The 71,472-nt window shown below is 38.5% G+C and overlaps 5 protein-coding genes and 1 long non-coding RNA gene across 24 annotated transcripts; 3 read left to right on the top strand and 3 right to left on the bottom strand.

Annotated features, from left to right (window-relative positions):
* The first annotated feature begins 6,652 nt into the window (after positions 1-6,652).
* On the top strand, positions 6,653-10,858 carry LOC110899025 (TITAN-like protein). 4 transcript variants are annotated; one of them, XM_022145886.2, is made up of 7 exons: positions 6,653-7,067; positions 8,011-8,137; positions 8,222-8,531; positions 8,612-8,652; positions 8,846-8,906; positions 9,972-10,384; positions 10,509-10,699. In XM_022145886.2, exons 1-7 carry the CDS (start codon positions 6,739-6,741, stop codon positions 10,527-10,529), a joined length of 1,302 nt encoding a protein of 433 aa, XP_022001578.1. In that variant the 5' UTR covers positions 6,653-6,738; the 3' UTR covers positions 10,530-10,699. The 4 variants fall into 4 exon arrangements, with proteins under 4 accessions (XP_022001578.1, XP_022001579.1, XP_022001577.1 ...); XM_022145887.2 differs by having other exon boundaries at positions 6,655-7,067; positions 8,852-8,906; positions 10,473-10,858; XM_022145885.2 differs by having other exon boundaries at positions 6,655-7,067; positions 10,473-10,858.
* A 1,184-nt stretch (positions 10,859-12,042) lies between these two features.
* LOC110899027 (protein NUCLEAR FUSION DEFECTIVE 4) lies at positions 12,043-28,069 on the bottom strand. The gene is made up of 3 exons (XM_022145890.2): positions 27,669-28,069; positions 14,473-15,386; positions 12,043-12,763 (listed from the first exon to the last, which is right to left on the bottom strand). The coding sequence occupies exons 1-3, from the start codon at positions 27,999-28,001 to the stop codon at positions 12,289-12,291; spliced, it is 1,722 nt and encodes a 573-aa protein (XP_022001582.1). The 5' UTR covers positions 28,002-28,069; the 3' UTR covers positions 12,043-12,288.
* On the bottom strand, positions 22,521-24,670 carry LOC110899026. Its single transcript, XM_022145889.2, has 2 exons — positions 23,142-24,670; positions 22,521-23,045 (listed from the first exon to the last, which is right to left on the bottom strand). Exons 1-2 carry the CDS (start codon positions 24,646-24,648, stop codon positions 22,552-22,554), a joined length of 2,001 nt encoding a protein of 666 aa, XP_022001581.1. The 5' UTR covers positions 24,649-24,670; the 3' UTR covers positions 22,521-22,551.
* Positions 28,070-30,048: 1,979 nt separating the features above from the next.
* On the top strand, positions 30,049-39,014 carry LOC110899028. 16 transcript variants are annotated; one of them, XR_004891747.1, is made up of 18 exons: positions 30,050-30,762; positions 30,885-30,970; positions 31,649-31,711; positions 31,805-31,944; positions 32,357-32,484; positions 32,561-32,794; positions 33,196-33,267; positions 33,689-33,749; positions 33,873-33,960; positions 34,041-34,173; positions 34,283-34,383; positions 34,473-34,517; positions 35,403-35,491; positions 35,570-35,658; positions 35,760-35,859; positions 35,935-36,046; positions 36,323-36,406; positions 37,581-39,014. It is a non-coding gene; the product is annotated as an uncharacterized LOC110899028 (long non-coding RNA). The 16 variants fall into 16 exon arrangements; XR_004891746.1 differs by having other exon boundaries at positions 30,051-30,762; positions 30,885-30,915; XR_004891739.1 differs by having other exon boundaries at positions 30,049-30,191; positions 30,313-30,762; positions 30,885-31,944.
* Positions 39,015-44,379: 5,365 nt separating this feature from the next.
* On the bottom strand, positions 44,380-49,491 carry LOC110899030 (F-box/LRR-repeat protein At5g63520). The gene is made up of 11 exons (XM_022145891.2): positions 49,368-49,491; positions 48,729-48,918; positions 47,838-47,945; positions 47,674-47,766; positions 47,490-47,576; positions 47,315-47,401; positions 47,196-47,235; positions 47,069-47,113; positions 46,874-46,992; positions 46,689-46,774; positions 44,380-44,970 (listed from the first exon to the last, which is right to left on the bottom strand). Exons 1-11 carry the CDS (start codon positions 49,436-49,438, stop codon positions 44,568-44,570), a joined length of 1,329 nt encoding a protein of 442 aa, XP_022001583.1. The 5' UTR covers positions 49,439-49,491; the 3' UTR covers positions 44,380-44,567.
* Positions 49,492-61,050: 11,559 nt separating this feature from the next.
* LOC110899032 (F-box/LRR-repeat protein At5g63520) lies at positions 61,051-64,640 on the top strand. The gene is made up of 11 exons (XM_022145895.2): positions 61,051-61,178; positions 61,586-61,775; positions 61,866-61,973; positions 62,071-62,163; positions 62,263-62,349; positions 62,456-62,542; positions 62,630-62,672; positions 62,754-62,876; positions 62,962-63,137; positions 63,395-63,480; positions 64,113-64,640. Exons 2-11 carry the CDS (start codon positions 61,590-61,592, stop codon positions 64,510-64,512), a joined length of 1,389 nt encoding a protein of 462 aa, XP_022001587.1. The 5' UTR covers positions 61,051-61,178; positions 61,586-61,589; the 3' UTR covers positions 64,513-64,640.
* Positions 64,641-71,472: the final 6,832 nt, after the last annotated feature.

The following is a 71,472-nucleotide window of genomic DNA, read 5'->3' as shown; positions in this document are numbered from 1 at the left end:
AGCAACTATCTGGACCCGAGATAGAGCAAGAAACAACTGACAAAATCATTCAAGTCAAGGAACGACTGAAAGCAGCACGTGATCGACAGAAGAGCTACGCTGATAACAGACGTAAGCCGTTAGAATTCCAAGTAGGTGACAAAGTGTTGTTAAAAGTCTCTCCTTGGAAAGGAGTAGTAAGATTCATCAAAAAAGGAAAGCTAAGTCCCAGGTACATTGGACCTTTTGAAATTATTAAAAGAATAGGACTTGTAGCCTACCAGCTACAACTGCCAGAGGAAATGGCAGGAATACATGATGTATTTCATGTATCCAATCTTAAAAAGTGCCTAGCTGATGAATCACTCGTAGTACCTCTTCAAGATATAGAGGTAAATGAACAACTCAAGTTTGTAGAGAGGCCTCTGCAAATTGAAGATAGGAAAATTAAGAATCTCAAGCACAAGAGACTAGTTCTGGTCAAAGTGAAGTGGGACTCCAAAAGAGGACCTGAGTATACATGTGAGCTAGAATCAGAAATGCAAAAGAAATATCCACACTTGTTCCAGTAGATCTCGAGGACGAGCTCTAAAACAAGGTGGGGAGGATATAACAACCCTAACGTAAACCAACACCCTCGAATATTTTTCCGACACCCTATTACATTGAAATGTCCAAATATGTTTTATATTACACTCCGTATGTGAAAACCGAGCCCAAATTAGATTATAACATATAAAATAAATTAAAAACAATAAATCTTAAGCTAAGGCGGGCCGCGTAGACCCACCCCAACATCTCACGCGGGCCGTATAAAAATGTAAACCGGATTCCTTTGATTTCTTTAAGTTGAAGCGGGCCGCGTAAGAGTTCTCGATAGTTCACGCGGGCCGCGAGCGACCTAAGTTGTGGCGCAGCCCAGTGCGGCCACGTGGCCCAACACACGGCAAGCCTATACGCTGACCCAACCAAGCTATCACGCTGACTAAGTTTGACGCAGGCCACGTAGACCCTTGTCTACCTTTACGCGGGCCGTGAGAAACCTCGATTACAGCTCTATATAAGAGAGCAACGGGCCTTGAGTTCCGATCATTCATTTCCTTTCTTTCAATCTAAATTTCTGTAGTAGAGTTATTATACCCGGGTATTATACCCCCTTAAATAGCGAGGTTCTGCTACGTTTTAAGTATTATAACCCCTGGATTTGTATTAGATACTCTGTCCGATTGATCTAGGGTTCCGTAACGGCTGTCGTGGTTCTGCCCGACGTAGTCGTTGGAATGCCGTCTCGGGGAGGGTATTACTAATGTTAAAATGAGTTATTATACTAACACACGTGCATTTGTGTAATTTATAGATTTTCACCAGGAAACCCTAAAGAGTAATCTAAGATAGCAATGTGAGTGATCCTTCTTTTTATATACTCATTTTTGTGAGTTGATCCACTTTTTGTTAACTGTTTTTACAAAACCTTAAATACTTTTCCATGTGAATAGCAGTTATCGAGTATTTGTAAGAATACAATTACAGTCGGTAAATTTGGGGTTTTGTATACAAAATTTGTTACCACCTGGTAAAGGAGTAACATGACCATAAGTCGGAACGACAGTACCGAGTGGTGGTAATTGATATAACTTGGAAACAAATGTAATTGCGGATGCGCCCTCAATACTGTTCACTGTGACTTTTTATTTAAACTTGATTAAACTGGGATTCACTCACCAGTATTTCCCACTGACAAACTGTTTTTAAAATGCGTTTCAGGTAACAAAATGTGAAAGCCAAATAGAAGCCAGCTGGACAGCACTGAAGGCTTGGAAAAGTGGCAATAAAGTTACCTAAGAATAAAATAGATGTTTTTATTAAATAAAATAGGATTTATTCCTATGAAATGTATGTACTGAAAACTTGGGTTTTACCCATGTGTTTAGTGTTATAAAATATGGTGGTTTACTCTGATAACATATTTCCTAACTACGGTCCTGATGAAAATTTCCGCTGCCAAATTGAATAAATAAACGTGATACCACCGAAACTGGCTCACGGCCGCCCGTTCCCGGGAATTAGGGATCGGGGGTTGTGACAATACGCGTACGCGCGCATTGTAATATTTTTCGAGTTTGGATTTGTACCTTGCTTCAGTGATGGCGGCGTTCTCGCGCCTTTCCTCAAGAAAGTCTAAATCCATTCTTCGCTCTTGCTCATTGTTCTGTTTTTCCATGGCTATCATGCGCGGTGATGGAAGACCGATTTTGGCTGGGATTACCGCTTCTGTCCCGTAGACCAGGCTGAATGGAGTTTCTCCCGTGCTAGTCTTTGCCATTGTACGATGTGCCCATAGGATGCTGGGGAGTTCGTCAACCCATCCTCTGCGCGCTGTCCCAAGTCGCGCTTTTATGCCATCAACGATCTGCTTGTTTACACTTTCTACCTGACCGTTCGCTTGTGGATGCGCGACAGAGGCAAAGTTATGCTCGATCTACATTTCTTTGAACCATTTTTGAAGATCTTCTGAGGCGAAGTTTGTGCCATTGTCAGAGATAATGCGCAATGGTAACCCAAATCTGCAAATAATATGTTCCATATAAATTTGCGGATTACCATCGCTGTGGTTGAGGCCAAAGCTTTGGCTTCCACCCATTTGGTGAAGTAATCGACCGCAACGATGATGAATTTTACTGCGCCTGGCGCGTCAGGAAATGGGCCAACAAGATCGATGCCCCATTGTTGAAATGGCCAAGCGGATGTGACCGGTACCAGTGGATTTTTTGGTCGGAGCGTCTTTGGCGCGTGACGTTGGCATGCTGTGCATTTCCGTAAGATTTCTACCGCATCTACGTGCATTCCCGGCCAATAATATCCTGCGCTCATTATTTTGGCTATTACCATACGTGGACCAGCATGTATTCCGCACAAGCCTTCGTGGATTTCTCTGATCAGGTATTGCGCGTCTGTCTTGTCAACGCATCTGAGTAATGGTCGCATGAATGACTTTCTGTATAGAATGCCGTCTTCCATTTCGTAGTTTATTGCTTTATTCTGAATTTTCCTGGCTTCTGCTTTTTCCTCCGGGAGTTTCCCGTGCTGTAGGTACGAAATGATCGGGGACATCCAGGACAGACTGCCGATCTCTATGATGTTGACTTGTTTGAGAGGAACAGAGGGATTGGACAGTACCTCTATGCGCACTTCTTTTGCTAAGTGCTTGAAGCTGGTCACGGCCAATTTGCTCAATGCGTCCGCATGTTTGTTTTCACTTCTGTTTATATGATTAACCCTGAATGTCTGGAATTGGCTGATTAATGCTCGCGCTTGTTCAAGGTATAATGCCATAACTTCTCCTTTAGCATCATAATGGCCATTAACTTGCTCGACCACTAGCTTTGAGTCGACGTTGGCTTCAAGGTTTCTTGCTCCCATTTTAAGTGCTAAGCGGAGACCTGCCAAGAATGCTTCATATTCGGCTTCGTTGTTCGTGCTTCGGAAATCCAAGTGTATAGCATATGTAAGTTCGTGATCATCGGGACTGACTAATCGAAGGCCTGCGCCGGCTCCGTCGTCATTGGAAGTTCCATTTGTGTGTAGAGTCCATACCCTATCATTGAAAACAGGAATAGGGTTCTGGATCGCCTCGCACTCTTAAACTTTGTCGATGGGAACTTCTGTGGCAAAGTCTGCTAGAACTTGCCCTTTAGTTGCTGGTCTTGGTCTATACAAGATATTGTATCCCCCCAGCTCAATAGCCCATTTAGCCATCCTTCCCGCCACGTCGGGTTTGGATAAGATTTGGCCTAAATGATAATTGGTGAGAACTGTGATGACGTGGCCCGAAAAATACCTACGTAGGCGTCGTGATGCATGTACTAGTGCTAAGACTAGTTTTTCTATCATCGAGTAACGAGTTTCTGGGCCGGTGAGCATCTTACTTATATAGTAAATTGGAGTCTGAATGTTTTCTCGTTCTACCATCAATACTGCACCTACCGCTACTTCCGCAGCAGATAGGTATAAAATCAATGGTTCTTTTTCTTTTGGCGCAATCAGCGTTGGTAGCTGAATTAAACATTCTTTCATTTGTTTGAATGCTGCTTCTGCTTCAGGTGTCCACTGAAAGTCGGTTTTCTTTGCGCAATTTCGCAACATGTTGATGAATGGGTAAGACTTTGCCGCATGATTAGCCAAGAATCTGTTCAAGGCTGCTAAGCGCCCGACGAGTCTTTGCATCTCTTTTATTGTTGCAGGTGATGGCATTAGCTGAATGGCCTGAACTTTTTCTGGATTTACTTTAAAACCGTCTCTTGTGACTATAAAGCCCAAAAATTTTCCCTCCTCCATGCCAAAAGAGCATTTTGTTGGATTCAGTTTCAGGTATACGTTGCGCAAAGAGTCGAACGTGCGCTGAATATTGTTAAGCATTGTGTCTTCCTCGTGGCTCATGATAACGAGGTCATCCATGTATACCTCGACTGTCTTGCCAATGTCACCTCTGAAAAGTGTGTCCATCAAGCGTTGGTAAGTTGCGCCCGCATTGCGCAAGCCAAAGGGCATTTTAGTGTAACAGAAGATGCCCTTATCTGTGCGGAATGCAGTTTTATCTTCATCTTCTTCCTTCATCTGGACCTGATGATAGCCTTTGTAGCAGTTGAGAAAACACTTCCATCTGAATGACGCTAGAGAGTCGACTTTTTTGTCTATCTCCGGAAGCGCGTAACAATCTTTTGGGCACGCTTTATTCAGGTATTTGAAGTCGACGCACATTCTCCATCCGCCACTGTGTTTCTGTACCATTACTGGGTTGGCAACCCATGTGTGGTATTTAACTTCGCCTAAGATTCCCGCATTGAGTAATTCTGTCACTTGTTCGTCCATGGCTTTCGCTTTTTCTTCACTAAAGCTACGCCTCCCCTGAGCAACAGGTTCTGCTGATGGTTTGATATTCAAGCAATGTTACGCTATGTCGCGTGGAACCCCCGTCATGTATGCCGGGCACCATGCGAATATATCTTTGTTGTTGGTCAACAATTCTTTTAATTGTATTCGTGTTGTCGGTGAAATGGCGTGTCCTAGCAGGATGGTCTGTTCCGGATATTCGTTGTTCAGGACCTATTTCTCCGGTTCGTTTAATGCTGAAGGTTTGGCTACCTTTGCCGGTGGTTCGTCATCTACGTACATGACCTCTTTACTTGAGTATAGAATTGCTACTCCAGTCTCCGTTGGAAATCCACATGCAGCGTGTGGGATAGAGGTGATCATGCTGAATTCTCTTTGTGATCTTCTTCCAAGCAGGACATCATGTCGTGATGTTGCCGGCATGACCATGAAATTTACTGTGACTGTCCGTGAATGCTCACCATCCGATAGAGTCACAGAGAAAGCTATTTGCCCTAATGGGAATACAGCTTCATTGCAGAATCCGGTGAGAGGAAAATCAACCGGTTCTAAACGTGCTTTGTCTTCTGGATCAAGCTGTTTGAAGCACTGCTCGTATATGATGTCCATCGAGCTTCCCGGATCTATAAACATATAGTCTGTCCGGTAGTGGCCGAAGATGCCAGTAATAATTACTGGTCGTTCTTCTTGAGGGCCTCCAGGAACAACAGGAAATACGACTTGTTGTTCCCTCCAATGTTGATCATTGTTCCGCTTATTTGGTCTTCGTGACGGACCTCCTTGAACCATGTTTATTTGTTTTGGTCTAACCATCGTGGCTTAGATCGAAGGCTGGGAATTTGCCACGTGTAAAGTGATCAAGTGGAGATTACTTTCCAATTGCATGCTTCCGTTGTGAATTCAGGGATGCTTGAGATTGTGACACGTGTCCAGACGGTTGTAACCGTCTTGGTGGTGCACGATTGTATTTCTTCTAGAAGATTACTGCTGTAATCTGGTGTGGCACCTTATCGTGTGGAGACAGGTGAATAATAAATCCCAAGTCTGGGTAAATAATATCCAGGTCTGGATATTTAGGCGAGAGTGTTTATTTCAGGATTTTCATCCTTTGTCTATGGGAGAAAGCGCAAAGGTTTATGATTTTCTTTGGGCGCGCAAGTGTTGACAGTTGACTGTTCTTTAAATCTCTTTTTGTGAGACCAGTGCGTGGCCGCGCAAGGTACAAGGCTGATCAGTAAGGTTTTGGTATGGTCCCAAATATTTATTATGAGGTTTTTGGGACCTTACCCCTTCAGCCCTTTTTGTAAAAACGCTCAATAATGGCTCCTTGCTGACTGGACTGCCATATGACGAAAAACACCCAAAGACCCAAGGGTAGGGGCATTATTCACTAAACCACTACGCATAGGCTAATAGTTTTTTTTACATACTAAGGGGGTGTTTGGCCTAGCTTTTATTTTTTGGCTTATGCTTATATTTTTAAGTAGCTTATAGCTTATTTTCTATCATTTGATAAGCCTTGTTTAAGTGTTTGGATTAGCTTATAGCTTTTTTTATATCATTTACCCTTACACAAAGAAGCTTTTTCAAAATAAGCTAAAAAAACATCTTCAAGTAAGCTTCTTAAAATTAGCTTATATAAGCTAATAAGCATAAACTTAAAAAGCTAAACCAAACACCAAATTAAGCTTATTTTGTAAAAGAAAAAGCTAAAAAAGCTATAAGCTTTGTTAAAAAAGCTAGGCCAAACACCCCCTAAGTAATTTTTTCTTTTTACAAACCAAGTAAAAAATATATGTTTTCGGTGACGCAAAAACTGGATCGGAAACAGAATACCGAACACAAGATTCTCGCCTGAACGATTGGCGAATGGAACCACCACCGGAGCCTCAGAACCCTAACCCTAGCACCGGTACACCGGAGAGTCACTCAAATCCGAAACCGAAGCGGAAGAACACCGAATTCGAATTCTGTAAAGTATGCAAGCTCAATCACAACCAAGGTCGCCGCCACAACTTCTTTCCGAACCACGTCAAATCTCTATCCTCTTTCCTATCTCGATTTCAAACCAAAATTTCCGACGTACGGTTCTTCCTGAAGAACCCTAGCTTACTTCCTCCGGATCTCGCTTCTCGCAACAAGTTTTGGTGCGTGTTTTGTGATTCCGATGTTACAGAACACGATAGCGCTTTTACGTGGTGAGCAAGTTATCGTTATCTCATCCATTATTATACATTTACTCGGTTTTTTATTCGTTTATAGTTGTTAGTGTAGCATTTTAGTGATTCTAGAGGGATTTGAGTATATACGTGAACATAATTGTAGAAAATTAGGGTTTAAAGGTTTCAGTAATCAGTTTTGATTGTTAGGTTCAGGTTTGTGATTAATTAGGGTTAGAATTATCAAATTTGTAGATGTTGATGGATGTAAAGTTAGAATGACTAACCCTAGCTTTATTCAACTAATTATCTGAATTATGAGTATGATATCGCTTTTACGTGGTGAGCAAGGTATCGTTATCTGATCTGTTAAATCTGCTTTTAATATCGAGAGAATGTAGGTGGATGGTGTTCGTTTATAGTTGTTGAGTATTTACATGGACATAATTGTAGGAAATTAGGGTTTAATGTTTTTAGCAACTAGTTTTGATTGTTTGGTTCATGTTTGTGATCAGTTTTTATTGTTTGGTTCATGTTAATGGATGTAAAGTTATGTGACCAACAGTAGCTTCAATCAACTAATTATCTGAACTATGCAGTGTTGTAAAATCGGGTGTAATTGCCGATTAATCGGTAATCTGTAGTTTACTGATTAAATTTCACCTAGTTGGACCTAAAACTTGTAATCTGTCAAAGGCAGTCAAAATCGCTCAAATGTTGGTTAATATTTTGAAGTATCCAATTAATAAGTTTGAAAATTTGTATATGAAATTTTGAAAATTTTTGTATATGTATAATAAGTTTCAAAAACTACATATAAAATTTCAATTCGTTTAATCCCAATGAATTGCTAGTCAGTACCCAACCGCTTGACTAGCGCCTAATGATCTTTATAACCATGCAATTATAAATATGATTTTGATTCTCTAAGTTGTAATAATGACATTGAAAGTTTCAAAACATTTTTATGTTGGTTTGTCAGTGAGAATGGAATCAGACATCTTGCAAGTGCAGATCATTTAAGAAACTTAAAAAGTTTTATGTGGAAATACGGTGGTGGAATGGATCAAATTGATCGTTTCAGGTTTACTGAAGCAGATCTTGCTAAGGTATATTTGATTATTTACTTTTGTGACCAGCATTGTCATTGTGTAAATAGTATCTTTATGATTTCCATTTATGTGTTATTGCAGTATGAAAAGAAATGCATATCGTTGACGAGTGGAAGTGGCAGTGAACAATCTCATGGACCGTTAATCGGACCTTCAAATGATATCCACAATGAACGGAAATTTGATTATGTAGATAACTTTGACAGAACTCGTATCATCTCTCATAATTCAAGTTATCAAAATAATGTTTTACCTTTACAAGATTATACAAATGAGAAATATCAGGTATCCCATTCAGATCTATCCGGACATGTGGCAACCAGCACTTCTTCATATGATAATCAATCGTTGTCGTCAGCTTCAAATGCAAATTTTGCAAATAACTTAAGAGGTGATTATCTTCCCATTATACATATTTTGAAACTTTTATGGTTTACATAAAGACTTTTTATTAAAACTCATGTAATGCAGGTGTGAGTGGCTTAACTGAAGGTTATCATCACAATGGGCTGGTATGTTTCTAATCAGCATGAGGACTCTTAGTGTTTAAATGTTAATTATATGGTTTAATACCATTTATTATCATGCAGCATTGTCTAGTATCATAGTTTTGACCAATTGGTTTGTTATCTTGTCGGGTTTTTTTTTTTTTTTTTTTTTTTTTGCACTTTTTGCCAATATTTTTGGCATATACTAATGTCATAGGGGAAGACATGCCAGGTATATGCAGAGAAAAGGGAATCTAATGGGAATGGTAGTTCAGCAGGTATCTTTAACAATCTCAATTCATTTGTTGCTCTTAGTGTTGCTTGATCTCTTTTCTGTATTTTGGTTGATTTTCTAATATTCTTGTTTTTGGAACGGCAAAGAATCTCACGTGTAAACCCACCCTGCTCGGGGCTATGTCCAAGGTCGACTCCTTGACCACCATGAGACCGAGCCCCCTGATGCGTGGGAACCGGATGGAATCCGTAAACCCTCGCCCCCCCCCCCCCCCCGTCAGGCTTTAGGTTCAAATCCGGGATTAAAGCCCCGATTGGTTCGAACCCGAGTCACATTCTTTTAGAGTAAAATGTCAGTTTCATTCCTGAGGTTTGGCTAGTTTTGCGACTTTCGTCCATATGTTTGTTTTTCCGCATCGGGATTCAAAAGGTTTGAAATTGTGCCATTTTTATTCGACTAGTTAACTTCATCCATTTTTTAACGTTAAGTCAGGGGGCATTTTCGTCTTTTTAGACATTTTTTTGTGATAAAGGGTTTGGGTAGGGAGAAAGTCAACAGAGGTGGATCTTTATTTCTTAGTGTTTTTTATTTTAATAAAAAATGTCTAATAGACGGAAATGCCCCTCATTCAACGGGGAATAATGGATGGAGTTAACGATTTGGATGAAAATGGCAAGATTTCAAGCCTTTTGGATCCAAATGCGGAAAAACAAACCTTTGGACGAAAGATGCAAAAGTGGCCAAACCTCATGGACGAAAATAACATTTTACTCTTCTTTTTATTATTGTTTGAGCATTTCAACCACCAGATTATTGGTGTCTGAAACCGTAGCCACCTGAAATTGTTAGATGTGGGAATTTACCATATCATTAGCTCAACTACTATATCAGTATTGTAATAATATAGTTTTTATAATCACGTTCGACATGTCATTTATTGATGCAACTTTAAAAGTTTTGAATGGACACTCATTTCGTTAACCCTATCAACCGACATGTATCCGCGCATACCAAAAGTACACATTTTGACCTGAGCCAATGCATTTGCCACATCTGGAAATTATATTAATACACGCATGAGACTTAATAACACGGTATTTTTTTACAGGTCTGCAGCAGCTCACACAAATTTCTTCTACATTCTATGAACCGAATGCAGGAAACGTGCATTCAGGAGCACCTCCTCCTTGGTTTAGTGCAACCAATGGGATTCATCTTGATGCAATCAAAACTAAAAATAAAACCAAAACTAAAACCGTGAAGTCAAAATTAAATCCTAAAAGGGTTGGCGCAGCTTGGGCAGAGAAAAGAAAGTTAGAGATGGAGATGGAGAAACGAGGGGCGTTGCCTGTTAATACATTTGATGCCAGCTGGCTTCCCAACTTTGGTAGAGTGTGGCAATCGGGTAGCAGGAAGGATTCCCGAAAAGAATTTGAGGTGGAGGCTAAGAAACCGATTAAAGATGAAAGTCAAAATGCTGATTCGTCAATGCAGCTACAGCCTTATATAAGCAAGAGAATGGTAAGCTTATAACTCTTTATCATCTTTTGTAATATATGTTCATCAATTCCGTAAAATTTGACACTTCCCTTTTGTGTATGATTGTCAGCGCCATGAAGCTAATGGATGATGTTTTTGCTTACAGCAACAAAGGAGTCGAGATTAAAACTGCCTATTGACAGGGACAGGGTACACGTACAGTCACACTGCAAGTAAATGAAAATGTTATCCTGGTCTGGTCTGAATATTAGCCTTTTGAGTTACATGTTGGACTTGGATGTCAAGTTTAAACAAAATTACCATCTTGTTTTTTTATACAGATTATTATTATTGTTAGCGGTAGCGGTAGCGTTAGCGTTAGTAGTATTATTATTAGTATTATTATTATTATTAGTATTAGTATTAGTATTAGTATTTCTAGTAATATTTCTATCATTACTTTTATTGCATGCTTTGAATATTACATGTTTATTATTACACATTTTATTTTTGGTATTTCATTAACTTTATGAAACATTTTTATAAAAGGTTATTTAAATTATACAAATATATTTTTGGTATTTAATGGTGTTTTCGTTTCTAGAAGAATGACGTACGGCCAATAAACGCGACAAATTAATGATTTCAGCTCTTCTAGAAATTTCACTCGTAGGAAGGTAGTTCTTGTAAACAAAATAATGTAAACGGTATGTAGACATATTTCATGATCTTAGAAGAATGATTTTTTAAGCTCCGCTAAAATGAAAATAGTAGATTCTAAAAACTGCAATTTACTTTCTACAAAAAGAAAAAACGTAAATTATTATTATTATTATTATTATTATTATTATTATTATTATTATTATTATTATTATTATTATTATTTCTAGTAATATTTCTATCATTATTTTTTATTGCATACTTTGAATATTACATGTTTATTATTAAACATTTTATTTTTGGTATTTCATTAACTTTACGAAACATTTTTTTGAAAGGTTATTTAAATTATATAAATATGTTTTTGGTATTTAATGGTGTTTTCGTTTCTAGAAGAATGACGTTCGACCAATAAACACGACAAATTAATGATTTCAGCTCTTCTAGAAATTTCACTCGTAGGAAGGTAGTAGTTGTTGTTCAATTTAGGTTATTCTGGAATATAATTTTTTGAGAAAATTTTTAAAAACTAGTCAGGTCGTCAATTTACTACTATAATCTTTACAGGAAACGTAAAATTTATTTCCTGACCTTTTGTGACTGAAGAGAAGTCATTATATGCTTGTTAAAGTTGTTTCTTGCGCCGTTTAGTTACCAGAGTTTGTGTCTGAAAACCGTCAATACGATATTTTTTGAGCGAATATGTCATTATAGCTGACATACGATATGTGTCATCCTATCTCTTTTTCTCTTACATGGGATGTATAGGACTTCCATAAACTTAATATGGTTGAGATGAGCCTGGTCAGGGGTGTTTGGTAAAGAATTGAAATTAATCATTTATTAACCATGACCCGTTAGCTTACCCGTCTGTTGACCATTTTGACTAGCCTTGTACTACATATCAACTTAATAATCTTTCCAACGATAACGCTTTAGAAGTTGCAGGATTTTTCGTTTACATAGATACAAGGTGTTCCAATATCAGGGAACACAGGTCGAAAACTGCACTTTACAAACTCGGTTTTTTCGTCACTTCACAAATAATAAAAATAACGGGTGAATACACTTTATTAATCACTTTACATATTCTTACCAATATGAATTCTTCCTACTTGCATACAACCCTGGATCCAATAGGTTTAACCATTCTCATAACTCAACTATGCAGAAAGCCGAACCTCTTTTCTCCCGTAACAACACCATTTCAACATCATCGGTTTCATTGTTCCCCTATCGCACAACCATGAACAAGCTTGTAAAAGAAAAGTTTATCAAGAACGCCTTTAAGTGTACGAATTTCCATACAACTGTGCATAGACTCTTTTGGTCCTATAGACAACCGTCATACTCAAAGAAGCCGCAATCATGCAAAGAACCGATAAAATCCCACAAGTGAGCGAGTAACATACGGTCCCATAGCAAGTGAGTTCGTCCGTTTCATGAACAATGTTATATTTCATAGAGTTTTGTTTCTTTGCTTCATAGTCGTAAATCCCACTGGCAATGACACCAGAGAAGATAAGCGAGCCTGCTGGGCTTGCGAGTGTGAGAAAGTTATAAATTGCTCCGAAACTCTTTAAACCAAATAATTCCGAGGCTGCTGAAGGGACGATGGCCCAATGGGCCCCATAACACGACCCCATTACAACCGAAACGACATAAATTGCACCAGGTGCACCAATTGCATGGTACAAAAGTGAACCCGCCATAACGAGTTGAACTCCAGCAATTGCTACAGGTCTCGGGTATGCATAATTTCTGATACGAACGTACACTTGTCAGCACACAAAGACAAGATGCTAAGAGGTGGCAAAGACGAGTTGGATAACGGGTCAAAACATGTAATCTTTACAGTTTACATACCATGTTAACCCAGGTTGATTTGACATTTTTGCCCATCCCATATAACTTGTGGTAAAAGCTAAATCTTGTTTTAAAGCGGTATTGAATTTAAATAACTTTCACCAATTAGCCGATAGCACTCCGAACTTTCGATTTGTACCACAACACTCCCAACTTTAAACGTATTTGACCTCTGGCATTCCCAAACTAACTAAACCAGTGGCGGACTCAGGAAATTTTTCCTGGGGGTGCGGAATATTTTCAAAGATTTTAGGCCCCTAGCTGTATAAAAATACCGGTTCATAGAGGGTCGGGTCGGATCATGTAAGACAAAAGAATATCAAACTAAAATTTATAAATCATCAAAAACACGTCAAACATCATTACAACTTACAAACGTATTTAAAATTGTGCCCTACAGGGTTTTTTTTTTTTTTTTTTTGAAATATATCCAAAATATCATCTAAAGATACTAAACACGTCATAAGTTCATTACATTCTTACTCATTGTTCCTAACACATATAATTTGCTCCATAAGTTCATAAAACAACACTAAACACTTAAACAAAATAAACAATCATGTTCAACCATAGTCCATAACTTTCAATTATATATTTAAACATTCAAGCCCTAATATTAAATGTTGATTACTTGTAACTAATCATTTAAACAAACAAAGCTATAAATAAAACAAGAAAATCATTTAACTACAAGTCTAGAACAACAAAAAAAATCAAAAAAAAAATATAAAAAGAATAAACCCTTACACATACGTAATATGGGTCGGTCCAACCGGAATTTTGGTTTTTCAGATAAAAAAAGCCACCAGGTCGTGAGCAGTGGCGTCAAGGCGCTGGGAGTTTTTTTTGGGGCGGGATTTGGAAACGGAATGGGTGGATGGCTTTGGGTTATTTTATTTAGTTCAAATTTCTTTAGGTTGGGTTTGGGCTTGTGTTAATAAAAATTGATTGCAGATTGGACTTTGATTGAGTTAAATAATTAAGTGAATAAGTGGTTAATAATTACTTTTTTTCTAAGTGGGGCGGTTGAAAATTTTCAAGGGGTGCGGCAGAAAAATTCCAAGGGGTGCGGTCGAGATTTCCGGCGAAAAATAACACTAAAAAATATTTTTTCATGGGGTGCGCCCGCCCACCCTTGGCTTAGGGTGGGTACGCCCCTGAACTAAACACTAACCCAGTTAGTTGACGTCAGATGCCACGTCACTAAACAAGTGCCACGTCAGATGCCACAGCAAAAAGTGCCACATCAGCAAAATTGTCATGTCAGATGTCACGTCAGCAAAAAATTGTCACATCAGCAAAAAAAAACTGACAGGTTAGAGTTTAGTTAGTTCGGGAGTGGCAGAGGAAAATAAGTTGAAAGTTGGGAGTGTCGTGGTACAATGCGTAAGTTGGGAGTGTTATCGGCCAAATGGTGAAATTTGGGGTATTTAAATCTAATATCATTTTTTTATAAAGTGTTTCGGCTCAACTCTGAAGTCTGAACCCATTTTGCCTCCTAATGAGAAACCATTTTGACCCGCCCGTTTTACCACCTCCAAGGGTAGATATCGGTTAACAATCTTGGACCCGTCACACGATACATAATTTTGTGACAAACGCACCTTACGATTATCTCGGAGAAGTATCCGCCAGCAACACGACCAAGAAAGTTCCAAATGCTAATCATGGAAACAAAAATATGAGGATTCTCGTACCCGAGAGACTCACACATCTGACCAAGGTTATCGATAATGGTCAAGCCCGATCCCGAAGCCAACACCAAAGAAAAAAACAAAAGCAAAAAATCGGCTTTTACCAACGCCTGCATTAATGTAAAATCCTCCCCTCTTCTCGGGCCCTTTTTGCGTTTCACCCTCACGGCTCCATCGGCTGCAGCCTGCACCAATTTGGCTTGCAAATGGTTCATTCGTTTTTGCCTATCCTGAGCCGAAAGCAAGTCAACTTCTGAGCCCGTTTCGTCTTCCACTTCACTAAAAATCACTTCATTTTCTCGCTTTTGACCCTCGTTTAAAAGGGTCTCCTCAACATAATTCTCGGGCCTTGAAGACGCGAAAAAAACCAAGAAAATAGGAATCACGACGGGAAGTAATATAAGAACTAAGAGCCCGATTGTGAGCCATGTGACGCTGGTTTGGTTCAAAGGGGTCACATCTTGTAATATCAAAACAGCTAAAAGATAAGCTGCAAGAATGAGGCAAACAGTATAAAGACATAAGAAGCTAGTGTTATCGGACGGTTGAGCTTGTTTACGGCCTCCAACGGGTCTAATTATGAACATTACTGAACAAATAACGATCGCGGGTCCCACTGCAACCACGAGTATAACCGAAGCCTGATCTGGAAAATTAAGGACAGTGTAAACTTGAGTTAAAATTGCACCACTCAAGCCAGCAAAACCCTTGAGTATCCCTACAACAGGACCGCGGTTTTTAGGGAAGTTTTGAACACCCGAAACAAGAGCTCCCGTGTTAAAGTAGGTTTCGCCATTCGTTCCCACGAATATGCAAATACATAGCTGCAAATACAAACCGAAACTCTTTAAAGATTCTTTATGCATATTGCGAAAGTATTTGATGTACAAGTTTAGCCGTTAAAAAAAATAATAATAAATAATCGAAATAGTGATAGAAACACTCGCGTTTTTGCCCAAAGCATAACAGTTAGAAATTTTATCTACCAAAACATATGTGTTGATCAGTGTGTAAGTCTTTGTTCTCAAATCATATTATGTATTATGTGAGATTTAACCTCACAAAAAAGAAACTCAAGTTTCAAGTTGAACTTTTGGGATTAGATCACGCGATATTAGAAAGTTAGATTTTTTTAACGGAAAATGTTACTCCCAATTATACTTTACACCAATTATTCTGAAGTATTCCTCTTCCCTAGATACCTGATACCTTTCCTCTAAGAGACATGTGCCTTTAAAAAGTTAGATAAAATAAAGGCTAAATTGCACTTTTCGTCCTTTATGTTTCAATGTTTCGACAGGCGCTGTCCTTTAACTTTAAAAATTACACTCTATGTCCTTTATGTTTGCAATCATTAACGGGCGGTGTCCTTTAAGCTAAACTCAGTTAACCTTTTATGTTAAAACCCCTCTTTGTAAAACTCCTTTAACTACAGGGACTATATGTGTTAATTTTATATGTTAAAACCTTCTTCCTCTCACAATCAAAACCTCAGCCGACACCATCTCATCCATCTTCTCCTCCGGATCATCAAATCCGTACACCGGAGCCGCCGGAGCCTCATTCGGACACTTCCGGCTGAGCAAATCCTTCATCTCTCCTCTAACAATCCACAATTACTCAATGAGTTTAACGTCACAAGTCCGCCGAAGCATCCGGAGTTGGCTCATCGGTTCCAGTGGTTGATGATTGATGAGGATACGTCCCTAACCGGACCGGACCAGGCCCCTGTGCCACGGAACGAACCGGACACTCCGATGATCCGACGTAACTAACTGGGTCCCACCTCCATAACTGCCATGATAACGACTGGTCCGACCCTAACTAACTCGCCACGTCAGCACACCCAAAAGCTATAAATACCCCGCCAAGGTCTCCAGCAAGGGGTAATCGCTATTCTCTCTCTCCCTGACTTATTCACTCCTCACAAATACTTATTCTCACGCCCGAGCTTGGTCACAGAGAGGCCCCCCTCCCTGTGACGAGGCTAACGGTGTGCTTGTCTCTTGTGATCTTGCAGGATTCTTGCTGGATCATCTGAAGCCATACTCTGACTAGTTCGTTCCAACTGGTTCTTGAGTCTTCAGTGGCGCCATCCCCTCGAATTCACATAATTCATTTTGTCACTCTCATTTTTTCGAAGTCATGGCAGAGTTACCAACAGTAACCTCGGCCGGTTCTTTCCCACGTTACAGTGACATATGGGAAGGGAACGTTAATTCCACAATCGCCCCAGCAGCAGCTGTCGCTTCAGCAGCCTCGATGGGCTCTGCATCCGCTCCTCCAGCTGCAAACGTTGTGGGTGGAAGCTCTATCACCACACTGTCTGTTACCGCTCCAGTCGTCACGCCGCTACCGCATTTCGACAACACTTTCCTCTTAAGGAATGCCGATCTGTTACGGCAGTTACAGCAGCAGCAGCAAAGGGACGAGATGCTGCAAAGTCTCCGAACGAACTTGTTTACCAATTCTTATTCAGGAGGAAACCCTGTCTCCGTCGGTCCTTTCGCTTCTGGATCTTTGGTAAGTTCTATGATCCCTACTTCTATATCACATGTCGCACAATTCTCCTCCATCGCAAGTGCTCCAATGAATAACGGTCTAAATGACCTGTTTCTCCAGGGATCTCTGGGTTTAAACCCCCAAGACCAAGAGCTGTTCATGCCATATCATCCCACGTCTATGACTTCGCAGTCGAAGTTCACGCTACGGATTGTCAATGCTCCACTCCCAGCTAAGCTAAAGATGCCTCCCACATTAAAATTTTACGATGGAACGTCCGACCCGGACGACCACATGTTCGCGTTTGCCGGAGCGGCTAAGGTCGAACAATGGCCGATGCCGGCATGGTGTCTCATGTTCGCCCAAACTCTCACCGGGTCGGCTAGAGTTTGGTTCGATGGGTTGCCAGAGGGGTCGATTGATCATTTCGAAGACTTCCGACGTATATTCCTGCAAAACTTTTGCCAGCAGCGTCGCTGCAAGAAGGATATTACCGAGGTACACCACATCAAGCGCCGCGATGGAGAGTCGGTGGAAGATTTTATAGACCGTTTCAACCGAGAAAGTATGCAGATAAGTGGGGCAGTAGACCAGCTCCGAGTGTCGGGATTCTGTCACGGTGTACGCAACAATCAATTGGTGGAAAAACTTCACGAAGATCTCCCAAAAACCATGGAGATACTCATGGAACGGGCCCGAGCTTTTGTTCGGGGGAAGAGTGCTTGCGGCCAACCAAACGAAGCAAATGCCAGGAGTTCAAAAGCTCGAACCACGTCATGGAGACGGAACGCGTCGCCACCAAAGGATAGGAGCAATAATTGGAGCAAAAACCGTGGTCCGTATCAAAAGCCCGATCGAAGCAGTTTCCGGACAGGAAACGTGCGATTTAACAGCTTCTCTGAATTATCAAAATCACCGAGCGAGATCCTCAGCACAGAAAATACCCGATTCCCCACGCCGTCAAAGCAGCGGCCCACTTCGGATAAGCACTCCAAGAAGTATTGTGAATATCACCGAGACAAAGGCCACACAACTGATGAATGTTGGGCTTTAAAGCAAGAAATTGAAAAGGCCGTTCGATCCGGTAAACTTTCGCATCTCGTAAAAGAAGTAAAAGATGGAAAGAAGCCAGCAACAGCAGTTGACAATCCGAACACCGAACCAGGAATCAATATGATCCGGTCAGCAGAACCGAGAGGAATTAAACGGTCGAACCAGCATATGGCAGCATGGATGCTTCAGCCAATGTATTTCCCCCCGATCGATCCCGAAGACGCTCGGGACGGACCGATCACCATTTCAGCTGTCGTCGCCGGGCACATGGTTCGGCGTATTTACGTAGATGGGGGAAGCGCCTTTGAGATCATGTACATCCAATGTTTCCAGCAGTTGAATCCCCAAACAAAAAGGAAGCTAATCGAAGTATCTACCCCACTGATAAGCTTCTCAGGGGAGGTAGTCCGTCCGATAGGGCAAATCACTCTTCCAACCACGTTCAAAGACGGTAGCAAAAGCCGAACGGTGCCATTAACTTTCCTTGTTGTTCGAACTCATTCTTCTCACAACATAATACTGGGACGCCCCGGATTACGAGCTCTTGGAGCAATCAGTTCGACGATACACGGAGCTATTAAGTTCCCTACCGAAGCCGGAGTTGCAACCATCTGTTCAGAATCAAATTCATTGGTCGCCGAAGTAAGACATACGGCCGAAACAAGTTCTAAGAAGTCCGAGGTACCTACGGAGCTATGGGCAATCAACCCAGATTTCCCCGAACAACAAGTGGCTATCGGCGCTCAACTCCCGAAACGAACGAAGAAACTTTTATGGGAGTTACTAAGCAACTCGATAGATGTCTTTGCGTGGAAGCCTTCTGATATGCACGGAGTCCCCAGGTCGATGGCACAGCACCACCTAAACGTAAAAGATTCAGTTAAACCAATAACGCAAAGAAAGAGACACATGGCACCGGATCGAGCAAGAGCCATTGCAAAAGATGTCAAAAGCCTTCTCGACGCAGGAATCATTCGGGAGGTTCGGTACCAGACATGGGTTTCAAACCCCGTTATGGTACGAAAAAAGGACAACTCATGGAGAATGTGCATCGACTTCACCGATCTAAACAATGCGTGCCCAAAAGACTGTTTTCCTCTCCCGGAGATCGACGAGAAAATTGACTCCGTTGCGACATTCAGGTTAAAATGCTTTCTGGATGCATATAAAGGCTATCATCAAATACAGATGGCGGTCGAAGACGAGGACAAGACGGCTTTCGTCACCAATGAAGGGGTGTTCTGTTTCACCAAAATGCCATTCGGCTTGAAAAACGCCGGTGCCACGTACCAGCGTTTGATGAACAAAGCCTTTAAAGATCAGATTGAACGAAACGTTGAGGTGTACGTCGATGACATTGTGATAAAAAGTCATGATGAAGCCGCTATGATAAAAGATATACTCGAAACATTCACCCGACTCCGAAGCATCAATATGAAATTAAACCCGAAGAAATGTACATTCGGGGTAGAGGAAGGCAAGTTTCTCGGAGTCATGGTCGGGTCAAAAGGCTTACGAGCCAACCCTGACAAAATCGACGCTGTCCTTACAATGAAGCCCCCGGCATCAGTCAAAGAAATCCAGTCCTTAAACGGACGACTGGCCGCTCTCCACCGTTTTTTATCGAAGGCTGCAGACCGATCGTTACCGTTCATGGACGTTCTCCGAAAGAGTTTTAGATCAGAGTTTAAATGGACGGAAGAGGCTACAAGAGCTTTCGAAGAACTTAAAAAATGCTTGGGCACCTTACCAACTCTCACCGTACCAGAAGAAGATGAGGTATTGACGGTATACCTAGCTGCATCGCTCGGGGCCATTAGCGCGGTATTAGTTGCCCACCGAACCGGAAAACAAATTCCCATTTACTACGTAAGTCGAACGCTAAAAGACTATGAAACCAGATATTCGAACTTGGAGAAATTAGCCTTGGCTTTAGTCCACGCTTCAAGAAGGCTCCGCCGATACTTTCAGGCCCATCCAATTGAGGTGCGAACGGATCAAAAAATCCAACACGTCCTCCGACGGCCCGAGGTGTCAGGCCGAATGGCGAAATGGGCAATTGAGTTGGGTGCTTTCAACATTACTTTCCGAACGAAAGGACCATTGAAGGGGCAAGTGATAGCGGACTTTCTGGTCGAAATACCGGAAGAAAAAGGAACCGAAGAAGAAGATAAAGCTCTAGAGAAACCGTGGTCTTTGTATACCGATGGCGCCTCTAGCGCCGAAGGATCAGGAGCGGGTCTAATTCTCACCGATCCAGATGGAACGGATGTAACATACGCGCTGCGGCTTGAGTTTAAAAGTTCAAACAACGAAGCCGAGTACGAAGCTCTCCTAGCCGGTCTCCGCCTTGCACAAAAAGTCGGAGCAAAAAACGTTATAGCTCATGTGGACTCACTACTCGTAGCGAATCAAGTAAACGGAGAGTACGAAGCAAGAGAAGCGAACATGATCGAATATCTCGAGCAGGTAAAACAGACGATGGCTCAGTTCGAAGCATGCAGAGTCGAACACGTCCCCCGCAGCAAAAACAAAAAGGCGGACGCATTGAGCAAGCTGGCATCAGTGTCATTCAGCCACTTGGCTAAAGACGTAAGAGTGGAAGTTTTAGCCATGCCATCGATCGCAACCCAACAAGTGATGCAGGTCGAAACTCCACCACACAACTGGATGACACCGATAATCAACTATTTGGTGCATGATGTTCTGCCAACTGACAAATCAGAAGCAAGGAAGATTCAGATTAATTCCCTCCAGTATCAGATGCAGGAGGGCGGGTTATATCGGAAGACCTTTCTTGGGCCGTTGCTAAAATGCTTGGACCCGGATCAAGCCAATTACATCATACGGGAAATACATTACGGAATCTGTGGCATCCACGCCGGACCCAAAATGATAGTAACAAAGGTAAAGAACGCAGGGTACTATTGGCCCGGAATGCACGAAAGCGCCGTTAAAGAGCTCCAGCAATGTGACGAGTGTCAGAAGCATGCACCAATTAGTCTCCGAGCTAAAAATGAAATGATTCCAGTAACCGCCGCCTGGCCCTTTCAAAAATGGGGCGTTGATATAGTCGGACCTTTCCCGAGATCGAGTGGAAGTGCACAATACCTATTGGTTGCAGTAGATTATTTTACAAAGTGGGTAGAAGCTCGTCCGTTCACAGTGATCTCCGGCTATAATGTGACACGATTTTTCTGGGAGCAGATTGTGTGCCGATTCGGCCTACCGCTCTACATCATAAGCGATAATGCAAAACAATTTGCGGAAAATCCCTTCAAACGGTGGTGTGAAAATTTGAAGATCAATCAAGTTTTCTCTTCGGTTGCTCACCCCCAAGGCAACGGGCAAGTGGAGCAGATTAATCGACGCATCGTTGACGGCATAAAAAGAAGGTTAGGACAGGAAGGAAAAGGTTGGGCGGACGAATTGCCCAACGTCTTGTGGGCGCACCGAACGTTGCACAAAACCAGCAACGGCGAAACACCGTTCAGCCTGACTTATGGAACCGAAGCAGTGATCCCGGCTGAGATTGGACTCCCAAATCAAAGGCACCAAAATTGGGAAGAAAACGAACGAGAGCTCCGGTCCAACCTTGACTTGCTGGAAGAACGCCGAAACATAGCGGCAATCAAAGAGGCTCGGTACAAGAAGAAAATCGAGAAGTATTATAATGCACGGGCGAAAATCTACAAGTTTAAAGTCGGAGACTACGTGCTCCGAAGCAACGACGCAAGTCGTATGGAAACCCCCGGAAAACTAACCCCAAAATGGGAGGGCCCATACCGAATCAAGGAAGCCAGTGAGAAGGGCTCCTATGTACTAGAAAGGCTTGACGGATCCCCAGTACCTCGAACATGGAATGGGGTACACTTAAAAAAGTGTTTTATGTAAACAACCAGCTACGGTTGAAAAAGGATCGCTAGTTCACCTTTTTTAGTATTTCCGAATTCCAGTATGTAAATCGGGAGGGTATTACCCCGATATCTTTTTATTTCCTTTTGTAATCGGGACGTTTTTTCCTCGAGACAATAAATAAAGCGATCTATATCTTTATAAACGTAAAGGTAGAAAGCATATATACAAGTTCGAACGAAATTCATAAATGTGCACGAACGGGCCATGACCCATGCCTCGCGCTGATCGAGAAGGCTTAAATAGTTCAGAAAAGAGTTAAAATCTATTAAGCGGACGAAGCACCATCATTTGGTGCGATCGCTAAATTAAAGTATATGGCAAAGGTTTGGACGCAAACCGAATGTTACATACCTACGTCAAAAGTAAAAGATTTAACACAAAAATAGTTATACATCTTTGATTGAACGATCAAATGTACTTCAGGCAAAGCAAATTAATGAAACACATTGTACGGTCACAAAAAAGCAAACTGATGAGACACATTGTACGGTTACAAAAAAAAAAAGAAAAACAACATCAAACTTGAGCTATATTGTCATCATCCCCAACGATGGGAAGATCGCTTCTCTGCCGAATAACCGATAAAGGCTCCTCTATCAAATCGGCTACCTTGTCAAGAACAGAAATTTTGAGTTCGTCAAAAGCTTTCACCGCAGCCTCCAGGGCACTCTGAGCTCCGGCATCGTAGCCCGGGACCTCTTCCGCCGAACCAACCAGTTCCTGCGCGGCTTTGAAACCTTGCTTTATCCCTTCGTTCGCCCCAACCGCGTTAACACTGTTGACCAAATCAGCAACCACCTTCTCCAATTCGGGGCTCTGATGCACCAGCTTAACAACCCATGCAACCCCATCTGTCAAAAACCATTGCTTGGTAAGTTTCAGCTCCGACAGTTCCGCGTATGCTTCAATCATATCACGCTCGCACCGGACCAACATCCCTCTTGCTTCATCAATCGTTGTCTTGTGTGACTCGATCTCCCTGTCGCGAGCTCTTTCAACTTCGTCTTTAGCTGTAAGGAAACAATGTGAAAAAGAGTCAATAAATAATAATGTACACATATACGGACAAAAAAATGGAGGAACAGAAGAGAAAGTTATAAATGTACCGTCGACCAAGCGATGATAATCAGCCAAAAGTTGATCATGTGATGCCCGCATCTCCTTCAGTTCGGCGGCATGCTTCATCTCTACGCTGGTCAACTTCTTCTCCAAATCAGCAAACTCCAACTTAAAGGCCTCTAAATCCTGAAGAGCCTTGTCACGAGCTTCATAGGCCGCCGCGGCCGAAGCTTGAGAAGACTTAGTAACTTCTTTAGCTTCCGAAACCTGCCCTTTCAGTCGGTCGATTTGAGATCGCAGGGACACCAGTTCCTGTTTTGTTTTGGACCGAACATCACCCTCACCTTTCAAGCTGGCAATCTCACGTTTGAGCTTGTGACACAGCGACTCCGACTCAACCCAACGCTTGTACGTCTCCACCACTAGGGAATTTGACTGAGCCTGATTCAGCATCAATGTATTTCCAAGTTCCGGCCCACTCATCTTGCGGTAATAAGAATGCTCCGCAGGAGTTCCCAGGTGGAACAAAGACATCTTGGCCGAAAGGGCATCCACAATCCTATCCTTATTTACCAGCGACCACTCCGGTATGTACTTCTCCAAAGCATTAGCCGCATCCGCGCCCTCAAAACCACCAGAACCTAATTCTCGAGACAAGAACACAGCCTCAGTGTCATACCAGAGAGGGGAGGAAGAAGCACTGTCCCCACCATCAAACGGCGAAGAGCTCGGCCTAGATACGTTGGATGCAACTCCCGTAGTAAACTTACCCGAAGGAGAAGGCACGGCTTTCTTTGGATCGGAGATGCGTAAATCCGTAACAACCCTAGCACCACCCTCACCGAAGGACAACGGGCTCAAAGGAGTTTGAAGATGATCCCGTGGAGTGCGGCCCTCGTGGAGATGAGCATCCAAATTCTCTAACACACCTCCAGCAGTAGAAAACGCAGTAACATGATCGTCATCGTCAAGTGTAACTACTTTAAGGTCGGCCTTCGTCCTTTTCGGTTGCCTGGCCTTCGGGTCAGATTTGGTGGGAGCAGCCCGTTTTCTTTTCAAAGCAATCTGAGGCAGTTCATCCCCGTCTTCACCATCCCCTCCGATGTCTCCACCCTCGTTCTGATCGTCCCCTCCTTTCTCACCACTAGCACGAACCTCGGTGTCTTCAACGGAAAGATGGACCCCCTCATCTTCGATAATAATTTTAGAGCCAGAACCTTTCGTCATCGACGAACCGGCTCTCCGACCTCCAGCATCATCCGCCGCAACCGTTGCCTGAGTTTGAGCAACAGGCAATAAGGTAGGGACCGAACCCGAACCACCTTGATCACCAGGAGCCTCCGGTGCGCGAATCGGATAAAGATTCTGTTGCACAAGTTGTAAGTACGGGGTCTCACCCTTCGGAGTCTTGGTAGCACGAACATCCAACTCTTTCGAATCAAAAGACTTCAATCTAAGCGCCTCCTTCAAACCCATAACTGCACAAGAAGACAAACAATAAGCAATATCTACCAACATATACAAAAAAAAGTTTTCAGGACAAATAAGCAACATATAAAGGTACAAGGAGCGCCGCACAACTAACCCTCTTTGTTCCACCGAAGGGTAGGATACCACTCCGGTTCGGACCACATCGTGCTAATCCGACCCATGACGAGGATGTGTTCCGGATATTTCTGTATGCGTCCGGCCTCTTTTACCAAATCGGCGTACAGTTTCTTGTTGTACGAGAAATCCTCCGGAAGAGGAGGCGGCAGCTTCGACTTTTTTATCCTCCACACCATGAACTCCGGAACGCACCGATCGTCAACTAGGAAGAAGCGGTCTTTCCAGTCCTTTAAGCTCGTAGTGATCCATGTATAACAGCACGAATTCTTATCCCTAACCTCAAAGGTATACCAGTTTCCGGATCGATTCAGCTTATAGAAGGCCCGGAACACATCCAAATCCGGCTCGGACTCTAAGCTACGACAAGCCAACTCGAAATGGCTAATCTTGGCAAGGCCAAAAGGATTCACCTGAGTCAAGTGTACTTCGTGAAAAAGTAACACCTCAACCAGAAATTTCGTCAGAGGCAGACGACAGTTACAGTAATCGAAAAAACGAGTATAAATCCCAATTTTCCCTGGAACGAAAGGGTAAATAGGTGTATCCTTTTTCGGAAGTACAGGGTTTAGCGATTTAGGAACCGCATAACTCTCCACATACCAGTCTAACCCTTTTTGAGTCAAGACGTTAAAACAAGCAGAGAGATTACTCTTATTCGCCATAACAAAGAAAGACAAAGCTTACTAACCTGAGCAGGGGAATCGTGTCTATCGCCAAATATAGATGAAGAAAGAAGAAGAAAGTGAAGAGGGTAAAAGGATGTAAAGTGAAATCGGAGAAAATTACCTTTTCCCCTTTATAGGGATGTGAAACCGCCTCAAGGGACCAATCAAATAGCGACACGTCATGACAACTGACGCGCACCAACCGTCACATCGGGTAAAAAAGTTAAAACGACTGACGGTCACCAATCCCAGATCACCGCCCAATTTCAAAATTTAAAATCAACAAAACGGCCGCCAAACAGAGGGTCACGAATACCGGAATAACTGCGACAAATAGTTCGAAACTTTTGCTAAACAAACATTACGAACTAGGGGGACTTGATGAGGATACGTCCCTAACCGGACCGGACCAGGCCCCTGTGCCACGGAACGAACCGGACACTCCGATGATCCGACGTAACTAACTGGGTCCCACCTCCATAACTGCCATGATAACGACTGGTCCGACCCTAACTAACTCGCCACGTCAGCACACCCAAAAGCTATAAATACCCCGCCAAGGTCTCCAGCAAGGGGTAATCGCTATTCTCTCTCTCCCTGACTTATTCACTCCTCACAAATACTTATTCTCACGCCCGAGCTTGGTCACAGAGAGGCCCCCCTCCCTGTGACGAGGCTAACGGTGTGCTTGTCTCTTGTGATCTTGCAGGATTCTTGCTGGATCATCTGAAGCCATACTCTGACTAGTTCGTTCCAACTGGTTCTTGAGTCTTCAATGATAGTATAAGATTCAGCCGGTTTTTGAAAAGATTCATTGGTTCCAGTTGCGGTGTTAACATCAGACGACTCTAAAGCGTCCGGAGTTGGCTCGGTGGTTGTAGCAGCCTCTTCACCAGGGTTCTGTGGTGGCAAATTTACACAGTACAGGCTGAAAAACAGCCGGGTGTCACACAGATCTGCACAAGAATCTTCGTACAACTTTAATCTAGATCAAGTCGTTTACGTGTTGTAGCTTCGGTTAATTTTTGTTGAATTTCGGACTGTTTTGATCGATTTCGGTTAATTTTTGTTGAGTTTCAGACTGTTTTGATCGATTTCGGTTAATTTTCAGTTGAATTTCGGACATCTCAGATGTGTGTTGATTGATTGTTGATGTGTTTTGAACAAGAATTGAGCTAATTCGATCTGTTTCAAATCGAATTTTTGTTCGTTTCTAACTATTTCGGTGAATTCGGACTGAATTCGTTTGTGTTTTTTGTGTTTTTCGGACTAAATCAGGGATTTTTAGTCAAAATTTTGATAATTTCGGACATATTACATCAAAATTTCAGACCGATTCAATGTGTTTCGATCGAAGTATTGAACATTCTGAACGGTTTGAATGGTTAACATCGATTATTTGTGATCATTCGGTGTAGTTTTCGTATTTCGAATATATTACAGATCTGAGTTGTTTCAGATCTGAGTCGAGTTGTTATTGTTGTTCGAAAAATTAGCACATATGGTCCCTGTTGTTAAGGAGCTTTACAAAGAGGGGTTTTAACATAAAAAGTTAACTGAGTTTAGCTGAAAGGACACCGCCCGTTAATGATTGCAAACATAAAGGACATAGAGTGTAATTTTTAAAGTTAAAGGACAGCGCCTGTCGAAACATTGAAACATAAAGGACGAAAAGTGCAATTTAGCCTAAAATAAATAAGTGTAATATCACCGGTCCTAGAAAATAGTGTTTGGATAACGTAATCAACTAATCATGCATGATTATTAAAGTACTGGATAAGCAATCCCAATTCCCAAACACCCCCTAAAACAAGATGATCATCACCAAATCCATGATCATGACTTTACTAATTAAATAACTAAAGTGTTAAAAAAGGCCCAAACTATCTACACACTTGGTGTGTAGATATTCACCAAAAAAAGGTGTTTTTTGTCCAGTATCGAACTATGACCAAAACGCAGCGTTTTGGTCCGGTTAATCAGACAAAAACTGACGGGTGTCTGACGGGTCTGTTGACTGGACCAAACGCCGAGCTTTGGCCGCGTTTTGGTCCTGTCAACCAGACCGGGTGTCAGTCTTTTGTCTGGTTGACAGGACCAAAACACGGCCAAAGCTCGGCGTTTTGGTCCGGTCAACAGACCCGTCAGACACCCATCAGTCTTTGTCTGGTTAACCGGACCAAAACGCCGCGTTTTGACCACAGTTCGACAGGGTGTGCATATAAGGACAAAAAACACATTTTTTGGTGTGTAAATAGACAAAATGGTGTGTAGATAGGTGCACCCTTCAAAAAAACTGACCACCCACAAAGGCAATTCTGGCAAGGTGTGTATGGTGGTAGGCCAAACTAAACCATACCCAACCAAATTTTGAACCACTCCAATAAACAGAACTACCCAAATTGGCGCGACTTCGCACAAACTACCCGCAACAAACCCGATAGCATCACCGATATCTTTGGCCACGCCCAACGCCGCAATCTGGCGCTGGTTATAACCCATGGTTTTCTTGATCACGGGCGATATGCTGCCGAACATGTACCCGATCCCGGAGCATGATTGCACCCACATTGAAGCAACAAAAACTAGCCATCTGTTGTTGAACAAACTCTTCATTTTTTCACGTGAACTCATTATTTTTTTTTTGTTGCACACTGTTTGTGTTTTGTTGATATGATCAAATGTTATGTTTACATGACCAATAGACTACTTATGCCTGTGAATGGATATTGTGGGGTTAGATTTTTTTGGAATGGTGAGATGTTTGATATCTGAAAATGTGGTGGACGTTGACGGATAAAATGGGTTGTTTAGTTTGTGGGCTCAATATCGTTACAATTTTAGAAATATACGCTACTAAGCAATGTTTTAATGGTTAAACCAATTTATAAATTGAAAAAAAATAGATATTTATAAATGGGGCAAATACCATAAAAAAAACATACTTTCTAATTTTTTTCATAAAAGCCTTTCCATTTTTTTGTTTTTGAACTTAAAAAACCAACATACTTTTTTTGTCTCCGAAAAGTCCCCTAACCGCTTTTTATACATAAAAAACAACATATTTTATACTCGTGTATCATACAAGTTCCTTAAAATATTAAACTTTAACAAAAAAAGATTTCTTAATTATGATTGGATGAAATCAAGAAAACATTATTTGACAAATTATGTTATACTTTTTAACGATTTAAATTATACATGCCATTTTATTTTATTTTAAGTTATGTTATCCACGCTCGTGAATTTTATTATATTGTTTTCTAAATAATATTTACTGTTATCAATTTATTGCAAAAAGTTTTGTTCAAATTTAACATGTGGGGACTTTTATATGCAAAAAGTTGTTTAGGGACTTTTACGAGATAAAAAAGAAAGTATGTCAAGTGCAAAAAAAAGTGGAATGATTTTTATGAGAAAAAACAAAAAGTATGTTGGTTTTTTATGGTATTTGCCCTTTAAAAAAAGTTAAAAGAATTTTAAATTATAAAAATCGAACAACGCTAACTTTTGTGTCATTAAGTGCTGAACTATTAAGAAGTCTGATTAGGTAAGAGACTCTGAATCAGTAAGAGGACTTAGTGGCTGTTTGTTTCAACTCTTACTTACTGGTTCAAACTGTTTGTTTTGCGAGCAGATGTGTGAATACCTCTGAATGGTTAAGCATTATACTGAGTCTGAATGCTCAAGATCTCTTATCTGAATTGGTCAGACATTTGCCTGTGAACAGTTAAACATTATACTGGCTCTTAATGGTTTAGACATCTTACTGGTTCAACATTTAATGGTTCAGACCTCTTATTGGTTCAACACTTACCTATTCAGAAGTTGCCAAACAACATGGGCTCTTAATGACCTCTTACTGGTTCAGACTGTTTGTTTCGGGAACAAATGTCTGAATGGTTCAGACATTTGCCTCTTATCTGAATTGGTAGACATTTTCCTCTTAATGGTTAAGCATTATACTGGCTCTTAATGGTTCAGACCTCCTACTGGTTCAACACTTAATGGTTCAGATCTTTTACTGGTTCAACACTTACCCATTCAGAAGTTACCAAACAGTCCCTTACTTGACTTTACCTGATTGATCGATGGTGGAGGCGGTGGTGTTGTTTCGAGGAGGTCGTGCGCGAGTGGCCGACTGAGGATTATGAACACATGTGAATAAATAAATTAATTTTTCATTCAGAATCATTTTGAAACTTAATGATTAAGAGGCTTTGTGACTGATTCAAATGTATCCTGTTAGTGAACCAAACACACTTAGTACTGACTAGTTTAAATGTAACTTTTTAATAAAATCATGAAGAGGCTACCAAACAACCCGTAAAGTAAATAAGAAACATAAAGGACAACCCAACTATAATTGTTAGTTTTTTTCAGGCTAATTTAAAATTCGAGTAGATCCTAAAGATCTTGAGTGACCGATTTATCACCTGAACCTGTTCTTTCTTTTTCATCCGATCTAAGTAGAGACAAAGATCTTGAGTGACTGATTCGACAAAAAAACTTAAAAAGATAAAGAATTATCATTAATCTTTTCACGCTCGTATCAAATTTGAAGCACTAATTTATCTATTATACTAAATGAATTCTCTTAGACCACATGGGCTATTCTTAGCCAATCATTTTGATGATGTGTACTGCCTCTTAAGCCAGAGAATTCCTCTTAGAGCGCCAAACTCTTTCCCTTATTTTCCTTGATTAACGCGGCTTCTCAAACACGGTTTCATAATACGTCCTCTCTCTTCAATCAATCCTTAAACCCTAATTTCAATTTCATACATCTCTGCCTGTTCTGTCGCTGATTATCTTCAAATCAAGGTTAGGTTACCGATGAAAGCTATTAATCATGTTTTATTTGTTATTCGAATCGGAACAGATATGCGATTTCTGTTCGTTCACATCGTTCCTTATCTTCTTGGTTTGCATTTGATCACAACAGGTTTTGTGTCGATTTCTCTCTAAAATTATGGTCAACTTCTCTCTAAATTAAGTTTAATTTTGTTAATTATTGCGATTTTAGAGCCAATTCAATTCGGAATCATGTTGTTATGAACGCCACTACGTTTTGGTATTGTCAATGTTTTATTGATTAGGATAATTTTGGTTTCTCTTTTGAGTTTTGGGGATACTAGGGTTTTAGATCTACGATTTAGGTTATCAAATCTACGATTATGGATTTTAGAAACAAAAATCGTTCTAGGGTTTCGATTTTTATTTGAATGTAGCTGTTATTTAATTGATGTTAGCTCTTTCCCCATCATATTTACACTAATTTCTAATTTCTATACATATAGTATGTCTCTGTATTTGGTCTAGGGCCTTTATAAACTACATTGGTGAAAATGGAAATTGGCTTTGGCAAAGATGATTGCTATACAAGCCGGAAAAGGTATGATGGATCTTGCTACAAGAGGGGAAAGAAAAGTGAAGTTTGGTTGCAGATATATTTGAACTTTTATTTTTGAAAACTTTAATAGATATGTATTTATATTTATTATATTTGATGGTCAGGAATAAGAGCTCCGGTGAACACTCCGAAAAGGTAATCAATTGCTATTGTTCGTGTCGTTTTCCTTCTGAATGAACACTCCGAAAAGGTATCTATTTATGTTTATGTGTTGTATTTTACTAAACAATGGATCTCTTTTTATTTACTTTACTAATGTTTTTTGAGATCATAGAGATAAAATAACTAATTTGGCCTCCAAACCCGATATATCGAACTAAAATTGAGCATATTCTTTAACTGAAGACAAGCACTAAATTTGATGTTTTTGATCTGGGTCATCAAAAAGATCCGGTTTCCAATCTGGGTTATGAAAAAGATCCAGTTTGTAATATGGGTTTGCAAAAGGTTGTTTTGAATCAAGGGCATGACTAAGTAGACAAGAAATCATTGATGGTGGCTGGAACAGAGCAAGGATTACATCAAACCGGCCCGACTACGCCCCAAAACTACCACCAGCAGTAGCAGCTTATCTGTGATCAGCTATTCGTCGGGGCTGAACAATGAAAAATTATTTGATTTACACTAACACATAACTTAGTGACCTGGTGACTTTTTAAATAACTGCTCTTGGTGAATTTATAAAAAAATGGATACTAATAGGTGGTCAAAAGTCTCTTCTTTATTTTTATTTTATGGCTAGAAAATATAAAATTTGATAGTGACCTGGTGACTTTTCTAACAATTGGAACTGGTGAATTTTTTTAAAAATTGGATACTAACAGGTGGTCAAAAGTGTTTTCTTATACTAACATACGCCTTATTGCAGCTATCGACTTACAGCCACCATCTTTGGCAAAACAAGAAGTGTGCCTATCTTCCGTCGTTAAAGGTTTTTAAAAATATTCATTCGAGAAACTAAGCAAATGTATTGAATATCCGATCCAATTCCTATGATAAATGGACGTTGGAAAACCATCGGCAGAAGAGAGAGTTAAGACGGTGTTGATGTAGACGACTAAGAGTCACAAGGTGCAGTCACCCACTGTCTCGCCGAACGCCGGTTCACTTCCACTGCCATGACCACAACCTTCGTTCCCACATTAACATTAGTATACATCAGAGGTATTTGATTATTTTAATTATTATTATTTTTTTCTGCAATTGACATCAGTTTGTTTTAAAGTATATGTTTTCTATGCTTCGATTTTGTTGATTATTGGTTCTTAATGTTAAGAATGTTATACCTTTCTTGACATTTGACACTTGAAGATTCAGTTACCGATCAATTATTGTGTGTGTCATTGAGTGTGGCAGGTTTATGTTTATGTACTTAGGGTGTTTGATAAAATGCTTATGTGGGTTATACTAGACAAGTTTATCATTATTTGGATTTAAATTAGTATCATCAGCAACAAAAGGTCACAATCTTGATTTGTACGACTTTTCAATGTTCTTAGTCGCTAATCGTTATGTTTAGTTAAATTGTATACGCGATTTGTTTTGAATTGAACGTTTCATCGACCTGTTGTTTCAGAGTGTAAAAACATACGTTAGCTCCGGTGTTAATCTGATTACTAAGGAGGAATAAGTTGAGAAGATCTCATCAATTTCAGTAGCAGTTGACGTAGATCAGTCAATTATAGATGTAATTCGAATCGTCTGGTAAGATCTCTTTTTTAGCCTTTTTTGTTCAGAGTACATGGCATTATTTGTCTTTCTAATGATATGATGAATATAGAGCCTTGGACTTCAAATATGGTTATTACAACCTCGCTTACATATCTGAGCGTTGAAGGATGTTTTGATAAACAAAGGGGGTACTTAATTGGTTGTTTTGGATGGGATTCCAGGACAACTAAATCCTTGGAAACTTATGCCAGAATCGTGTGTCGATGTGTGATAAGGACCCCTGAAGAGCTGCTCTGCCATGGTTGAGGTTGTCGTAGAACTCGAGAAAACACCGAGATAACAGGTGAATTTCACACTACTTATACAATACAAGTAAGATGAAACTCATCGGATGATCAATTTGGACCTACTTTTACAAACCACTTTCTGCAACATGTTTCTGTAGAGGTACAATTGCAAATTTTTGGTTAAAGAGGTTGAAACTTCCAAAGTGACTTTTCTAATACATAAAACCTTATAAAAGTTTTTGTTAAAATAATATAACTTTACTAAACATATACAACAAATTATCTGTTTGTAAAAAAAACATAAAAATGTTGGACAAAAGGTGTTCAGGTCAACCTGAGATGACACGTTTTATGTTTAGATTTAGGGTTCCCGTCACTCCTAATTTGCAACATCTATAATTTCGTGGTTGGGTCTATGATATCTTTTGGACTGAGAAACCTATTTTTGGTGGAGCAGCAGGATTGATGGGAAATAGTGGAGGCGTTTCCAACACTGCAGGGAAATTGGCACACATGACCATTGGTTCAGGTAAGCTAGACGCCAGACTCATGTGACTAAGATCTGTTACTACTCTTTATACACACATTGGCCTGGACCTTATTTTGTTTTTTTTTTAATTTTCGGCTTGGTTTATATTATTCGGTTATTTTCAGTACTAGACCGAGAACGGACCCGAAATCGAAAAGGGTAATTTCAGAACCAAGGACCTGCTTATATAGATTATGAATGTTATCGGTTTCGGTTAATTCTTGGTCCGGTTCTCGGGTCTTTTCGGGTCGACCTGTATCATGCTCGCCCCTATTTATGCAGTTTGTTTTTGGTGTTGAATTAATAATGATTAACTTACGTTTTCAAATATATGAAGTTCCATCATCTATAGTCCTTTGAGTTGTCTCTGCCTATATAATGATATTTGTTAATTATTTTATCATTTGTTTTCTTTCGATAGGATTTTGTTAAGAGGCATTTTAGCTACAATTTTGTTGGAGCTCTAAAATGTAGCCAAAATGGTAAATATTCCTTTTACACATTTTATAATTTTGATGATCACATTTAGTATGTTCTATATGATTATGTAAGTGTCTTAAGAATACGTTGTACTTATTGATTCAATCTTAAACTGTTCATTGTAGGATTGGAAGCATTATCTAAAAAGTTTGTTCACATAACAAACTTCCAAAATGTCTAGATATTGTGTTCCACTCAACTTAGTTGGTCAAAGTGAGATTCAATATGGTCATTTTTTTGTGAATTATATATGGTTATTCATTTTTATAATGAAACGGTCTTGAATCGGATAGTTGAAGAGTTATTAAGGAATGAAATGAATGCATATTTCTCTTCTCCGCCGCCTCACATGCTCCAGCCGTTTCTCTCCTCCAAACCCTAATCCCAAATTTGTTGTCCTCCATTGATCGTCGCCTCCAGTTACAGGTCTATGAATTAATTTGACATTTTATCTGAGCATGTTCCAGTTATTTCACCAAACAATACCAGCCAATATTTCTAATGTGTTTATTTTATAAAATAATCTCTTTGGCAGCATGTTTTCAAGATGGAGCAAGAAGAATATTCTAAAGAGGAAATAGACTGGAGTTACATACAGTTTGAGGATAATCAAGATATTTTAGATCTCATTAAAAGGTCTCTGACATTTATGTAATCTGTATGTTTGTTTAGTTTATTGTTTACAGTATGTTTTATGCCATAATTGAGGTTTTTTGTTAGTTCAGAAACCAGAAACCTGGGGGGATCCTTGCTCTTCTGGATGAGGCTTGGTATGTATACGTTTCCATATACTTTTGTCTCTGTTTCTTATATATTATGTTTGGGTTTTTGAGCACAATAATCTACCAGATAGAATATGTAAGTTAAGAGGAGTAGATAGAATATATAAGCTATCATATATTGTGTGGACAATATACATTGTAATTATCTTTACCGCAATTAGTTTTCATAATTCTATACCACTAGACTACGGTTGGCCGCCACCACCCTTACAAAATGTGTCATTTGTGTTTTTTCCTACTCCCGAGTCATTAAATTTGGTTCGTCTCACACAAATTCTGGTTAGAATGAGTCTTTTATATAAAAAAAAAGTGTCAATTTGGTTCGGGTCAAAACGAGTTATTTCAAAGAAGTATCAATTTGGTTTGTATCAAACTGTGTTCAGGTCAAAATATACCATTCTTAAAAAAGTGTAGATTTGGTTCGGATCGAAAAAATGTTGTCATCATTATTATTTAAAACGGTATTGTCCACATCAATGTCTGTTCAACAACAACTATTTGTGGTTCTTAGAAGATCTCTAACAAGAGCAGATTCCTTAAAATTAAAGCGACTTGTGGCTTCCAATCAACTACCTTAAAATTAAAGCGTCTTGTGGCTTCCAATCAACTGGTATCATGTCAAATTTGATTTAAAGGTGGGTATAGATATGAGTAAAGGTGGAACATGGGTGGCTTGGGCAACGAGTCCTACGAGTTCATGTCAAAATGGGTAGTTTTTTTTTGGTGCGGGTCGAAACATATTGGGTCAGCTTCACCTGCGATGCTTACGTCCAATAATTTTTATTTTTTCATTAATCTTTTATTTAGAGAGTCAATATCATTATAAAAGTTTTTTTTTAGAAATTATCTAAAAAAAATAAAACTGTTTGTTAGATATGTTGTTCAAGGGCTTATTCCATGTCACGGGTCACTGGAAGTGATACAATTTTCTTGAAGTAGAGACATAGAGAAGAGTTTCTGTGGTAAGGATGATAAAATATCATTACAAAAGTTTTATTTTTTTTTAGAAATTATCTAAAAAAAATAAAACTGTTTGTTAGATATGTTGTTCAAGGGCTTATTCCATGTCACGGGTCACTGGAAGTGATACAATTTTCTTGAAGTAGAGACATAGAGAAGAGTTTCTGTGGTAAGGATGATAACCATTATCTTTTTCAGATGTATTTTTAAATTTTGTTTTGTTTGTTAGATGTAATTTATGGGCTAACATAGATTGTACTCGTGCTACAGGAGCTAAAGATAGAGATACACACTAAAGACAGAGTTGGGTTATTATATGATGCTATACGGTCAATAGCGTCATATAACGGTGTCAATACTTACAAGGCAGGTAGGTAACCTCAGACATCACGTGCATGTTAATTCTTACTGTTTTTAGAAGTTATATGATTTAAACCCATTTTAGAGACCGGACGGTGGCCGGAGGACGGACGGTGGTGGTCGGAGTAAAGCTAGATGAGTAGAGCAGGGTGAGGAACTTGAATGGGGGTTTTAAGCATCATGGTGCTGCTCCACAGGTATTGCTTAAATTTTTTATATAAACAATGTTGTTTTGTATAGCTTTGTTGTTTGGTCACGAATTTCATATGTTTGTTTGACGTATAATCCATGAAGTGTTCTATCGAATTATTGATGTGTTTTTGTCAGCTTCTTTTTTATAGATTCAAATGATTGGACCCTTGCTGTTGTGGGAATACTTATACAACATAATTTGATTGCTAAATTTAGTGGAATACAGATTTTGGGTTTATGTCATTTGTGTTTTTAAACATGATAGTGTCCACTGTGTGTAGGTTAAATTTACAAGTTTTGATGCCAGATTGCATAATGGTCAGTGAGCTTTAGCAAGATTTAAGTTCTGCAGTTGTAAAGGACAGGTTAGTGGTGGGCAAGAGTTCAAATGATTTTAACCTGAACGATGGGCTAATAGTTGGATAAAAAAGGTATTGTAAATAGTCTTCGTGGTTGCAGTGAAGTTAGTGGTATGATTGGGTTACAAAGAAAGCATTTTGATTGTAATTCAATACATCTGATAACATTTCTTAGACAAGTTACTAAAACAGGTTGTAGACGTCATAGACTTTTTACTATTAAGAAACATGCCAGCCTCTTTACTAGACTTTCCCAGCCTCTTTACTAACCCTTTTTGAAGTTGTTTTGTTTCATTGTCTAATATAATGCAGCCTAGATGTACACCTTCAAAATTCGGTACTGATGATCATGTTGGCTAGCCTTTGGTTGGCCATATTTTCACTTTCATTACCCGTAGCGCAACACGCGCAGGTCATTACCATGGCCGGCCCTTGGGGGGGCGGGGAGGACCACCGGCCAGGACCCGATATTTCGAAGGGCACGTTATTTAAAAAAAATCCGATATGTAAATGTAAAAATAAATAAATTAATAGGGTATATTCATACAAACACCAACATTAGCCCACTTACAACACTATTTTTATGGTTTAAATTAGTTATTAGCCTATTTCCATTAGGTTTAAACCTTTAATGAGCCCAATACCCACTTTCATTAAGGCCTAAGGGCACGTTTTTTCGAGCTCGAACAAGGTACATGAATTCTTAGGGCCGGCCCTGGTCATTACCCATGGACTTACATGTTGAAACAAATCATATTTTAATTTGGTTAGCCAACATGATCATCTACTCTTATTATGTTTCCAAATATGGTTACAATGCACTGCTATATCAATAATAATCTAATTATTTTATTGAAGTGATCTAGGTGTTTTATACATTTAGACACACTTTGGCCAACTTTCTACCCATTTGACCCGTTTTGTTTTCAGCTTATGTTTCATATCACTTCTTTAACCTTAAGATAAAAACCCTTAATCGGCCCATATGTAAGTAAATGAACTGTAACTTTTACCTCTAATAATGTCTTATACTTACTTCGCCCGGATTCATGTTTAATATATATATATATATATATATATATATATATATATATATACACATACATATACCGACTACATTGCTGGCAAAACTGTTGCTTTTGACCAATAACTTTGATGCAATTAGTTTTGTTGCTCATAGAACTATTCTATATGGTGTCCATGGGAGTGTCCACGGATTACGGGGTGTGCACGGGGCGCTTCGGCTTTAAGCCTCCACCTGAACCGAGTTATTCTACCTCGGTCACTATCTCCCTCTTTCTAATCGAGGATTGGGGGTTTTAAGCATCATGGTGCTGTTCCGTAGGTATTGCTTAAATTTTTATATAAACAATGTTGTTTTGTATAGCTTTGTTGTTTGGTCACGAATTTCATATGTTTGTTTGACGTATAATCCATGAAGTGTTCTTTCGAATTATTGATGTATTTTTGTCAGCTTCTTTTTTATAGATTCAAACGGTTGGACCCTTGCTGTGGTGGGAATACTTATACAACATAACTTGATTGCTAAAATTAGTGGAATACATATTTTGGGTTTATGTCATTTATGTTTTTAAACATGATAGTGTCCACGTGTGTGCAGGTTAAATTTACAAGTTTTGATGCCAGATTGCATAATGGCCAGTGAAGTTTAGCAAGATTCAAGTTCTGCAATTGTAAAGGATAGGTTAGTGGTAGGCAAGAGTTCAAATGGATTTAACTTGAACGATGGGCTAATAGTTGGATAAAAAAGTATTGTAAATGGTCTTCGTGGTTGCAGTGAAGTTAGTGGTATGATTAGGTTACAAAGAAATGATTTTGATTGTAATTCAATACATCTGATAACATTTCTTAGGCAAATTGCTAAACAAGGTGTAGACGTCATTGACTTTTTGCTATTAAGAAACATGCCAGCCTCTTTACTAGACTTTCCCAGCCTCTTTACTAACCCTTTTTGGAGTTGTTTTGTTTCATGGTCTAATATAATGCAGCCTAGATGTACACCTTCAAAATTCGGCACTGATGATCATGTTGGCTAGCCTTTGGTTGGCCATATTTTCACCTTCATTACCCGTGGCGCAACATATGCAGGTCATTACCCTTGGACTTAAATCTTGAAACAAATGATATTTTAATTTGGTTTATTTTTTTAATGGATTGTGCAACGGTACAAGGCTACAAGTAAAAAAGCTGCACAACCGTGTAATAGAAGCCGAGATAATATCTGGTGCAAATATTGGTAGTTGTACATATATACCTCGATTAAACTTGATCCCTTCTGATAAAAAGATTCCTTTTGCTTTTCAAAGGAGGCAATTTCCACTGGCCGTATGTTTTGCAATGACGATCAACAAAAGTCAATGTCAGTCTCTTTCAAGAGTTGGTTTGTACCTCAAACAACCTGTCTTCTCTCATGGTCAATTGTATGTTGCCTTATCAAAGGTGAAAACAAAAAATGGAGTCAAAATACTCATACTTGACAACAACGGAAAAGCTACAGATAAAACAACTAATGTGATGTATAAAGAGATTTTCAACGAATTGTGATATCTGCATATTGATGGTTAATAAAAAGATTTTACATGATCCGTTTCAAGACGTGTATATATTCATAACATTTTATGTAAACAACGATGATGAAGCGATATTATCTTTAATCAACCCGTGTAATACACGGGTTCTTAGGCTAGTAGTACAAATAATAATATACTACATTACCTGGTTAATATATGATGAGTTTACTTATAAAATACATCTTATTCATCGTTCAACATAAACATTAATCAGTCAAAAACAACAACGGTAAAGTTTAATCATTTAAACGTAAATAAATTATTAAAAAAGGAACAAAAGAATAATATTGCTAATGTAATTACACCGTTTATTGGTAATTTAGTAATCAATCATGCTAAAAACAAAACTTGTTAAGTAACTTTTTCTTTAAAAAAAGTTTATTTTTAAAACAAAATATGTTAAATAATTTTCAATATTTTTACATATTTTTAAACTGGTTGCCACATTCGGTGGCGGAGCTTGAACAAAAACTCAATGGAGGCCGAACTCTTAAAAATCCAATAGTTTTCCCTACAAAAAAAATTAAAGAAATTTTTGGTGAACTTAACACTACGAGCGAAAAATTGGTACGTGTCGAGGCACCCCGGCCCCAGTAAAGCTTCACCCATGGCCACATTATAAATAATAAAAAACCAAACACTCATAGTATAAAAAATATTAATATAGTATTTATTAATACATTATTGTTTAATGAATATAACATTTTAATAATTTATTAAAATTTTAAACAATATAAAATTTAATATAATTTATTAAAATTTAAAAATTAGTTCAAAAGAAGATAAGAGGGTGGGGGCACCACCTTTGTCTCAACAATTCATATAGTTTTTCGTATTTTTTAGAAGGCTTCAATATTATTCTTAGTCTTTTTCAGAAAGCTTGAATATTATCATTAGCCTTTAGAAAAATGAACATGATGTTAAAAATTAATTAATCAACTAATTTTGGTTGCCGTACTTTAGGTGATGTGTTATATCCATTCTCGCTTGCGGGGTCCTACATAGCCTTGTGGCCCGAGAGGAAACACCGCCGACAAAATGACCTTCCCGGGGGTGAAGGCCACTCGGTGATGAAGACAAAGAAGAAACAAAGGCATTTTAGTACCGCTCGATGACGTGACACCTGCGGGATGATCCGTCAATCACCTCTCACATACTTTTGTAGAAATAGTTACTAAATTATTGTGTATTTATCCGTGAAATCCTGTTTTGATTAGTAACTTGTAAATTAAATTTTACATTTATCCGTCATTCCATCTGCAGCGCAGTGGTTGTGACATCCGGGTGAAGACTCGGCTCGGGATTCAACCCGGGTTCGAGTCCAACAGGGGGCGAGGGTTTACCCCTTCCACGGGGTTCCCGCGCATCAGGGGTGTGCTACGCTTTCTAGCGGTGGTCGAGTAGTCGGCCTTTGGACATAGGCTCCGAAAGAGTGGGTTTACATATGGAAAGCAGTTAGCCGTTAAAAAAAAAACTTGAAAATTGATTTCTAAATCTGATCTGATTATTTAAATAAACGAAAATTAAGAAATATGTGTTGTACTACATCCAAACGGCAAACACAACTCCAAAATTATCAAAGAAAAAGACATTTCCGTGCTTTGATTGTTTTTGAATTATTGTTGAATTTTATGAAAGATGCCTAACTTTTTTTTTTGTTCCAATCAATCTAAAATACAATCAATTGGTTTTTAATTTTCATTAACGATAATAAAATTACATAAGAATGACAAGTAAACGGGCAACAAGCTGCGCTGTAACCCCTTTTGAATAACAAATCCAATTCTACTAAAAATAAAACCTTGGTTCCTTGGCGTCGAGAAATTGTTACGCACAACCCTCTACATTCTGTCCAAAAACCAATAGTTTCAGAAGTAAGATAACCAAAGATATCAAAGACAAAAAGAAAAATATCACAATTTTCTATGTGATCAATAAATAGTGTTTATAATGCGCATATCTTTGAATCAAAATAAGTTATCTGTATGATTTATTATTTTTTATTTGAGCATCAAAATTTTGATCAACAAATTACTCTTGAGACATTTTTTTAAGTGTATATATCAATGGTTGAGACATTTTTTTAAGTGTACGGGTTTTTAGAACCCGTGCGTTGCGACGGATCATTAAAACCGAACTAAAAATATACGTAAAAATGTTAAATCATGCTCGTTATGAAGTGTGAACTCCTTAAATTTAAACCAAGTAAATTACAAGTTTTGTCCTTTATGTTTGTATCAAATTGCAGGCGGTGTCCTTCACCTTTAAATTTGCCGAGTTTTGTCCTTAACGTTTCAAAATCCTTCACGTTGTGCCCTTTAAGCTAAACCCAATTAGAATTTTTGGTTAAGTATGGTCATGTCCCTTACACATGAATGTATTCTTGTCATTTTACCTCCATATGGGCTATTTTGTAAAGAACTCTTATTCAGGGGCTATTTTGTACAAAACTAAAAAATAAAAACTCTTTTATCATCTCTCTCTCTCACACACACACAAACACACTCCCACCCAGGCAGCCACAACCTCACTTACCGCACAACAACCATCCACCCCACCTGCCACCACCAGTACCATCGTTCACCATTCACTTACCGCACAACAACCATTCACATGATCGTTTATATAATTGAATGTATAGTAAATTAGTAATGTTATTAAGCTCACACTCACATTTTGGTTTCTTACATTTGCTCTTTGATCATTATGATAGAATTAGAGTGTGTTAATGAATTTTTGCTTTGCTATATATAAGTATTACGTGTGTCTTAGTACAAGATTTACACAAATGTATAGATCATGGACCGAATATAACAAAGGGGTTAACAATAGATTGATGACTGATTTAGTATTTCAAATTAAATCGTCACTTTTTGTATAAAAAGTCGCTCAAAACTTATTTTCATCTAAAATCATAATTCTTAACCATTTTACAAGTCTTTTTGACTTGCACTAACTTTGGTAAAGATATGAATTTGTTTGGGAAGTCTAGTTTATCAAGATTAAAAGCTAATAAATGTGTTTCTACGATCTATATAATCTTTAGTAAAAATTATGTAGGTTGTGGTTTCCTTATTGCTAGATCACCTTATGAAAGATACTTTTGTTTGACCAATTTTTTAATAAAGTTTTTTTCTTTTATAAAACGTAAGTTGGTCTGACCATTTAAAAAAACATATCATTACTTAAGCTTAATATTTTTTAAGATGTATCATCTTGTATTTGACTTTATAATTCTATATAAACCTTTCTTCGTGCACTTAATCTTTTAATTAGCTTCTATATTATGTTGATCTTGTATTTGACTTGGTAGAGTTATTTTACCATCATATGTGAGGTGCTCGGATGCGCTTGGTTCCAGTGGCGGAGGTTGACCAAAAGTTCTGGGGAAGGGGAAGGGGGGCGAGTCATTGAACCCAATTTATATATTATATAATTATTTATGCAAAACAATTGGGGGTGGGGGGTCCTTTACAATTTTAAAATTATTGGACGAAAAATCGGAGATTTTACTGTTCTAACCGAAACATTTGGGGGAGGGGGGGGGACCCCTGGTATCAACTAAGCTACGCTCCTGCTTGGTTCCTAAGATACGAGACTTGAAATGCATGTATTTATATAATGCATATAAATGAATTATAATAAACTTTAATTTTATGAAACGGTTAACTCGCATACCATTTGAAACCTACTTATAAATTACACCAATGTCTACTATAGAAGTAAAATGTCTACTATAGAAGTAAAAGTAAAGAACCCTTGAGGGAAACACGTTTACTAAACACTTAATACCGTTGGACTAGAAGCCCTTTGGCAGTAAACATTTTGTACTTGATGATAACACTTAAAAATAAAGATATGATGCTTAAAATAAATACACTTTATTAATATAAAAAGCATGAACAATTTCTGTACAAAAAAAAAAAAAAAGAACTCAACATACAACTAATAAGCTCTTGAGATTTAAAATAGATAAAAAACCAGTATGTGTCTTCATTATTTTCATATTTCAAGTATTATATACATAAAAAATAAAAAGAAATCGTAAAAGGTTTTGATTATTTTTAAACTAAAAACAACAAACAAAATCAGTAAAAGTGAGCCATCAAACATGCGGTTTTTTTATGTGATGGAACCCCAACAGTGTGAATTTGTTAATGGAAGCCCGGATGTACATGAGGCACATCCTCAACACTTTCTAGCGAAGTGTCGCCTTACTACTGCTTGTGTAATCACCTCGCTTCAACCATGGTGAAGGCCACATGGTGTGAGGCAACGCCCACAACCACCTTAGCTCATTCCCCGCCATATGAGGGCGCTAGCATTACCCCAGCCATGTTGATGGCGAGAGTTAAAGGGGAAAAGGTGGGGAGCAACAAATTAGATTTTTTTTCTTTCTTTTTTTTATATAGTTAATGGAGGGCTTTATTCCATACCGTGCAAGTTAACGATAAAGTCCCCGCTTATGTATCGCTTACGTGTCGCTTACTTTGGCGTGACAAACCATATAGCCTAAATGACATTATAATCTTATATGATGTTTAAAAATGAACTTGTAAGCATATGCATTGTTACACCAACAGAATGGGTCTAGTAGTTAGATTGGATTATGGGTTGGATGTATGGGGTTAAATGGGTTGGTGAAGTTGATATTTGAATGGATAAGATATATTGGGTTAAACTGTTGAAATTGATCTCTAAATGGGCCACTAAAATGGAGTTATTGGCCCGCTAGATTGAATTATGCCAAAAATGAACAGAAAGAAGAAAACAAACAAACAATATGCAAAATACACATTAGGTACTTATATTGTCAAACATATATCGTTCATCTATAATTAATAGCTTTAGTCGAAAACTTATAGCATAGCTCTAACTAGTTTTACCAACAAATAGTTTTATAACGTGCACACACCTCAACGCTTAAAACTAGCGGTGCACAAAAAGTGAAAAAACGGTTCCAGTTGTGGTACCAATTTGGAACCCTGGAATCGACTGACATACGAACCGGTTCGTATAGGTTTATAGAAATTGTTTCCAAGTGCCAAAATTGTTGAACGCACTAATAAACCTTGAAACCAGACTATATTAACTGAATATTAGCTAGAACAAACACTTGATCAGGAACACAACATGAGATCAATAGTTTTAAAAAGAAGATAGAATCTTGCTTCTTGCTCCTCATTTGATAGTTCATACTAGGGGAGATCGTTGCTGACATTTGTTCGGTTTGGTACAAAAAAAACTACATTAACATGTCGAATCTCAGAAGGCGATTCAAATCTACACGTCATTAATAAATCTAAAGGAACTCTCATTGTATCACCAGCATATCTATTTCGTTAAACCAACAGTAAACGATTCATGGTAATTTAATAACAGCACAGGTAACAACTAACAACCTCCTTAATTCATCATCTTCTTCTAAGGGCTTTACTGCTGCCATTGCAGATCCCAAAAACATGAAACATGGATAATGTTCGATACTTTGTTCGATCCCACATACATAATCTATTAAACTTAAGAAATTGAAATACACACCAAAGTCTCATACAAAAGCAGCGTACTTCCTTTTTCTATGGACGGTAAGACATAATCAAATTGACAGCAGAGAATGCATGCAGGCAACAACGCCCCCACTTTTGTTCTTGAGATTCTTGAACATAGCCACGCCCAACTTCCCCAGAACAAAATATCCCGCCAAGTGTCACGCCAGGAAAGTTGTCCAAAAACGGCGAGCTGTCAGTGTTCGGTTGGTCGTAGAAAAACTGACGCCGATCACAAGAATTGAAAATAAGACCGCCAAACACCTCCCACCGCTTATTATCGCCACTGGTTCTCTCTTGCTTGAAAGATCTCAGATGGTTAGAGACATTGGCAACAGAAGATAAAGCAGTGGTGGTATCTGGGCGGTAAAAACGGAAAGTATCGCCTCTTTTAATGCCTATACCACCAACACGAAGGCGACTCTCATCATCCCTGCATGAAAATGATTAAAGTTCTTGACCCATTTAATTAATAATAGAGTAAACTGCCATTTTGGTCCCTGAGCTTTGGTCACTTTTGCCACTTTAGTCCAAAACTCAAACCTTTTGCATCTGGGTCCCTGTGGTTTCAGTTTTATTGCCATTTAGTCCAAAAATGAAATCAGGTCATATTTGTCTTATAAAATCTTGCAATTTTGTCATTTTCCTCAGGAGCAAATCAGGTCATATTTGTCTTATAAAATCTGGTATTTATTTATAAATTTTTTTTTACCATTTTGCCCCTGAGTAAAAGAACAAAATAACAGGATTTTATAAGACAAATATGACATGATTTCATTTTTGGACCAAAATGGCAATAAAACTGAAACCACAGGACCCAGATGCAAAAGTTTGAGTTTTGGATTAAAGTGGCAAAAGTGACCAAACCTCAGGGACCAAAATGGCAGTTTACTCTTAATAATAACTAGGGTATTACACCCGCGCTTCGCGGCGGGGCAACCCGATTTTTGATTCGATACAAAAGTATGTCGACATGTGTCTTACATCGACTGGAAAACTTGACCAGAAAAGTATTTAAAATGTAAAAAGGTTGTCAGTGTGAATGCTACAAATTGACGAAAGACAAAAAAAATTATGTCGAAATATAAATCAACTTAAGTTTATATCGACACGTAAATAAAAATAAAGACGTAAAAGTTGGTTAAAAAGTATTTAGAAAGTTAAGAGGTTGTAAGAGTCAATGCTGAAAATTAGTGTTATAAGTAAAAAAACAAACCACAAAAAAGAAAGAAAGAGATTACATAAAATCATTGGAAAAGGAGAATCGAAACGTCCGCGTATGTATAAAAAAAACACTAACCAACGAAATACTAAAAGAAAAAAAAATATTGGTTCCAATAATACCGATAGCGGAAACAATATCGTTTAGTTGGATTGCCTTTGGTTCATCATGTTACGGAGAAAAAAAAACTCTAAAAGGCGAAACCGTGAGATACTTAACTGGATAAAAGTAAAAGTAGAGTGAGTAAACATGTATATAAACAAAGTTAAAGTAGATGGACTAAACATGTATATAATCAAAGTTAACTAATGGGGAATAAAATTTATTAAATTGAGGGACTAAATGCGTATATTAGGAAAACTAAAATAGAAGGACTAAACATGTAAATCAGAAAAGTCAAAGGTTAAAGGCATTAAATTGTTGTGGCCAATCAGAAGGCTACACTTGGCTATGTCGGATTGGCCCACCGACATAGCCTTTTAAGTGTATATATAATATAATATAATTTGTGCGGGTTTAATTTCTTATTTTTAACAACTCAAGGAGATAAGATCAAAGAAGCCAACTATTCTCACTTTAGTCAATGAATACTTTATTACTTAAATTATAGAGCTTGAAATCATATTTGACAAACTGCTTATTTAGAAAAAAGTTGTAACAAAAAATGCCCAAATGGACACCTTACGCGTTTTATTATCTGACTATTTCAGGGTGAAACAATCAGTTCAAAAATAGCTTATCCAAAAGTGACAGTTGCACTTTGAAATCAGATAAAAAAAATTTCAAAAGCAAATCCCAAAGACCTACTATTCAAGCAGTGGTGCACTATTTCTAGTTTAAAACAAGCAGAAGAAAACTGATGATATTTGCAGTTGTGTAAATAAAAAAGATGATATGATAAAACAAGAAGAAAACAGTTGTTATCTTACCTATAATATTCGTGGAATGCAAAAGGAGTCGTACATCCGACTTTTTCCAGCCCAATGAAGACACGGAGAGAGGCCGAGACTCCTAACTATCATTATCTATGAACGGTTAAAAATACCGACTATGGAGACAAAGAAGAGCAATAAGAGTGAATTACTGAATTAACTACATGTACCGAATAACATACATCTTCTAAAGCTAGTTTCCAATTTGTTCCCGCATCAAGCTCATGTGACCCTTCTCTTTTTGTATTGAGCCAAGACCTAAAGCGATCTTCTCCAAAAAATGTCACCTTGTATGCATGGCCTATGGGTAACAGTCCACTTGATAATACAGCATGAAACTGAGTTTCTCTAATATCCAATAGTATGTTCGAACTCACATTCGTAATCGCCAACAATGACAGTTTCTGGTGACATGGTACGATCTAAAATATAGGAAGGAAATAGAACTATTAAAATAAATTATAACAAGTCAGCATAACAAAGTGTTTCTGAGACAACACACACCCATCTTTTCCACAGCAGCTGTTATGAATGCTTGACGTTCCTGTTTAGAATTTAGCAAGGATGATAAAGCACAACACGAATATGATATTGTAAAAAAAGTAATATGAGGAACAACTTACACTGAACATTATTATTGCAGCAGGCGATTTACTTCCAGAAACATTACTTGAGAACTTATTAATCATTCCTACAAATTGGGCGGGTTGCTGATACATGTATAGGCAAACTTATTTAGATAACATAGAACAAACACGAGTTTTAAGTTGCGTATAACAAAGATGAGATTTACGGCACCAGGAGTGGGATTGTTTTGACTTTTATCCCTGGTAGATATCCAACCATTAACATGATTATGGCACCAGAATCTTCAGTAGCTTCCCACTGAATATGTAGGTTATTTGATTTGTTACTTTCTTAGCAATAAAACTTACTAAAACTATAAAATAAAAAAGATCCGTGAGTATCAAAATGCGTAAACCTCTTTGAATTCATCAGAAATCGCATCCCTTCCAATAACTCCACGAGAACAATTAGTGATGACAGGAACGTAGGAGCCTAGTTTTTCAGTAATCTGCAGGAAACTCATTATATACATATTCTTGTTTTGAAATTCATCTCAACTTCAAAGTCCAAATGACATACCAGTCGGTGGGCCATTGACAAATCGATCTTACGACAAACAGAAGCAATGGCAAATTGAGGACGAATTGGCTCCGATAGTACTTTATTCAGCACACTTTCTACAGCAACCTGATGAAAAATTAGGCCATCAAAATGAGTTTGGTTCTAATATGCGTGCATAATGCGTGATGCGCCTGATGCGCTAATGAGAGTGCATCGCCACAACTGATGCGTTGCATTTACGTGATGTGAGAATAATGCACCGATTTTGCTTAATGCGCTCGTTGCATAATGCGCTCCAATGCACGCAACATTGTTTGTTTTGTTTTATCTTTCCACATTTTATGAAATGGGTTGGGTTTTTTCAATATTAATAGGTGGAGATCGCTAGTTCGATCCTTGAACCGAGCGGGTTTTACCTCACCGCACTGTCGTGCCTTCGGGCGAGTGTTCACGGGCTTCGGCCCTCGGTGAGGGTTTTCCCCGGTTTGAAGGCGAGTGTATCCCGATGTGGTGAATTTCGCCAGTAGCCCATTTGGAGGATTCGTTGGCCGTTCAAAAAAAATATATCTTAACATGCTTGATTTGGACCATTAAGGTTCCTAAACACTTTTTCTGGTTCTAGAAACATTTTAGTATCCTTGATCTGAACCAAAAAGCACAACTTTTATCTTCTTATTACGTCAGTTGTTTTAGTTTAAGTACGTTTTTATAACTTGTTATATATAGATAATTTTTTGGCATTTTTTATAAAGACCGCATCGCATACGTGATGCGCTCGCATTGCGCATCAGATTTTTGGACCAAACGCACCGGAGCGCATCACACAATTTAAAACCAAGAAAATGAGTGAATAACGTGATACATAGACTTATAGTATAATTTACGAGAGCTGTACAGATTAGGGCTTACTTCGAGGTCAGGATTGGAGGAGCAAGCGGAGGAGAGCTTAGGGCGGCGAAGAATAAGACGGCAAGCATGGTGCCAGGAGCGGCTAACGCAATCAGCAGAGGCAAAATGGACCGCCAGAAGTCTACCGAATATGTTTTGAACAAGGTCTATGCCGAGGTCATCAATCGTTGTTGATGACGTCACCATTTCGCTGAAAACACAAAAGATTTTTAATAGCTTTAACCTTAATTCTTCCTTCTACTGTAATTTTGTGTTTGTTTATCGCTACTCACTCTACAGTCACAGGAGCTAGGGTTTCAACCTTCAACCACAGAAACAAAAAAACAAAGGCCTATGCTGAGGTCATCAATGGCTGTTGGTGACGTCACCATTTCGCTGATAAATTCAAAGTTTAACTATTCTATAGTTCTATACTGTAATTTTGTGTTTGTTTATCGCGATTAAAGTCGCCGGAATTAGGGTTTCAACCACAAAAACAAAGGCCTATGCTGAGGTCATCAATGGTTGTGGTGACGTCACCATTCGGTTATCAAAGTAAGTTTGTTAAGTCTATTGCTACTCTACAGTCGCCGGAGCTAGGGTTTCAACAAGTGGTTATGAAATGCGATTAATGTATGTGAGTAAGTGAGTTAGAGTTACCTGGATCGTACGGAAACTGAAGCGGATCGCCGGAAGAGATGATCGCCGGGAGTTTTCGTTTTCTTATGCATGTATAATGTATTTACGAAATTATATAAACTTTATAATTTTTAATCATTCTATTTATTAATCTCAATGTTAACTTTTTTTTTTAACGCTAGAAGATTTTATGATTATAAAAGAGGGCCAGTTAGACTGTAAAATCCAAAAATACAAAAATGAATACGGGCCAATAAGGTAATGGTGGAGTGGTTGGGGAAAATTTTGGTGTTCTTTGTGACCCAGGTTAGGTGAAAGGCGAATTCGAGTGGCGCTGGTTCGTCTTGGATGAGAGGCGATGTTTTACTGATTATTTCACTGTCATGCATTCGGGCGTGTGGAGGTCGGGTTTCTGTGCATCTGGGAGAGCCAAGGGGCTGGCGGTGGTCGAGTAGTCGAACTTGGTCACAGCGCCCGATGTCACGGTGATTGACACGTCGTTCCTTATCGTTCAAAAAGAAAATACAAAAACGAAAAAACCAAAAATAAAACAAGAGATAAATTACGTTATTACATCTCTAATATTAAACTCTAACCATTTCTCCCACACAAAATTCCCGAACTTCGATCCTACCTTTTAACCAAAGAAAGGTGTTTGCTTTTATTTTCTCCACCGTTTTATTAAACAGAACATGTCTTCCTTTGAATTCTTCTTTATTCCTAGCTTTCGCTGATTACTTTTATCCAATCCTTTATGACCCCTTTGTATTACTCCAACATCCCTTTAATAGTAGAGATATTAGGACAAGTCATCAATAGGTAGAGGTGTACAAATCGTTTTTTTTTTAAACGGTCTGGTTAACCGAACCGGCTTTTTTAATCCAAAACGAAAACCGGCTTTTTTTTAATAACCGGTTTTTCAAAACAAAAACAGTAACCGGTCTAATCGGTTGGGATCGGTTTTTAATCGGTTTTTGCCCAAAAAAAAAACGATTTTTAACCGGTTGCAAAGATCAAGAATAGTAACCGGTCACAAACCGCCGATTCGGTTCGGTCCTAAAACCGGTTAAAAAAACCAATTTAAAAAAAAACGGTTTCGGTTTTTTTTTTTTACACCTCTACCAACTGGTGATCGACGTCTTCTGATTGCATGCCACATCTCGAACACGTGTGCTGTTTAAAGTCAAATCTTTTAAAATTATGTCATATATAAGAAATTTAATTTAATTTTTTTTGGATAGCTAACGTTACTCTCCCAAACTACTATATTTATAAATAACTCACCATTGTTTGGAATTGAACACAAAACCTCCCACTAAGAGGCAAGAGCCTCTACCAAGTGAGCTAGCCCCACTTTGCATAAGAAATTTAATTACTTAACTTTTCTTGGTTATAATTCTTATATATGTAAAATAAAAGTAATCCTGACTAATATATATCAGTAGTTGTTTATTTCTGTAGGAGACCGTTCACAAAATAAATAAAATAACAAATTTTATTAATAAACATTCAGATTACAAAACATAAAGAAGAACAGAAGTAAACTGAAAGAATTACAATACAAGAAATTTAAATTAAACTAAGAACAAATTACAAGGAAAAATAAGGAATAAAACGAAACCAATGGTGACTGAGGCACGTGAAGATCACGCTTCCCTTAAAACAGATTTCGGGCCACCCAGGTGAACCCGTCTGTTTCCCAGGGTACAACAGCCTAAGCAGATTGTACTGCCGGGATTAGCCTAGCACCTGAAACAATACCTGAAACAAGAGTGCGTAGAGATCCAAAATTCGGAAATTCGTTAGTGTTTGTTGTATGAACCATACGAGTTTCAGACTCTCGTATCTAAAAAACCAAGCACCAACAAAGCACCAAGCTTTGTATATAACCACCCCCTAGAATTCGAAAAGTCAGTTTCTATTGAATACCAAATTCAATAACAATAAATTCTAAGACTTAATCATTTTTCAGTTAGGAACTTGAATAGTCTATATTGAATACAAAATTCAATAAGAATAAATTCTGAGACTTAACTATTTTTCCGTTAGGAACTTGAATAGTCTCCAGTTGACCACAAGCCAAGACACATCTAAAAAATACTAAGGGCGGCTCCAAGCGGCTCGCGGCGATGCGAGCGTGCGAAGTGCAAAGTGCGCCATCAAAGCGCCACATTGCGCCCATCGCTCTCGTCCCGGTCCCGTGCCCGTGCCCGTGCCCGAGCCCGTGCCCGGGCGCGGGCGCGGGTCGGGTGCTTCGCACCCTCCTGGCTACCACTGGGTGTGAGTTGTCATACAAGAATACATTCCCACATGTTTATGGTTCCAACACACAAAACTTAATGCACAAGATCTCTCATTCATCTTGGCTTAATTATTAAATAATCATTATATTAACAATTAATATATATTATTTATAAAATTTCCAACAATCCCCCACATGAATGGAGATCGTCCCATACACTCAAGTGTCATGATAAAATTTCAGCGGTTAAGTAATGCAGGATAGGTAGGTTTCCCTTTGAACCCTCCTTTGTGACATATACTTAGTCTCCTAGTGGTTAGTAGACGCGATGTCCTTGAACCAACCCCTTTTTACGTAGACGTTATTACACATCACACATTACTCTTCCTGGTCTGGCTAACCCCTCATAGTTGTGTCCGTTATGGTCATGGAACACCATCCTGGTTCTGCGAGAGCTCTAGGAATTGTGCCCCCAATTCCATTTGAAGCGACCCCACTTCTCTCTAACATAGGTGATTTACAAATCATTAAAAGCCATATGCTTAACCTCTCTTTATATCACTGATTTTAATTAGGAATGAACTAGGAAGTTTGTAACTCCCTTTGTATGTTGAGGTTCTCCCCCACAGTGATCTCAGTTCGTACAGTTAGGTGGTCCTATTGAGCCTAGATCATGGGATCTCCAATCTTCTAGGATAGGTTTTCCGTTGTACAAATTTATTCCAAGGGCTTTAGACCCATTCCCATCGACGACTTATGTACTACTTCTCTGCTTAAGCCTTTCGTAAGCGGATCCGCAACGTTATCCTTTGACCTCACATAGTCAATCGTGATAACTCCAGTTGAGAGTAGTTGTCGTATCGTGTTATGCCGACGTCGCATGTGCCTTGATCTACCATTATACATTGCACTTTGAGCTCTACCAATAGCTGATTGGCAATCACAATGTATGCAAATAGCAGTCAAAGGCTTAGGCCATCTTGGAACATATTCCAAGAATTGACGCAACCATTCTGCCTCTTCTCCAGCTTTATCTAACGCGATAAACTCAGATTCCATCGTGGATCTAGCTATAAGAGTTTGTTTGGACGACTTCCAAGATATAGCCGCTCCTCCAAGGGTAAACACATAACCACTTGTAGATCTAGAATCTTTTGTATCAGATATCCAGTTGGCATCACTGAATCCTTCCACAACTGCTGGATTTTGGCCATAATGCAGTCCATAATTTCTCGTGTATCTCAAATATCTTAACAATCTTGTCATACCCTTCCAGTGATCTGAACTAGGATTACTAGTATATCTACTTAGCCTACTCACAGCATATGCTAAGTCTGGTCGAGTACATGACATGAGATACATAAGACTGCCAATGATCCTTGAGTATTCCAATTGAGCAACACTCTCGCCTCTATTTTTTGACAAATGTTGAGAGGTATCAATTGGAGTTTGAGCTACACTCGTGTCCCCAGGATTGAACTTCTCAAGAATCTTATCCACATAATGAGATTGACTTAGCACCAAACCAGTTTGGGTTCTAATGATCTTTACTCCAAGAATCACATCAGCTAGACCCATATCTTTCATGTCAAATCTCGCTTTCAACATGTCTTTAGTAGATCTGATCATCTTATCATCACTCCCAATGATAAGCATATCATCTACATAAAGGCATAAAATCACATAACCCTTAGAAGTGTCTTTCACATAGACACATTTGTCGCATTCATTTATTTTGAAACCACTGTTAAGCATAACTTGGTCAAATTTTTGATGCCATTGTTTTGGAGCTTGCTTCAAGCCATATAATGACTTGACGAGTTTACACACTTTGCCCTCTTGGCCAGGAGCAGAAAAACCCTCTGGTTGCTCCATGTAAATCTCTTCCTCTAATTCCCCATTGAGAAATGCAGTTTTTACATCCATTTGATGTATTTCCAAATTTCTCAAAGCTGCAATTGCAAGCACAAATCTAATTGAGGTTATTCTGGTCACAGGCGAGTATGTGTCAAAATAGTCAAGACCTTCCTTTTGTCTAAACCCTTTGATCACAAGCCTTGCCTTGTACTTGTCGACAGAGCCATCAGCTTTCATCTTTTTCTTGAATATCCATCGATATCCAAGTGGCTTGCACCCTGGTGGAAGATCTACTAGCTCCCAAGTATGATTCTGCAAGATAGAATCAATTTCACTCTTGATGGCTTCTTTCCATTGAGGTCCATCTGAAGAGGTAACTGCTTCTCGATAGGTTTGAGGCTCACTCTCAACCATGAATGTAAGAAAGTCAGGCCCGAAGGATTTCTCAGTCCTTTGCCTTTTACTTCTTCTTGGCTCACCCTCTTCAACCTCTAATTGTTCTTGAGTTTCCTCTCGAACAGTCTCATCAACCATTGTTGATGAACTTGCATGATTGGTTGTTGAAGAACTCGCACGAGTTTGTACTAACATTGGAAACTCTTCTTCAAAGTATGTCACATTTCCTGGCCTTGTCTCTATGATAGAGTTCTTGTGCACATCAGGATTCTTGGATTCATATACAAGAAAACGATGTGAGGTACCATTGTTGGCATATCCAATGAAAATACAATCAACAGTTTTTGGCCCTATTCTAAGTGCCTTGGGGGGTGTAACAATCACCTTAGCCAGGCACCCCCACACTTTCAAGTATTTATAGGATGATTTCTGTCCCCACCACAACTCATGAGGTGTTATGTCCTTATTCTTGAAAGGTATTTTATTTAACAAAAAATTAGCCGACAAAATGGCCTCCCCCCACATGTCCTGGCTCATCCCAGAACTTATCAACATGGCATTCATCATTTCTTTTAGTGTACGATTCTTTCGCTCCGCGATGCCATTTGATTGGGGTGTATAAGGAGGGGTACATTCGTGTATTATGCCACTTTTTGCACATAATTCCCCAAATGGTGAAACATATTCACCTCCTCTATCACTTCTCACACGTTTTATTTTCTTGTTGAGTTGATTCTCAACTTCAGCTTTATACAAGATAAACTTGTCAATTGCTTCATCCTTACTCTTAAGTAAGTAAACATAACAATATCTTGTATTGTCATCGATAAAGGTAATAAAATATTTATTACCACCTCTGGTGGGAATTGATTTTAAGTCACACACATCAGTGTGAATCAGATCAAGGGGTTCAGTTATTCTTTCAACTGATTTGAAGGATGATCTTGTTTGTTTGGCTTCAACACAAGTTTTACATTTTGTTTTAGAGTCAATAGCAAAGGTTGGTATGTAATCTAATTTAATTAAACGACGCATCGAATTAAAATTTACATGACCAAGACGTCCATGCCAAACATTAGGAGACTCAACCAAGTAAGCAGAAGTACTAGCACTTTTATTCATGTTTTTCTTAACAGCCATTACATTTAGTTTAAACATGCCATTTTGGGCATAGCCCTTACCAACAAACATACCCCGCTTAGTCAAAACAAACTTATCACTCTCAAAAACCAAACGAAAACCATACTTATTAAGCATCCAACCCGACACAAGACTCTTGCGCAGGTCTGGAACATAAAGCACATTCTTCAAAGTGAGCTCTTTCCCAGAAGTCCACTTCAAGATCACATCACCTTCTCCCTTGATATCCGCTGTAGCAGCATTTCCCATGTACAACTTTTCTCCCACCACCTCTTTAAATGTATTAAAGAGGGTCCTATCTGGGCACACATGGCGGGTTGCCCCAGTATCAACCCACCACCCTTTTGGCTCGTTACCCACCAAATTTACCTCCTCCGCCATGGCAGTGAGGTCTGAAATCATGGCCACTAATGGCATACCATCATCATCAACCTCGTTTCACTATGTTCAACTCATTCGGTCAATGAATGATTTTAAGTTCACAAATTGGCAAGAGCCGTGTCACGTTTAGGCTCTTTACATTGGTCAGCACGGTGACCAGTTTGTCCACAGTTGTAACACTTCCCTTTAAAAGGACCAGCCTTCTTCTTTACACCACCTTTCTTTGGCCCAAGGTCAACACCTTTGTTCTTCCCTTTCCCATTGAACTTGTGGCCTTTGTTACCCTTGTGACCCCTTGAGGATTGACCATGTTCCACAAGGTTCGCTTTAGCAGAAGCTTCAACTTGACCTCCTTTGTGTGCTATTCTGTTGTCTTCTTCAATACGAAGACGAACCACAAGGTCTTCGATAGTCATTTCCTTTCGCTTATGCTTAAGGTAATTCTTGAAGTCCACCCAACTAGGAGGCAATTTTTCAACAATTGATGCCACTTGGAATGTTTCACTCAGATTCATCCCTTCTGACAGAATATCACTAAGAATAATCTGCAGTTCTTGGACTTGACTCATCACTGTTTTTGAATCAATCATTTTATAGTCCAAAAACCTAGCCACAACATACTTTTTAGTACCCGCATCCTCAGTCTTGTATTTCCGTTCCAATGACTCCCATAACTCTTTGGCAGTTGGAACCTTGAGATACACGTTATACAAGGCGTCTGATAGGCCATTCAACACATAGTTGCGGCATAGGTACTCAGAGTGTTTCCAAGCATCAATAGCATTCACAGATTGGACATCAGATGTCCCTTCTGCGAGAACAGGAGGAGACTCTGTCAAAAACCTCGCAAGGTTTAGAGTGGTCAGATAGAACAACATCTTTTGTTGCCATCTCTTAAAATTCAAACCAGTAAACTTCTCTGGTTTTTCAGCATGGTTAGCAACTGCTTGAGCCGCTTGGGTACCAACTAATGGTCCCATGGTAGTGGATGTGGATCCAACGGTGGTTGATGTGGTTGCTGCGACAGTAGCCATTTCTGAAACAAGAATATAAATTCAATCAGTTTATAGCAGAAACAGATTGGTTTACAGAAAACCAATACACACTACAAAAGTTTGCTAATGAACAAAACAAACTGTTTATAAAAAATTTTTAAAACAGTGAACGGGTTTTAAAAATCTGTTTTAAGCTTGTAGGAGACCGTTCACAAAATAAATAAAATAACAAATTTTATTAATAAACATTCAGATTACAAAACATAAAGAAGAACAGAAGTAAACTGAAAGAATTACAATACAAGAAATTTAAATTAAACTAAGAACAAATTACAAGGAAAAATAAGGAATAAAACGAAACCAATGGTGACTGAGGCACGTGAAGATCACGCTTCCCTTAAAACAGATTTCGGGCCACCCAGGTGAACCCGTCTGTTTCCCAGGGTACAACAGCCTAAGCAGATTGTACTGCCGGGATTAGCCTAGCACCTGAAACAATACCTGAAACAAGAGTGCGTAGAGATCCAAAATTCGGAAATTCGTTAGTGTTTGTTGTATGAACCATACGAGTTTCAGACTCTCGTATCTAAAAAACCAAGCACCAACAAAGCACCAAGCTTTGTATATAACCACCCCCTAGAATTCGAAAAGTCAGTTTCTATTGAATACCAAATTCAATAACAATAAATTCTAAGACTTAATCATTTTTCAGTTAGGAACTTGAATAGTCTATATTGAATACAAAATTCAATAAGAATAAATTCTGAGACTTAACTATTTTTCCGTTAGGAACTTGAATAGTCTCCAGTTGACCACAAGCCAAGACACATCTAAAAAATACTAAGGGCGGCTCCAAGCGGCTCGCGGCGATGCGAGCGTGCGAAGTGCAAAGTGCGCCATCAAAGCGCCACATTGCGCCCATCGCTCTCGTCCCGGTCCCGTGCCCGTGCCCGTGCCCGAGCCCGTGCCCGGGCGCGGGCGCGGGTCGGGTGCTTCGCACCCTCCTGGCTACCACTGGGTGTGAGTTGTCATACAAGAATACATTCCCACATGTTTATGGTTCCAACACACAAAACTTAATGCACAAGATCTCTCATTCATCTTGGCTTAATTATTAAATAATCATTATATTAACAATTAATATATATTATTTATAAAATTTCCAACAATTTCTTTGTTATTATCATTGTTAATAACAAGATATAGGCAAGATTTGGTGTACGTGAAAGAACCATGAACAATAAAATTACAAAACCATCCCAAATACAATTAAACCAAATTTTCAAAAGTGCAAAACTAGTTGGTGCACCTTGTTATTAACTAGGAAATATATTCTATGAGAAAAGAAAAACTTTAATAACAATAGCATTTGTAGAAAACTAGAGAGGGAATAGTATTCTAAAAAACTTCTTGCTTATTAAGTTCAAAGAACAAGTATGAAAAATCTCTTGTTATTGTATGCCAATAATAAACAAACAAGTTATGTAAAACTTAGGGAAATAAATACACAACCGGTTTATAAGAGGTTCAAGTGGATGTTAACAAAATTCACTCTACGTCCTCCCCCCGATTTTCCAATCGAGAATTTATCCACTAAAACCTTATATTCCATAAGAGATCACCAGCAGATTAGTTGCGGTTAGCAGCTACTAGTTTATATTTTATTTGACAATTAGGGTTAATTGAAATTTCCAAGCCTAGATGTCACTTCTAACCTATCATATATAGTAGATAACAACCTTTCTAACAATCCACATTCCTAAACCCAAGTAGGAATCCAATTAACAATGACGAAGAAATCATGTTCCACTTTGATTCAACTGTTTTGTCGGAACACATTCCAATTAACATAACTACCAACTTGGTTGTCATCTATTTATCTTGGTCTATACCAAAACAAACCGACACTAATTTGCTAACAAACTTCCACTTCTTAGCATACGACGCCCATATCAAGAATTTTTCAATAAACCTCAATACCTACTATTCGACAAACATACTAAAAGACCAAGAATAGCTTCGACTAAAAGAACCAACAAAAGCACCTTGCAAACCCAAAACCAAACACAAACTCAAACAATCCTTAATTATCCTACTAACCCCAAAACACTAATCCCATGACCAATATAATATTTTACTAAGACACGACTCAAGTCGACCTAAAATTTGGGCGTTTTCAATTTCCAATAACTAGATTCCATACAAAGCCGGAATGACAAACTAACAAAACGAAAAAAACAAACTGAAACAAATGCAACTTACATTTAGAAAAATGCATACCTGTTAGTCATTTTGTTCCGGTGGATGGTAACAACTACCTCAAACGACCATTTTGATTAAGTTTACCGAGGAGGTAAGATACTATGTCATTTTTCCATTGCTAAATATGTTTACTTTGATTTGAATATTCAATTGTATAAATGACCAATATCAATTGCAAGAATTCAGAGGCCTCTTCTGGAAAGAGTACTTGATTGATGATTCCAATTTTTTTCAAAATGTCACCCTCCTAAAAGAATGTACAACCGCACAAATATGCTACATCGAGCTCTCAAAGCTCGTGAAATATAAACTTGCCCCCATTGATCCTTAATTTGAAGTTTAGTGGTGCTATGGTTACGTGGATTGATGTTTTAATGAGCTCAACCCATGGTGAAGGTCAAGCCTACTAAACCCAAGTAAACACAAACTAGAATAATCTCTACTTCGATTAGCTCGCTATTTTTAATTTTGTTTTATGTTACAATAATGTTGTTATGGTATTCAATTTGTGTCATGAGCTTTAGTAAGCCCATCTAGAGATAACTTTTATTTCTAGCTATAAATATATGATCTTATTGTCATGTTAGTGGTATTGAACAAATGAACACTTCACAACTCCAAACTGTTGTCAATGTTTAACTAAACACAACAAACATAACTAGTAAACCCGAACATAACACGTTTAATTATATATGTTTAAATAACACGAACATGTTTAATAAGTGGGTTACACAACATGACACATTTTACACGATTAAAGGTAACTAGTTCAGAACCCGAATGACACGGCACGACTCATTTAACCCGAATAAAATTAAGCAATTCGGTAAAAAATTATTGATACAATTCACTAAATATGGTTAAAAAAATAATAAGACACAATAAAACTATGAAACCATGTCGTTTTGATAAACAATTATTGATACAGTTCACTAAAATGTGTTAACTTATTAACCTATGTAACACGATACGATAAATGTGACTTATGTATGTCATAAATGGGGTACATAATAAGGGTGGAAGGAGTGCTCCCCAAATGGGGAGCGGTAAACATTTTCGCTACCCAATAATCTCATGCCATGTCAAGTCCACCATTCACTCCCCATTTTGCACTCAATCACTAGAGGTGCTCAAACACATGAAGAGTGCAATTTAAAAAAAATGTGTGATTGGTTGAAAGGGGTTAGGACCCACCATTAGCCCCCTCTCTCTCATCTCTATCTTCTCTTCCACATCAGTGAATACTCACCGCAAACATCACTCACCGCTCACCGATTTGAGGGTGGCGGCCCTCACCGTTCGGCAAACATCACTCACTGAAGGGGTCACCAATGGTGCCCCTTCCACCCTAAGATAAATGTGTCTAACGATGTCATTAACGTATTGACCTATTCTTAATCCAAACTTGATCATCACAAACATGAACTGGTTTAATTTCGTTTCGAGTTATAATTATATGATGTTAACGGATCGTTTCATAGATGTCAAAATTCCAACATTGGTATAACTTTAACTACCTATGTTAACTTTCTAAAATTACACTCTTAGTCCCTGTGTTTTAACAAGTTGTTACTCAGATAGTCCCTAGAGTAGATAGAGGTTAGTTTTCTCTGTTAAGTCCATGTAAAATGACAAAACTACCCTTATATATAAATATAATACTTAAAACATAAAAAGAAATTACAATTAATATTTATAATTTACGTGGAACACACTTTTTAATTTAATACAAAACACCCCCACCACACACCTTCATCTTCCTCTTCTCCGGTCATCATCTCCACCACCATAATCATCTCCGGCAACGGCCACCTCACTAGCACCATCACCACCACCGGTTACTTCTGCCCTACCTCTGACCACCCTACCTCCCCTCACCCTCGACAACCCTTGTCACCCTCCCACCAGCACCTGCAACCCTTACCGACGATTTCGTTTTTTCCGGCCAGTCCATCACCGACAGCTGAAGCATCACAGCCGCACCACCACTATCGCCATCCATCACCGTCTCCTTCATCTGATTTCGAACAACGACAAGTCCTTTCAACTGAAATCGAACAACGTCCCTTTTATCCGAATCTAAACAACATATCGGTCAACTCTATCCCTTTCATTTGATTCTGAATCACGCGATGTTGTTAATTCCGTTGTTTAATCTTGTTAATCTGTTATGTGTGTATAAGTAGTTCTGTTTTGTTTGATTTTGAATTTTGTTAGTTGATTGTTGTTGTGTAGGTTGAAGGTGGAGTGACGGTGGTGGAAGAAGAAGATAAAGTAGGCTGTGGGTGGGTCCCACAAATAAAGAGAAAACTAACCTCCATTCATTATAAGAGACTATTCGAGTAACAACTTGTTAAATCACAAAAAACTAATAGTGTAATTTTAAAAAGTTAAGGACTATAGGTGAAATTTTAACAAACCACATGGACTATCCGGTAACTATCCGTGCATTTTAGTATTTTACTAAAATACAATTTTAAAACCCCTCTCCAACAAACTTTTCCGGCGACAGTTACCGTCGCTGATCATCTCTCCCGGCGATCCGTACGTACGATTCAGGTAACCCTAACTCACCTACTCACTTACATACATTAATTGCATTTTATAAGCACTTTTGTTCCGGCGACTGCAGAGTTTAATCACAATAAACAAACACAATTATTGTATAGAAGAATTAAGTTTAATTCATTAGAGATCATTTGTGTTTCATTATGTACATTGATCAGCGAAATGATGACGTCAGCATAGACCTATGTTTTTGTGGTTGAAATTGAAACCCTAGCTCCGGCGATTGTGGAGTAGCAATAAACAAACTAATTTAACATAAGAAGAATTAGGTTTGAAGTTATTTGAAATCATTTGCGTTAGAATATGTATTCGAACACTAAATTACAGTAGAAGAGTAATGATAACCTTAGTTTGAAGTTATCAGAAATCATCTATGTTTCATTATGTACATTGATCAGCGAAATGATGACGTCACCGACATCCATTGATGACCTCAACATAGACCTTCTTGGAAACATAGTTGGTAGGCTTCCGGCCATCCATTTTGCCTCTGCCGATTGCGTTAGCCGCTTCTGGAACCGTGCTTGCCGTCGTGTTCTAAGCCGCCCTAAGCTCTCCTCCGCCTGCTCCTTCAATCCTGATCTTGAAGTAAGCCCTAATCTGTATAGCACTTGTAGATTATACTACGAGTCCATGAATCGTGTTATTCGCTCATTTTGCTGCCTTAATTTCCAACAGGTTGCTGTAGAAAGCGTGGCGAATAAAGTACTATCGGAGCCAATTCGTCCTCATTTTGCCATTGCTTCTGTTTGTCGTGAGATCGATTTTCCAAGGGCTCACCAACTGGTATGTCATTTGGACTTTGAGGTTGAGATGAATTTCAAAACAAGAATTATTGGATGGAAAGACCTTTAGTATTATGTATATAATGAGTTACTTGCAGATTACCGAAAAACTAGGCTCCAACGTTCCTGTCATTACTAATTGTTCCCGTGGAGTTATTGGAAGAGATGCGATTTCTGATGAATTCGACGAGGTTTACTCATTTTTGTACTTACAGATTTTTTTTTTCTTTTATAACTCTAGTAAGTTTCATTGCTAAGAAAGTAACGAATCAAATAACCTACATATTCAGTGGGAAGATTATGATCGTACTGGCGCCATAATCATGTTAATGGTTGGATTTCTACCAGGGATAAAAGTCAAAACAATCCCACTGATGGTACCGTAAATCTCATCTTTGTTACACACAACATCAAACTTATCATGCCACAGTAACTCCTATTTGTTCTGTGTTATCTTAACAAGTTTGCATATATATGTATCAGAAACCATCCCAATTTGTAAAAGAGATTACTGCCTTCTCAACTTCTATTTCTGGCTGTATATCTCCTGCTGCTATAATAATGTTCAGTGTAAGTTGTTCGGTTGTTCCTGATGTTACTTTTTTACAAGATCATATTGGTTTTGCACTTCATTATCCTCATTAAATTCTATAACAGAAACATCAAGGATGTGTCGTAACAGCTGCTATGGAAAAGATGGGTGCGTGTTGTCTCAGAAACACTTTGTTATGCTGACTTATTATAATCGATTTTATAGTTCTATTTCTTTACTATATTTTAGATAATATCATGTCACCAGAAACTGTCATTGTTGGCGATTATCAATGTCAGTTCCAACATACTATTGGACGTAATTGTGATGCTGTTGCCTTGGTATTTGTCATGGACAGGAACAAACCTCTTGGTAACTTCAAAAATACACTTTTTTAGATATATTCATCTATATTTTATACTTATCATTTTCTTATATTTCTCTCTCTTTTGAGTAGGTATTGGAGAAACTCAGTTTCATGCTGCATTGTCAAGTGGACTGTTACCCATAGGCCATGCATACAAGGTGACACGTGTTAAAGATAATGGCTTTCAGACTTGGCTCATTGCAAGAAGAGAAGGGTCACATGAGCTTCTTGATGCTAATACAATTTGGAATCTAGCTTATGAAGACGTATGCTATTCTGTACCTGTAGTAACTAGAATAAGCAACTATCAACTTATGAAAAAAAGGTTTCCATGGTAAAAAGAATGATGTTACGCGTGGTTAGTTATGACCATGGTGATCTTTTGCTGATATGGCACTCGCATGGTGCTGACTTGGCGTATGAAAACTCATTAACTCACGAGATAATCTAACCGTGTTACACTATTTTCTTCCAAATTGCCCTTTTTGTCTCCATACTTTTAACCGTTCATAGATAATGATAGCCAGGAGTCCCGATCGAGCTCCGTGTCTACTTTGGGCTGGAAAAAGATGGACGGATGACTTCTTTTGCATTCCACGAATTTTTTGGGTAAGATAACTACAGTTTTTTTCTTGTTTTATCATATCATCCTTTTATTACGCGACTACAAATATCATCAGTTTTCTTCTACAACTTTTTCTTAATAAGTAGTTTGCCAAATATGATTTCAAGTTCTATTATTTAAGTATTAAACTATTCATTGACTAAAGTGAGCTCTATGTATTAAACATACACTTTTACCCATTTGACCCGCTTTCATAATAGTTAACTTTCTTGATCTTATCTCCTTGAGTTGTTAAGAATAAGAAAGAGTAAAGTACACGGATGGTCCCTGTGGTTAACCAAAATTTTAGATTTAGTCCCCAGCTTTCCAAAAGTACATGGATGGTCTCTGTGGTTTGTACTTTGTAACGCATTTAGTCCTCAATTTTTGCCAAAAGTACATGGATGGACCCTGTGGTTTGCATTTTGTAATGCATTTAGTCACTAAAAGTTGGGGACTAAATGCGTTACAAAGTGCAAACCATAGGGACCATCCATGTACTGTTGGAAAACTAGGGACTAAATCCAAAATTTTGGTTAACCACAGGGACTATATGTGTTCTTTACTCATTAAGAAAATAAACCCCACAAATTATTAATAACTAAATGGGTCAAAAACTTTAATCACTTTCATGCAGGGATAATGCGGAGAGCCTTAGGGTTGGTGGTATAGGCATTAAAAAAGGCGATACTTTGCGTGTTTACCGCCCAGATTCCACAACTGCTTTATCTTCTATTGCCAATGTCTCTAACCAAATGAGAACTTTCAAGCAAGGGAGAACCAGTGGCGGTGATAAGTGGGAGGTGTTTGGCGGTCTTATTTTCAATTCTTGTGATCGGGGTAAGTTTGTCCACGGACAACCAAACGTTGACAGCTCACCGTTTTTGGACAACTTTCCGGGGGTGACACTTGGCGGAACATTTTGTTTTGGGGAAGTTGGGCGTGGCTATATTAAAGAATCTCAAGAACAAAAGTTGGGGCATTGTTGCCTGCATGCATCCTCTGCTGTCTATCTGATTATGTCTTACCGTCCATAGAAAAAGGAAGCATGTTGGTTTTGTATTGAGACTTTGGTGTTTATTTCAGTTTTCTTGAGTTTAATAGATTATGTATGTGGGATTGAACAAAGTTTTAAACATGGATTTTATATTTTTGTAGAGTAAAATAGTTATAACATCATTTCAAATGCTACCTTATTTAATATGTAATATTTTTTTGTTTTCATGTTTTATTCTGTTAAAATTCTTGGGCTATACAGGTGTCATAGATAATGATGCTGCATGTTCAATGATGCATAAATTTTGGGATCTGCAATGGCAGCAATAAAGTCCAACTGGGCCACTTACCGAAGGGGAGCGGGTACCCCACTACCTGCTCGGGTTACACTGCCGCCGGTCTGAAATAGAGATGTTGGTGATACAATGAGTTTCTTTATATTTATTAGTGATGCGTAGATTTGAATCGCCGTCTGAGATTAGACATGTTAATGTAGTTTGTGGTATACAAATGTCAGCAGTGATCTCCCCTAGTATGAACTATGAAATGAGGAGCATATATGAAGCAAGATTCCATCGTCTTTTTAAAACTATTAAGCATTTCTTGTAGCTAATCTTCAGTTAATACTGTCTAGTTTAAGGGTTTTGTTAGTGCGTTCAGCAATTTTGGCACTTGGAAACAATTTTTATAAGCCTATACAAACCGGTTCCTATGTCGGGATGGTTCTGGGTTTCACATTGGTACCGGAACTGGAACCGTCTCTAGTTTTAAGCATTGTCTAAGTTGGTATTGTAAAACTAGTTAGAGCTATGCTATAAGTTATCGACTAAAGCTTTTAATTATAGAATATATGTTTGATACAAGCACTTAATGTGTATTTTGCTTATTTTCTTGTTGTTTCTGTAAAAACTTGTGGTACCAAACACACAAATCAACGACAAAATAATAGCGACAAAAAACGATGACTGAAATTTATTATTAACCCAAACCGAAAATACCCACCGATTAACCAAGATCTTACAACAGTAAGATCAGATGAACAACTATGTTCAGATCAACCGATTCAATCAGTTGACTAACACGATACAGAAGAAATACAAAACAAAGGAAAGAAACAACCTGGTCTAAAGGAAAAAATCTCACAGATGAGATTCAAACAAATCAGATCACAATAGATCTGAACAAACAAACCCTAATCACCAGTTGCAAGAGAGAGAGTACAGATGCTTCGAGAAGATGAATGACATAACTCAACTATGCACTTCGTTATATATTGATAAAAAAATACTTTCACTATAAACCTCCAAGTTTCCCCTTTAGCACTTTAAACCTCTGAAGTTATTCTTTTAGTCCCTGCACTTTACAACCTGCATTTATCTTACACAAAAGTTGTTAAAACAATTTAACAAACTTGTTAACTGTGTATCAGATTATTAAATGTTGCAACATGAATTATCATATTGCAATGGTTTAATTTAACATGCCCCCATAATTCATGTGGCAAACATGTCATAAAGACCCAAAATTTCACAAAGAGTTTGATGTTGGTTTGCATTCAAACCCTTTATGAAAATATCTGCTACCTCCACTTCTGTACTAACTTTTTCAGGTTCAACAACACCTGCAGCAATTTTTTCTCTTAGAAAATGTAAATCCAACTCAAAATGTTTAGTTCTCTCATGAAACACAGGATTTTGAGAGATTGAAATTGCTGACTTACTATCACAGTACAGTTTGACAGGTAACTTACAAGTAACCTTTAACTCGGTTAAAACATTAATAATCCACATAATTTCACAGGTAGCTTAGCACATAGCTCTATACTCAGCTTCCGCAGTAGATCTAGAGACAACATTTTGTTTCTTGCTTTTCCAAGAAACAAGTGTTCCTCCCAAAAATATACCATACCCAGTAACAGACCTTCTAGTCTTAAGACATTTAGCCCAGTCAGAATCCACAAACCCAGCTATAACCATATCACTAGACTTTTTAAAACCAACTCCTTTTCCAGGAGATAATTTTAAGTATCTCAACAATCTGAAAGCAATATCAAGATGAGATTGACAAGGACTATGCATGTATTGACTTAAAAACTGAACAACATAACTAATATCAGGTCTAGTCAAAGACAAATATATCAGTTTCCCTATCAACCTTTGAAAACCATTAACATTTTGTAAAAGTTTTTGATCACTTTTACACTTATTTGTAACCAAAAAACTTTGTTCAATTGGCGTTGTAACAGGTTTACAACCCAAATATCCAAACTCATTTAACAACTCAAGACAATATTTTCTTTGGGATAAACAAATATAACCATTAGAGTATAACACTTCAATTCCTAGAAAATATATAAGCAAACCAAGATCTTTTATATGAAAATTTTCTCTTAAACTTCGTTTAACATTCTCTATTTCAGACTTATTATTACCGGTAACTATAATATCATCAACATACACAAGCAAAACAATAAACACATCCTGTTTAGACAACACAAACAAAGAATAGTCACAAATACTTTGAACAAACCCCATAGAAGTTAACACAGAAGTTAACTTTTCATTCCATTGCCTTGGAGTTTGGTTAAGACCGTATAATGATTTTAACAGTTTACACACTTTGTTATTATCTTTTGAACTATAGCCTTGAGGTTGCGTCATAAAAACATCTCCGGACAATGTACCATATAAAAAAGCATTATTAACATCCATTTGATAAAGTGGCCAATTATTATTAATAGCAAGCTTCAAAACAATTCTAATAGTGGTCATTTTGACAACTGGTGAAAAAGTTTCACCAAAGTCAAGACCCTCTCTTTGATTAAATCCTTTGGCTACCAATCCAGCTTTATATCTTTCGACTTCCCCATTAGCCTTGTATTTAACCTTATAAACCCATTTACAGCCTATTGGTTTTCTACCTTTAGGAAGATCAACTAATACCCAAGTATTATTTCTATAGAAAGCCTCCATTTCACTATTCATAGCATTAACCCACTTATCATCCTTAGCAGCTTCATTATAACAAGTAGGTTCTAAAATTTTATTTAACGAAGCAACAAAACATCTATTTTCATAAGACAAATTTGCATAAATAACAACCTTTTCTATACCATATTTAACTTTACCCTCAACAACAAAATCACCAAATTTTTTAGGCATAGCAGAATTTCTAGAAGATTTTCTAACATTAGTATTACCCTCAGATTGGTTGGTCTCAACATTTGACCGTATAGTGTCCTCTGCCCTCTCATTTGTATCTTGTCCACTATTGCCCTCCTGTTCAGTTTGTTGAGTCACCTCAGCACCTGATACAGGGGCTGATGTAGAGGGAAACAATGGTTGCTGATCATCACTAATAGGATCTTGAGCACCATTTGTACCATCTTCATCATCGGGTATGTTAGAAACTTCAGACACAATATTATCAAAGAAATTAACATGATTCAGCTGTTTATCTATAATAGGTTCTTGATTATAAAAAACTTTTACTTTAAAAGGATATACACTTTCATAGAACTTAATGTAACACCCCGTGTTTTCGAATGCCAAAGTCAAAGTCAAAGTCCAAGTCAACTTTGACTTCTTTAACTGTTAATGTTCTTTTTACTTTTGTATTATGTGGAGTAATGTTGAATAAATGAAATGATCGAATGTTTAATCAATGCGACCGAATTACGACTGTGAATAGTAGGAAGTAACAATGCGATAAAGTTAATCAATCAATAATCAAGTTAATCGATTAATCAATCAAACTCGAGACTCGAAATATGCGAACTCTGGTATTGTTATACGTGTGTGTGTGCCTTATGTGTTACCTGTGCGTGTTTACTTATATGTTTGGTGTGGTATTCAAGTGAATCAATCGAAAATCGAATCGAAAATCGAATCGAAACTCGAAAGGCAATCAAACTCAATCGAAACCAACATCGAAACGTGACTTATAGATGATTGTAGGTTAGATATAGTCCCAACTACTGAAAGTAATTTGACTAGGAACTCTATCGTATTCGTATCATCGTCCATCGAAATCGAAACATCGAAAATCATCGCGAAATACTCAAAATGGGTCGCGGATCGAACAGGAGGCATCCTGATCGAACAGGCCAGCCGATCGGCTAGCATCTTCCTAGCCAATCGAGCAGCCCATTCGATCGGAGCTCCTGGCCGATCGGCTGCCACTTTCCTCTTTTGGAGCCTATAAATAGGGCTGTCATTGTCACACTTTCCATTTTTGGAAAGCTCTGACCGAACCAGCCTTCTTCTTCACCTTTTCTCAGATTTCTCTCAACTCCGGTAAGTTTTCACTCTAATTCTTGTACGTTTTTTATCACTACATGATTCTACACCTTTCTATCTTTCAAAACTCGATTTCTAACTGTGAAATCACCAAGATCTAAGTGTTCTTGGGTGATGTCATCATGGTGTTCTTGAGGAACACCAAACTTTGGCCTCATTCAACCATGAATAGCTTAGATCTGACCGGTTTCCACATAAACAAACTAAGATTTGTAAGAATCTTAACATTTTTATGAATAATTTCCAACTTTCTTCAACCTTTTACACTCAAAACCTTAAAACCGGTAGAAACGGAGCTTGAACTGGCTAACTGATCATTCTAACAGTTAAGAGGTTCAAGATTCGGATTCTATATACAAGGTTCACCGACGATGGGTTAAACTCTAAACCAACGTTCCGAACCGTTCATCGGCCGGACTTGGGTGATTCTTGTCCAAGCCGAAGAAACGAGTAAGGACGGAGGATATCATAGTTCAACTCGTTATCAAACTATCTCGATATGACGTCAAGTAATCAAACGGCCAAGTGTTAGACGAAAGGTCGACCAGGTTAGAAATGCTGGCCGAACGGCTAGGCTGTTCGAACAGCCCAGTCGATCGGACATGCCAGCCGATCGACCGGGCCAGCCGATCGGCTAGCACATGGTTCCACACTTTTCAATTTTATGAAGTATGCTATTGACGAAGTGATGTTCTATCGAATACGCTACTCGATTGGTAAACATTACTGTTCGGATCATGAGATACTATGCTTCAACACTTAATCGTTTTTACAACTCGTTCGTAGTGTGGAGTGCCAGCCGATCGAACAGGCTGTTCGATCGAGTGACATTCTGTTGAGAACCACTTCTAAAAGTTCCCAGCCAATCGGTTAAGCCGGCCGATCGAATGGACCGTTCGGTCGATCGACCTGAAAGGTAAGCACATTTTAGTGTTCTCATATACTACAACGAAAACTTCAAAAGTTCAAATCCTCAAACACAAACACACCAGAGGAAGAAACAATCCACTCGAATGGCCCAGCCGATCGAGCCTACCGGCCGATCGAACAGGACTGTCCAATCGGATATACCAGCCGATCGAACCTGCCGTTCGATCAGCCAGCCTATTCGATCCATCCACATCTGTTTACATTTCCACGATACTTATTGTTGTGCTATCGAACTATTCAGGCTAACCTTACTCTCAGCGCTCCCTTCAATCCATAATCAATCACTGTGAGTATACTCGAATCCTTTTTGCTTTAGCACTTTTGGGTGTTACATACGTTCCGTATCAAAATCACAATCGAACACACTAATTCAAACTATTTGAACGCTAACCGATTGCATGTATTACGTGATTAAATGTATGCTTGTTGTTATGTTTACACGTGGAATGCTGTCTACCTGCCTTAGCAACATAGTACTATAGTTTGGACTCAGCACCCGTTCACACGGGGATTGTTAAGGACAACTACTTGCATGATTTACGGTGGTGATCATGTATTGCGAACTGTCTCCGACAGTCAACCCGCAGTCGTTTGTATTGATAGGTCCATGTCGATAATTAACGTGCATCATTTCCCTCTGTGTACGTGCTGGTTATGCGTAAACTATTCGAACTCTATATGCTACTATCAAACTTGTATGCTCACCTTTACATTATATGTATTGACTTTATTTTAACGTATGTGACAGGTGTTTAGGATGCTTACTTGCTTTCTCTGCTGTGAAATCGAGGCTAGGGAAGAGTCTAGAAACCAAGACAATTTATATTTATGTGTTTAAATCTGAGTTGTCGGAACATGTTTTGTTTAAAGGATATCTATGTTTGTAATAACTAAATTTATCTTATGGGTCACGGTATGGGACGTGATATTTAAACTATTCGGTAATAATAGTTGTTATGGAATTTCTTTGAACAATCTGTTTCGCTCAGTGTCGCGCCCCGATGATTCCGCCATCGGTTGGGGTGTGACACTTAACATCTCTTGAAAAAAATATTTTCTTACTATCCAAACTCCACAACTTATACCCCTTTTTAAAACTAGAATAAACAAGAAACACACATTTTTCAGCATTGTTAGAAAACTTATCTGAATCATGTAATATGGTACTAAAACACAAGCATCCAAAGTTTCTAAGATGAGATAATGAGGGTCTAAAACTAAACATCATTTCAAACGGACTCCTACCATTTAACACATAAGATGGCAACCTGTTAATAAGATAAACAACAGTCAATACACAATCAGACCAAAACCTTAAGGGTAGACCACCCTGAAACATCAAAGCTCTAGCAGTATTTAACAAGTGTCTGTGTTTCCTTTCCACCACACCATTTTGTTGTGGTGTATAGGAACACGTTGTTTGATGTAAAATACCTTTGGTTTTGCAAAAATTATCCATTTGATTATTAACAAATTCTGTCCCATTATCACTTCGGATTATTAGAGTTAACACAAGTTCATAAAAAATCTTTAGATTTTCAAACACTTCAGTTTTATTAGTTAGAAAATAACACCATACAGCTCTAGAAAAGTCATCAACTATTGTTAAAAAATATTTATAACCATCATAGCTTGTTACTCTATAAGGACCCCATACATCTAAGTGTATAAGATCACCCACTTTGACTTGTGTTCACTCAAAGGAAATGGAACCCTAACTTGTTTAGCTCTATGACATATATCACACGGACCATGTTCACTTGATTGAATTTT

This window comes from Helianthus annuus, chromosome 4, assembly GCF_002127325.2.
Source record: "Helianthus annuus cultivar XRQ/B chromosome 4, HanXRQr2.0-SUNRISE, whole genome shotgun sequence".
Classification (NCBI taxonomy): domain Eukaryota; kingdom Viridiplantae; phylum Streptophyta; class Magnoliopsida; order Asterales; family Asteraceae; genus Helianthus; species Helianthus annuus.
The sequence above is the reverse complement of the archived record's forward strand: the minus strand, read 5'-3'. Positions and strand labels throughout refer to the sequence as shown.

Coding starts and splice junctions, on each gene's coding strand:
- LOC110899026 (XM_022145889.2), bottom strand. CDS start 24,648: ATGTTGCTTATTTGTCCTGAAAACTTTTTTTTGTATATGTTGGTAGAT. Junction 23,046..23,141: donor TTATCATCGCTTGGTCGACG/GTACATTTATAA, acceptor GTTTCCTTACAG/CTAAAGACGAAGTTGAAAGA.
- LOC110899032 (XM_022145895.2), top strand. CDS start 61,590: ATGATGACGTCACCGACATCCATTGATGACCTCAACATAGACCTTCTT. Junction 62,877..62,961: donor GGACAGGAACAAACCTCTTG/GTAACTTCAAAA, acceptor TCTTTTGAGTAG/GTATTGGAGAAACTCAGTTT. Junction 63,138..63,394: donor GGAATCTAGCTTATGAAGAC/GTATGCTATTCT, acceptor AGATAATGATAG/CCAGGAGTCCCGATCGAGCT.
- LOC110899025 (XM_022145885.2), top strand. CDS start 6,739: ATGGAACCACCACCGGAGCCTCAGAACCCTAACCCTAGCACCGGTACA. Junction 8,532..8,611: donor TTTTGCAAATAACTTAAGAG/GTGATTATCTTC, acceptor CATGTAATGCAG/GTGTGAGTGGCTTAACTGAA. Junction 10,385..10,472: donor CTTATATAAGCAAGAGAATG/GTAAGCTTATAA, acceptor TATGATTGTCAG/CGCCATGAAGCTAATGGATG.
- LOC110899030 (XM_022145891.2), bottom strand. CDS start 49,438: ATGCATAAGAAAACGAAAACTCCCGGCGATCATCTCTTCCGGCGATCC. Junction 47,767..47,837: donor TGTCAATGGCCCACCGACTG/GTATGTCATTTG, acceptor AGTTTCCTGCAG/ATTACTGAAAAACTAGGCTC. Junction 47,236..47,314: donor CTGCAATAATAATGTTCAGT/GTAAGTTGTTCC, acceptor AATTCTAAACAG/GAACGTCAAGCATTCATAAC.
- LOC110899027 (XM_022145890.2), bottom strand. CDS start 28,001: ATGAGTTCACGTGAAAAAATGAAGAGTTTGTTCAACAACAGATGGCTA. Junction 15,387..27,668: donor CAGAATTGCCTTTGTGGGTG/GTCAGTTTTTTT, acceptor TTGTATTTGCAG/CTATGTATTTGCATATTCGT. Junction 12,764..14,472: donor TTCTCCGAGATAATCGTAAG/GTGCGTTTGTCA, acceptor CGTTCGTATCAG/AAATTATGCATACCCGAGAC.